The 71927-nt window shown below is 35.0% G+C and overlaps 6 protein-coding genes across 11 annotated transcripts in view; 2 read left to right on the forward strand and 4 right to left on the reverse strand.

Annotated features, from left to right (window-relative positions):
* Positions 1 to 941: 941 nt before the first annotated feature.
* Positions 942 to 6107, reverse strand: LOC126708599 (uncharacterized). The gene is made up of 13 exons (XM_050408398.1): positions 5723 to 6107; positions 5346 to 5520; positions 4869 to 4949; positions 4270 to 4352; positions 4069 to 4184; positions 3844 to 3954; positions 3490 to 3599; positions 2903 to 3215; positions 2746 to 2823; positions 2603 to 2653; positions 2396 to 2485; positions 2158 to 2235; positions 942 to 1225 (listed from the first exon to the last, which is right to left on the reverse strand). Exons 1-13 carry the CDS (start codon positions 5730 to 5732, stop codon positions 1175 to 1177), a joined length of 1347 nt encoding a protein of 448 aa, XP_050264355.1. The 5' UTR covers positions 5733 to 6107; the 3' UTR covers positions 942 to 1174.
* A 2355-nt stretch (positions 6108 to 8462) lies between these two features.
* LOC126708057 (uncharacterized) lies at positions 8463 to 30794 on the reverse strand. The gene is made up of 18 exons (XM_050407878.1): positions 30377 to 30794; positions 29121 to 29854; positions 27836 to 28094; positions 26397 to 27708; positions 23656 to 23882; positions 22882 to 23548; positions 22698 to 22779; positions 22505 to 22552; positions 21674 to 21871; positions 17348 to 17786; positions 16608 to 16767; positions 16444 to 16505; positions 14510 to 14604; positions 13265 to 13378; positions 12215 to 12280; positions 11753 to 11850; positions 11075 to 11493; positions 8463 to 10059 (listed from the first exon to the last, which is right to left on the reverse strand). Exons 1-18 carry the CDS (start codon positions 30720 to 30722, stop codon positions 8834 to 8836), a joined length of 6552 nt encoding a protein of 2183 aa, XP_050263835.1. The 5' UTR covers positions 30723 to 30794; the 3' UTR covers positions 8463 to 8833.
* Positions 30795 to 35484: 4690 nt separating this feature from the next.
* On the forward strand, positions 35485 to 38385 carry LOC126708856 (pentatricopeptide repeat-containing protein At5g65560). Its single transcript, XM_050408832.1, has one exon. It carries the CDS (start codon positions 35553 to 35555, stop codon positions 38376 to 38378), a length of 2826 nt encoding a protein of 941 aa, XP_050264789.1. The 5' UTR covers positions 35485 to 35552; the 3' UTR covers positions 38379 to 38385.
* A 247-nt stretch (positions 38386 to 38632) lies between these two features.
* LOC126708857 (probable 1-deoxy-D-xylulose-5-phosphate synthase 2, chloroplastic) lies at positions 38633 to 45643 on the forward strand. 6 transcript variants are annotated; one of them, XR_007649279.1, is made up of 5 exons: positions 41956 to 42088; positions 42851 to 43182; positions 44499 to 44741; positions 44989 to 45116; positions 45240 to 45643. XR_007649279.1 is itself a non-coding variant. In XM_050408835.1 (4 exons), exons 2-4 carry the CDS (start codon positions 42080 to 42082, stop codon positions 44957 to 44959), a joined length of 366 nt encoding a protein of 121 aa, XP_050264792.1. In that variant the 5' UTR covers positions 38633 to 38658; positions 41952 to 42079; the 3' UTR covers positions 44960 to 44982. The 6 variants fall into 6 exon arrangements, 4 of the variants coding, with proteins under 4 accessions (XP_050264792.1, XP_050264793.1, XP_050264791.1 ...); XM_050408835.1 differs by lacking the exons at positions 42851 to 43182; positions 44989 to 45116; positions 45240 to 45643 and adding exons at positions 38633 to 38658; positions 44846 to 44982 and having other exon boundaries at positions 41952 to 42088; XM_050408836.1 differs by lacking the exons at positions 42851 to 43182; positions 44989 to 45116; positions 45240 to 45643 and adding exons at positions 38646 to 38658; positions 44846 to 44982 and having other exon boundaries at positions 41952 to 42088; positions 44529 to 44741.
* An 11277-nt stretch (positions 45644 to 56920) lies between these two features.
* On the reverse strand, positions 56921 to 58714 carry LOC126708563 (transcription factor bHLH84-like). Its single transcript, XM_050408350.1, has 5 exons — positions 57994 to 58714; positions 57655 to 57906; positions 57465 to 57530; positions 57280 to 57345; positions 56921 to 57168 (listed from the first exon to the last, which is right to left on the reverse strand). The coding sequence occupies exons 1-5, from the start codon at positions 58636 to 58638 to the stop codon at positions 57076 to 57078; spliced, it is 1122 nt and encodes a 373-aa protein (XP_050264307.1). The 5' UTR covers positions 58639 to 58714; the 3' UTR covers positions 56921 to 57075.
* An 11497-nt stretch (positions 58715 to 70211) lies between these two features.
* LOC126708565 (adenine phosphoribosyltransferase 1-like) overlaps positions 70212 to 71927 on the reverse strand; it is a 5420-nt gene continuing 3704 nt past the window's right edge. The window contains exon 7 of the mRNA XM_050408351.1: positions 70212 to 70602. Coding sequence (XP_050264308.1) covers positions 70549 to 70602 — 54 coding nt within the window. The 3' untranslated portion in view covers positions 70212 to 70548. The remainder of the gene's footprint in view (positions 70603 to 71927) is intronic.

The raw sequence follows: 71927 nt of genomic DNA on the forward strand, positions 1-71927 counted from the left end.
ATTGACGTATTGTAATGAACCTATTGAATGGTATTCAAAGTTAACTAGATACTAAATTGGTTATAGACAAGTCCGAAATTACAATGCTGTAAAATTATTATTATTTACGCTCTCAGGTAAAAAATATTTTGATAATCCTCTCAGGTAAAATCAGGATCATTTTATTTGTACTCCAAAAGAGACTAAACTAGTATTAGACCTTGATATTTCTAAAGGCATCTGAATAGGACAACAAGGCTTTCTGATCGGAAAAACTTCCCAGAAGAAAGAGCAAATGAGAAGTACATACATGAAAATATTAGCATGTGAAATTCTTATAAAACTGGCCTTCCGAGGCATCTCAGCATCTTCATTCGAACTTTCTAAGTAACCAATGCCAGTTGTCGATAGAGGTTAAACTGAATTGGGCTCCCAAACCCCAAATTATATGTTTCAACTGCAGCTGCCCATCTATCAATAAGCTGGGCCTGGAATCTAATTATACCTGCACAACGTTATCAGAAGGAAAGGTCCCAGGTGGAGGAAGACCACTACAGTGTATCCACTATCCCAATTCCCAGAAAAACTGGGAAAAATCAAAACACTATATTAACATAAGCAAAACAAGATCCGGACCACGACTACAAACATTTAGACAAGATCTGAAGTTCTGAGAACCAAAATGATCTTTATTGATGTAACCCAAGTTATTAATTCGGTTGCCTTTTCGAATGAAGAAATTATTAATATTTTTATCTTCTGGGGGTATATGTGTTTGTAAAAATATGCATCCAGGAAGTTCATGTAAGCACCGTTCTAATAATTGTAATTGCTTCCAATCAAATAAAAGATCTGCAAAGAAATGCTCTCTGTTGGGTTAGATATGTTTCTAAAGACTCGCAAGTAAATGTAACCAACATTAAAATTGTTAGCAGTTCCTTCAAAGCGTATCAAGATCAAAATAAAAGGGAATGAAGCACATCATTCATGCCACATTTATAAGAACAAAATAAATAATTATTTTACAAAGTACAATGTGACGAATCTGATCTGCGTATGTGAACCCACCACCAAGTAAAAACACAATTCCTATGTGGGCATGACCATAATAAAATTGAAAAAGTTTGTAACAAGATGATATGAGCCCGTTATGTCATTGATGATTACACCAGAGTTATATTGTAGCAAAATATGTCTAGAAATCCTCATCACCCGCATTGGCAGCATAGTGGCCAGCGTTTCTACCCTGTACAGAGACCAAAAAGAACGAATAAAAAAATGGATCACAAAATGGAAAACTTATCAACCAAGAGCATCGACATGGCAACAGCAGCTATATATTCATTACCATCCTATTTGCTACAAGTAAAATTGGCTCCAAAAATCTGGAAGACCTTATAAAAACTATCTTTCAGTATACAGTCAACAAATTCAGGTTGCCTAGATAAAGCTGGTACATAAGCTACACAGAGCACAGCTCACATGACATACAGACGCCTCAAAATCACAAAAAGAGCTTGTCAGGATCCAACATTTACCTAGTTAAGACTCCCAATCAAGATTTGCTTCTACGACAAATCAAATCTGGATCTCAAAGAATTAATTTGTTTATATGTAATTTATATCATTAGTCCTTGTTTACAATGTAAGCGCATAACTACACATCCAAATTATATCCACATCTTTAGATTGTCTCAAATTCATACATATTGGATTTATATTGGACTTCACATTCCATTATATATAATTGGATTCAAAAGCATTTGACTATATATGAACAGATTTCAAATCTGGACAAGCAGGGAACTTCTAAATCTGCACTCAAAACTCCCCACATAAGAAGACAGGGTTAATCCCTGATTGGGTAGATAGTCACAAAGGCAGGTTCAAAATCACAAACCCAGGACACACGAATATCCTAGTGAGAGTTTGCCACTCAAGCCCCTCCCCCTCCCTCAAGGACACAAAGAAGCAAAAGAGGAATTTTTTTTTCCTTTTCATTTTAAGGAGATAGCAGCCTTTTAAGTTCCAGTAGGAAAAATATGTACAAATCAAGTGTGTCTAACGTTCTAATTTATATGATCTCAAAAATATAATTTATGTGCATAAGTAAGCCCAATCAAACAACTGCATCAATTAACCTAACCAACTAAAGTCTTTCATAAGGAAAAGACCCACCTCAGATAACATTCTCTGTTTGTTAAGTAGTTGGGTCCTAGCCTTGCTCACAACTGAGTTTGGTGACTTATACATCCTCTGTTCAAAAGAGAGAGAAAAAAAAAAAAGAATAAATATATAAACAAAAAGGTACATAAACAATATGGAAAAGGTAACCACTTAAAATGATGCTTATCCCTCCAAAGATAACACAAAGCAATGAGGTACATGCAGCTAGGAGGAATTGATAAGAACCAACCTTATCGGTACTAGATATACGATATTCATCATCTAGAAGATGCTTTTTCTTTGGTGTGAACTCAAAGACATCTTGAAGGAATTTGTTTTCCTGCTTTGATCATTTTAAAAAAATTTCCCATGATCATTCAGACGAGCAATTAATTTGACAATAGACAACAAGAAAATCTAGAAGATGACAGAGGACCATGTGGAGAAGGAAACAAACCTGCATATGCTTAATGAAGCCTCCCCCAAGAAAGCGCTTCAAAAAGTTTAACTGTAAAAATTTGGACTGATATGAACATTTGAAGTTGGGGACATTCACAATAATATATATAAAGGAGGAGGTGGTGGTGGTAAAACTAGAACCTGTATCATTTGATACCATGATGATGTTTTTAATGATTCCCCACCAATCTTCACTGTGTTCTCAGGACTACAGCCATCCTAATATAATAAGTACAATCAGTATTGAAGCCCACATGAAAAATATGACATCTAGGTTTGTAGAGAACAAAATAAGTACCTCAAAAAATTCCAAAATATCCCGAAACAAGTTCCGTTGGCTGTTAAGATCTTTCTTAGCAGAACCTTTACCACCTGCCTCAGCGGAAAGGTCTCTGACTTTATTTACGATTTTCCCCTTCAATCCTTGCACACGTGAAAATCCTTCCTGGTTTTTACTTCTTTCTGGAGTCGAGATATCAATTGACCCTTTAACTTCCCCAGAAAACTTCTCCACGCTTCCTATCTCAAAAATTAGAGCAAGCGCTTCACCAGCAGCAATGCGTACAGACCGGTCATCCTTGTCTAGGAGACTAGATAAATATGATATAGACCTGCAAAATTACCCAAAGATATAAGTCGCTTTTCTTTATTAAGTTGGCAAGCAGCCGAGCACCACTTTTGGGCTTTTCTGTTCAGTGGCATCTACATTGTGCAGATGTCATCTCTGACGAGGCTCTAGCACCAGTTGGGTAGCAACCATAACCTTCTAAGGTGCCAATAATCAGATGGTGTAGGTTTGTACTGTGGGTGTGAATTGTGGATAATCAACTTCCACTATAGGATTACAATGTAAAATAGAGTTCTAGACAAAAATTGACAACTTACTCTTGCCAATGTTTGGGGTTTAGTTTCAATCCATCCATAGTAGTCAGCAGAAAGGACCAAGCAGACACCACTGCAGTTATAACTGCTGCTGAAGGTTTGGTTGCAACAACCTGAAATGTGAAATAAAATTAATTCACATAACAAGGCCAACAACCAGAACAAGTAATATCCTAGATTGATGTTATAAGTTTGTATGTCACATCATATTCATCATATAAAGCCTCAAAATGAAGTTGCAAACCAAATAAACTAACTTCAAAGTAGGAATGAAATTGAAAAATATAAACTAAGCCATAGGCACAAGTAAAATAGGAATGAAACTTTGAATTATAAAGTATTGAGCACAATATTTACATTGGAACTCAGCTTTGGATGAACCACTTGCCACATTATTTGCATTGACATTTCCGTTTCCTCTGTGTCATTTCCACCCACAAAAGTGATGACAGCCAAACACTCCAGCAACTACAATCACAAACCACAAAATGCAGAAAACAAAATGTTGAGCATTCACACAGCTCCCGATAATCAGGACTGAATGAACATAAAACCTCATAGAATTTCAATCATGCTACATACTGATGATATCTTTGTTGGTTCAAAGCCAGATTTGAGAGCCTGTGAAATAGGAGCAACTGACTCTTTGAATATTTCATGTGCTTTATCTCCATCGCCAGCAGTCAGGGCCAACAATCCTACAAAAATATATTACAAAATTGTAACCGTTTCAAAGTTGGGAGAAAATTCAAATGAGTCAACAAGAAGAATTAAGAGACTAACCAATGGCATGAGACGCTAAAGCGATCTCTTTAGAAGTCCCTCGTTTAACAATGTTCACACACTGGTGAAGTAAAGTAGTACATCTGAAGAACCAAGGGTTTTCTCATGAATTTCTTGTGTCCACATAAATACATATTTTTAACAATAAATAAGGACAAAAAAAATATGTATATCATCAGTTAGATCTCACAAACAACATAGATGGTTACACTAGAGTTTCTTCAATACCTATTTGATAATGTAGGTAACCTTTGTAAAAGAACCCTTTGGACTCACCTCTAACCAGTAAAACCTACAAGCAACTAACCCCACCCGCCAAAACCAGTTGCCAGGTAATCCAAAGGGCATTCACCCGACATGCTTAAGCAGTTTATGCTCATTCTTCAAGTTGCTATTTGATTGCATTTTGTTATAAATCAACTAAATGAATCCCATTCCTAAGTGGGTGTTTGTATTTATTACTTATGCAAAACATAATACATCAAACAATGTTTTTATCTTCAGTTCATCTTGCCCTACAGCACCTAAATCACCGGTAAAGACCGAAAAGGAAGCAAAATTTCAAAAGAAAAAAGAAAAATCAAACAAAAGCTGCTTACTTCTTTTCCACAAACTCATGCTGCAAGCTGCTATTAAAAGTATCAATAATTGATGACAAAGCCTTCTCTCTTATGGCAGGCCTGTATCCAAAAAAAGAAACAACATTCAGTCACAAATTTAAACTAGAGAAATTATATGTACACAATATTTTCACAACATTTTTACAACAAATCCTAAATGACAGGTTGTTACTGGTTGTTATTATTGGGGCAAAAAAGTAATCTTAGTCTTAGGTTCTGAACCAATAACAACCAACCATCTATGATTTGTTGTAAAAATATTGTGAACGTGGCATCTCTCTTTAAAATATAGAAGCAACAAACTAACAACAAAATAATTCAAAGCACATCAGATACAACTTCATCGTACTTAAAATTCAAATCAAGTTTAAGTGTTTGTTTTAAAGAGCAAAAGAATGCAAACACAAAACAACAATAATAGTACCCATACAAGATTAACTAGAACCAAATTTGTACCTCTTCTCGTACAGAGCATCTAGAGCTAGGTCAAGTAAACTATCTTTATTTATTTGGACTTCTTCAGTCCCCAACACCGACATTTTATCCGACCGCATGGTCGAAGTCGAACTCACACTACTATTATCGTCTTCGTCGCTATCCAAAACTGCTGTCTTTTTTTTCTGAGATTTGCCTGTAATAATAATAAAGTTTCAATAACATCGAACACCAATCAATAATTACCTCAATCTACCCAAAATAAAAAATTTAAAAAAAAATTAAATTCAAGGTAAAATATAAACAATAAGAGGAAAACGCTAATGGGTTTTTTTTTGAATTTGAGCTGAAATTCAAACGGAAACCCTAAAGATCAAAGGAATTTCATAGAGGCTTACTCTTTCCCATTGATGAGGAGGGCTTGATGTAATAATAATTATTATTATTAATAAATGTTGGGTGTCAAAAAGAGCTACAAGGTTGATCGAGAATCAGAGGGTTTTTTGGGGATTTGGAAAATATGAGATCGAAAGAATTGAGCTGAATTGAAACGGGAAAAGAAAAATTGAAAACCAAGGAGGAGTTTGGGAATTGAATTTGGCAGGACAAATACTCCATTAAAATTAGAAAATCTCTTCGGTAGAGAAAATTTGGGGGTTTTATAATAAATCAGAGAGAGAGAGAGACAAGAAATATTAGAGACTTTGAGAGACACAGATAAAGAGGGTAGGGTGAGGCCGTGAGGGAAGAAAAAGAGAATTTTTCAAATCGGGTGGTATGGATTTGGAATATTCGGCGAAGTGTTATAGACTGCAGAGGAAAAGGGTAGAGGAGGTAATTTAGGTTATCATGACGTGGCAGGTTTACGACCGTTGGATTTGACTCAGCTAGATTGTCGACGAGAAATGTGTTCGCCTCATGGGCAAACGCGAGGCGTATAAGAGAACACGTGTAAAGTGAAATGTGGCGCGATTCCAGTAGGATCGCACTCACCTTCACCGCTGGGCCTGGATTAATTTAGATTCTTTCTATCGATTCGTACCAAAAATTGTGTTAATACTTCATTTTATTAAAATATCAACAAACAAATTTTTATTTTTATTTTTTGTCGTTAAAGTAATGAGAAATTATGAGTTCATTTAAGAATAGTTTATTTAACTGAAACTGAAATTTTTTTTTCTAAAAGTATTATAAATTAAATAAAATTAAAAGGTAGTTAAAATAGTATTGGGAGACTCATAAATAGTATCAAAAAGTACAATGAAACTCATGAATAGTAACAAAAATAAACTAAATAGTAAAAAAAGTTGATATTTAAAGCCAATACCAAACACAGTCTATATGTCCATAATATTTTCACAACAAATTATAAGTGGTTAGTTATTATTAGCTCTAATTTGAACCTACTACTGAAATTATTTTTTTATCCCATCAATAATAATCTGTAATAACCTATTACTTAGAATTTGTCGTGAAAATATTGTGGATATAAAAACAAAATGGTGTTGCCCTATTGTAATTGAAAAGACGTGGAAAAGGGATTTGTCATTTGTTGTTACTTCATATCAGAATTTACTGACACAGTCAATTTCGACATCCTAGTAATTTTTTCTCAAATGAAAGAGCAATTACTTGTTAATAGGTGGTTTAGATTTGTTATTAGACTTCTTTTTTAGGTAATAAAAGTAATTAGGCATCTTTCTTCCGTTTGAAGTCAAATATAGAAAGCTTGGTCAGACAAGCAAGAGTTAGAATTTGGCCAATATGAATGTTTACGTAACCCCCTTTTTTATTTTATTAGAAAGTGTTATTAACGACAACTGGTGAACTTGAGTTTGAGTGGTCACGAGGTTAACGTGTTATCTTTCTTTTTCGTTTCTTATTCCCCTTCCTTTTTTTTTAGCAAAATCCTTTTTTTAATACCCAATTTGTTCTGTGTTTGTGCTGTGCGTGCGTGAGGTTTTTACTTTTTATTGGTACTAGGCAGTACATTGGTTGGACCGCAATAGCATCCAACCAAACCAACCAACCAACCTAGTGATTGAAACGCAGTCAAAAGGTCTATATAGTTGTTGAGAGATTGACTGTTTTGACTTTGAGATTCCGCTGGGGTAAAGTTGCTCCATCCACTGTTTTTGAAAAATGACGGCAAAAAAATAAAAATCACAATTTTTGTGATAATTAGCACTGTAACAAATTGTGAGTAATAGAGATAAAATAGTGTATTAATATTTTTACCACTCAAGTTATAGTAAAAGTTGTAAACTTACAACTTTCTTTTTGTTGTTCCTAACATTGCTCCTGTTTTTTCTGCTTCAATTCTTTTGACTCTCCTTAAGCCCTTGACTACAACGTGGTGTGATTGTGTAAATGTATGATTGTCAAAATCTCAATCTAGATCCTACGATTTTATGATCCTACTTGGATCGATACGATCGTTTAGGATCAGTATGATTGTACAAATTTGACGATCTTGAATGATCCTAGTTTTTTATAATCTTTTTTAACTTAATAGAAAGTTCAATTTGATCCAAATAAAAAATAACATCCCAATAGACTCAATTTTGTTATTCTAAGGTAGAGAGATAGAGTGTCAGTTGGACCTAAATGAAAAATAACATCCCTATAGAATGTCACGTTTTGAGGTTTTTGGCCTCTTTAAATGACACTTATAAATAGATGTTATAATGTACGGTAATTACTTCAAATGGATACAAATTTTTGGTTTTTTATGAATGAATATATAATTTATGTGATTATTTAACATACCCATGTATTTTTTTTTCTTTAATAATGTGAGATTTTATGATTTATGATCTAATCCATGATCCTATCTACCTTCTACAATTCTATGTAAGATTTCGATTTTGACAACCTTATTTAAATGCGTAATTCCGACCTTTGGATTCCATTATTTATGACCTTTGATTCTTCTCAAATACACAACTTTTAAATTACGCGTATGTTAACAGCCTTTTCTTTTAGTTTTTTTTTTTTTTTTTTTTAGCTTATTTGTTTATGAATAAATTTTAAATTTTCATTTTAAACTTTTTTTTTTTTTTGAGAAAATTTTCATTTTAAACTTCATTTTTCTTTAATAGAATTAGACTTTTAGGCCAGCTTTCAACACACAAAAAAGAATAAAAAACTGCATCCAAGATTCCGAATAGACATAATATCATTAGGTTTCTAGTGTTTCCAACGCAAACATTTAGGGTTCAAATTCCCCTATGCTGCTGTAACTATTGAGTTATCAAAAAAGAAAAAGTTGAATAGAAAATATAAATCTTACCTATCAAAAATAAGAAAAGAAATTACAAATTTGCAACTATCTTAAAAAGTAACCTCAGCCAGTGTAACTGGTAACTTGGAAGGAACCGAACCACTATACAGTTGCAGCTCTCAAACAAACAAAGTCCTTCAATGATCCCCTTTTTTTATCCCCTACTTTCTTTCTTTTTCCTGCGTCAAAATCCTCAAAAAAAGTATATAAAGTAGCCTATACATATTTAAATTCCAGTCAATCCGGAAAAGTGTTTACTCATGGCACGGTCCTTTCTGTAATTGTTGCTTCTTCCCCCTCCTCCCCTCCTTCCCCTGCCTCTGAAATTCCCCAGATTTCCCCTCACTTCCGTCTCAGAAGCATCAGGCTGCTGCTTATCTTGCTCCTCGTGAGAATCCCTTGGTCTTCCCCCGCCACCCCTTCTTCCCCTGCCCCTCGTGTTCCCCACATTTCCTCTCCCTTCTGCCTGAGGAACATCCAATTGGTTATCTTGTTCCTCATATGACAAGGTCAGCTTCTTCATTGCACCAAGAGGAAAGTTGCCACCTCGTCCGAGGCCATAAATGGATTCTTGTTGAGCCTGTGAAATTAATGATGCTTCCATGCTATTTGCAACTGCAACTGAACCTGCAACCTTGTAACTGTAGTTCTTACCATCCTTGACATAGTATTGGGGCTTCCTCTTGGAACCCCACTTTGAACTAGGTGCATTTTGAGCAGAGCTTTCAGTCTCCTGTCCCCAAGATTTCCCTGAATTCGACCTCATTTTGTCACCCAGTATCTCATTCTCCTCTCCTCCTGTCTCTCCTATGCTCAGACCCAAATCATCAAAAGAGTCGTCATACTCGTCTTCATACTCATACTGTAAAACTATAGCAGCAGCCCTTGTTGAATCTGTTTCAGTTTTGCTATCAAGGATATTGGAATCAGGCAAGTCCATTTGGGACTTCCTGACATATCTCCCATGATTAGATGAGGATGAAAATGAGGGACCCTCAACCGGTGGCTCCCTAGTTACAGACACTGAACTAGTAGATGACGGTGTTGTAGATTCAATTTTCCTTTTTGGTGATGCAGGTTCCTCAAGTTTACCTTTCCCTTTATCTTTCAAGTTTGCAGTTGAAGCAGATTTAGGCATTGGAATTGTCTCTAGTGAAGAGTCCAAGGACTGCAGATCTTCATGGAGTGTTCCCTCTAGAATCCTCTGAATCACGTCTTCTGGATTCTGGTTATAGACTTCAAGACAGGCAGCAAGAAAACCTTTACCATAATCAGGGAAGAGGTCCTTTATCTGACTGATTTTGGACTCCATTACTGCAGTATCTTCACCCACCTGTGCTTTGTTACTTGTGATGGGGGTTCTTGTAGAGGATGGCTCCTTAGTAGTTGCCTTTGGAGAATGCATTATCCCAGATAGATACTGAAACTGTTCATCCTCCATGAATATCCATCCTGCACCATGTTTAAACAAACATGAATTGCTACAAGGTCTGAAATCACACTTGAATGGTCCAAGAAAGATATGCTCACAGAAAAAAAAGAATGAAACACATAAGGAGAGAATGGTTATAAAACAACCACTGCGTCCATATTTAGGAACATCTGAAAATATGGTAGCTGTCAATTCTTCAAATTTTACAAGGGGATAAAAAAACATTGGGTAATAATGTTAGAGCAAACGTATGGGGGATACCAGTAAATGGCAGGTTCTTTACACGTTACAAAGAAAGTTTCCAAAAAACAAAAAAGGTAAAAATTTCCCAAACATAATATACGTTTTTTTAACCCAACCCATGTGTATAGTATACTGCAACTAAATCTATAATTTTCTGTCTAGCAAGTCCAAAGGATGTCCATCTTATAACTTCCATCCACAGGTCAGTCTCCATAAAAGGCTATATCCCTCAATAAGGTGCTGTTTTAGAGTCATCATGCTGTCCACTTGTAGTAAACCCACACTTTCTGTTATGGTTTCCAGCAAAATTATCAGAAAATCCAATTTTAGGCAAAACTAAACCTTTACTTGAAACAAATGAATAGCAACCAATTGGCCCTTTTTTGTGCCAGTAAGTTGGTGACCTTTGGTTAAAATTTTTCATGCAGAGAGATGCTGCACATTTTCATACAAATGTAGACCCAATCAAAACGGAATCAGAGTAACTCTTCCCCCATCTTATAAAACAGAAAGAAGTGGAGAGGAAAAAATACACAATTTATGAAGACAGAAAAACACCAAGACACTTACAGATCTAGTTATTTTTCAAACTTAAATACTTTTTATCCATCATTGTAGCATGTGTAACGCAATAAAGTCATCTGAATAGCTATACAAACAGTACACACCCAGCAGTCTATGATCAGCAACTAAGCATGTCTGTGACTATATTATCTAAACCAAGTAATTATAAATTGATAATTAAGAAGCATTACTGCTAGTAAAAACCTTGTAAGTATGAAAAGCACTAACCAGTATTTTGTAAACTCTCAAGTTTGCTCATTACATTGTGAACCTTTTCAACATTCTGAAGAAAAGTTTCTCTGTTCTGGTTCTCCTGAAATTGTAGGGAAATTCCATTGATCTCCCTAAAAGTTTGAACTAAAATATCTGCCCTTATGAAAGAATCCTCTACATTGGCTGGAAACATCTTGATGGCAGGTGGAAAAGGAAAGCCATCTCCGAACACTTCAGAGCTTAGATAGCAAATGTCCAATAAATTCCAACCAAACTTGACTATTCTCATTGATAGCATCTTCAAGCTTATTGCAACTTTAGATATCATTTCAATTTCATCAGCTTTAAAGATGATCCTGAACCCCCGCTGTAGAGATGGTAGCAATGAATCATGCAACCTTGCAAGTGTATTCAGCAATTCCTCATTCCCTAAACTGCATGAACAGAGAATCTTCATATCAGAAGGTAACGGAGCTTTGTCTCCCCCAACCCCCCCCCCCCCCCCCCCCCAAAAAAAAAAAAAGTAAATAAATAAAAGAAAAAAAAAAAACAAGAGGATGGGGGTGAATAGAAAAAGAAAGTGCAACTGTTATCCTTGATATCAGTTAACCAACCCCAGACAAACTATAGGTTTTATTGTAGAAACACCTTTTACACATCTAGGGGAAAAATTTCCTAGTGGTAAAAAGGTACCTTAACTCAACAGGGCAAGCGAAGTACACAGCTGCGGGTTTGTATGCGGTCACAAAAGCATCCATGGATACAATTGCATCATTAATGAAGTCCATCACCTATCAAGCAAACAACATGATTGAGTAGCATATAATCATGCACCTGCCAATATGTCACAAAAAGTAGAAATGAAAAAAGATGAATTTAAGGCGACACTTGCTGTCTTGGAAATCAATCTGTGACAAGAAATCTTTCATCTAGTTTACCAAATTAACAGCTACAACTTGTTTAATATCATACCATGTTATCAATCTGGACAACAGTATTACTTGAAAATTTTGAGTGGCAGTTGATTTGACCACATTTATGCAGCATAACGCAAACTACACGCGAGATACATATGGTTCACAGATATTATAGCATTTTTTTATCTATTGAGGGAAATGATTTAATGCACAACAAGAAGCTACCAAATAGAATCACCTCTAAATAATCAGCATGAAGTCGACTGGTTCCATGGTCTTCACTGCTTCCAGAGGAAAATAGGACCTATACATAATGTGAGGTAGAAATTTTCCATTATTATGTAATCAAATTAACTTAAATATACCCTCATTCAAATTCCCACAAGAGAAAGAGACCCACAACCAAATAAAAACGTCCATCTACATGAGCAAACCAGTTCAGTTTAACCTTAACTTTGTGTGCAAAAGTATGAAACCAGTTCATGGAACACTAAAACTCTCACTATATGATTTAAAATACATATCGCAATAATTAACAACAGCCAAGAAAGGGGGAGGGGAATTATGGACTATGTAAAATAATAATCTAAATCCCAAAAGATATATAGTTTGAGATAAAGTAAACACTCGCTCTTTTATCCCTTATCAGCCTAAGAGGCAAGAAGCTTTTAGAGAAAAAAAAGTGGGGGGAGACTGAGACATGGTTTTAAATGAAAACTACAAAATGTAGTATGCATGAGATTAAAAACATCAACATCTTTTTTCTTTCCACAAAGGATACTAGGTAGATTCAAAATAAAGATTGTCATGCAGCAGAACTCATCCAAACAGATGCTCAACCACCTCAATAGTGTTATTGTTTGGCTCAAATATTTGCATAAAAATTCCATAAGAAAGTACAGGTGCAAGTAAAGGGAAAATGTGCATCTAAAAAAGCAGATTCTAGTTCATTGAAAAAGAATTTTTGAGTTTTCACAATCTTACCCCAAAAGATGTAAGAACACAGAAAACCTTAGGTCTTTGAAAACAATCATGTCAAATGAACTTTACATGAAAAATAATATAGTTCATCTTTACATAGGCATGCAAGCTTAAAAATTGCTTGAACACCAAATCTGCCACAAATTATAAAATTAACAAGTAATTTCATGACTGATGGGACATAAGTACATGCAATACAAGAGTTGAACAGGACTGCAAGTGGAACCCACAGCAATACACAACATTCAGCAACTAATTTCCAATACAGGTTTGCTAAATTAGAACTTTGCAGATTTGGAAAGAATACCTCCAAAGATGAGCTGCAACGTTGATTCATTGTGTGAACAATGCTCAGGAAATGTGACATTACTGCAGTCAAATTATCATGGATCCTAGGCTGTGCTTTTAAAGCATTCCCAACCTGGAGGACATAATGTACCAGAGTGAGAGAGAGCATGTACTTCAATTTAAGGCATGAATCCTTCCATTAATGAATTAGAGAAACAAGTAAAACAACAGATCACAAAAACAGACACCATTTGGCATATCCCACGTCACTCTCTTGTATGATATATTGCTCCCATTATGTTAATCCCCTACCTCTCTACATTAACATTCAATTTAAAGATCAGAATAGAACTGGCAGCTTCTCAAGTCCACAGTGTTGGAGTGACTGCCATATTAACCACTACTCAAGCCCTATAGCCTTGCCAATTCAATGAAAATTATCATGTTTTTGTTTTCTGAACAAATATTATCTTGAAACATCTCCATCTAGGACTTTTTTTGGGGGGAAGTGAAGCATCTCCATCAAGGATACCAGAGGCTTACCAAGCATAAAATCAAGCCCCATTGACAGGTTTGAGGAAAGCAAGATTTTATAGTTTAATTGACCTTGTTGAGGCAATCAAACCAATGAAAATTATATCCATTCAAATTGGACACCGGAGACTTTTCACATATAAATCCCAGTCCAATTAAGGCTTTTCTTTTGGCCACACCAGTTGATAGGTTTAAGGCAGCAAAAGTTCATAATCAACTCACCCAAAAACCTTGCTGATATCAACAAATTGAGGAAGATCCTTCATTAACTCGTCCCCTTGGAGAGTAATTGTGACACTCTAGTTTTATCAATCAACCAATAAACAAGCCTCTATTTGCCCAAAGAAATGGACATTTATATCTATTTTCTTTTGTTGGTAAGTTACTCACACACCCAGTGAGTTTTGAACACATGACCTAAACCTCTAACCATTCTTATGGAAGAAGGCAGTGTCATTTAAGCTAGAGCTCATGGGCAGAATTTTATGTATATATAACCCTCATTAGCAACCAGATGTTATTCATGTCTTCAAGGCTTTCTTGTGAAACTTTTACTAATTTAAGGATCTAGTTCATCCCTCAGAATTTACCTCTTCTCTGACATAATTATGTCACATTTCTATAGAGAAAGGAAGCTGGAAACTAAAAAAGGGGGAAAAAAAGTCATAAGTAAAACCAAGGGAAAAAGATTTCCGATACAATAGACCATTTTTCCACGGAAATAGCTTACCAATATTCTGGTCAAGTCTTCGTTTTCATGACCATAGATGGCACATATATCTAACAATTTAGGCAAGTCCAGCAACTTCTTTTCCTGCAAAATAACTACAAGCAGAGTTAGTGAACAACAGTGTATCAGAAAACAATATTGGAAAGAGAAAATACATACAAAAACTCCACCCAAAATATGTTACTTATCAGCAAAAGAATTTAACCACAGGTATTATTGGTTAAATAAAACAATGATTGTGGGCAGTTAATTTGGAGTGATATGCTAATATTGGATGCAAATACAATGCTTTATACACATCAACATACTCAAAAACTCTTCACAAATCAGCAGAAGTATTTATAAAATATATGCACATAAATTGATATTAAAAAAGATATTTTAAAGATTATCAGGATTGTGAGTAACCTAAAAAAAAAGGTGTCATTTATTGTAATTGGGTGCAACTTGTCACCAAAAGAGAAAGGGTGCAGAATGTCAATAAGTATGCAACTAGCCATGTGTGTCAGTTGGATTCTTTATAGATAGATATTTTATATCGCTAAATCACACACTCGGTGGATCTAGGATCCACAACCTCATCCTCCACCTTGCTCTTATATGGGGAGGAGGTACCATTTAAACAAAAGTTCATTGGCACGTCACGTGTTCATTTTACTCTCAGCCACTACAATGCTCAACATCATAAATCACATAATTCAAAAAAAAAAAACTATAAAGAATTGCTACAAGGCCAATCCAATCCATCTTGGTTTTTCACAGGTTGGTGGGTTGATTTTTTAAAAGACATGGGGTTTGTTTGGTTTAGATTTGGCCTTTTTTCCAAATTAATGAACCCAAACCAACCCCCTCATTTTACATATACATATTATATAATATTTTTAATTACTTTGAATTGTTTTTATTGGTGCTCTCATTACACTCTATACACCACAAACACCCCAAAATTCTCACACCCTCACCCGCAATCTAACCCTATTGGGTTTGAATTGCTGTCCATCATCACCCGCACCACACCACCATCAATCCTTCTTTTACATAAATATTATAAAACATTTTTAGTCTTGTAATTACTATATATATATATATATATATATTTTGTTCGCTTTATATATTAGATGTTTAAATGGAAACCTTTTACTAGCTAGTTTAGTTTGATGCATTTGAGCTTTGTTTTTAAAATTTGATTGACCAAAAAAAAAAAATCAATTTTATTAAAAAAATCAATTTTAATCGGTTGATCATCTTTTTCTTCATTGTCCGGTTGCAATGGATCTATGGACAATGGTGTTCGATTTGTTTGGAGTGAGTTGTGTTATGCCACAATCTGTAATGGGGCTTCTAGCATGTTGGCAAGGCAGTTTTGGTCGTCATCGAAATGGGTATATATGGTTGATGGTTCCCCATTGCTTATTGTGGTGCCTTTGGAGGGAGAGAAATAGTTGGTGCTTTGAAGATAAGGAGAGATCCATATTTGACTTGAAACTATTTTTCTTTAGAACTATAATGGATTGGTTGGCTGCATTGTGGAACCAATCATTTTTATCTTTTCTTGATTTTTTAGATTCTTGTAAATTTTGTTCTTGATTGTTTCAACCCTTGTACACTTCCTGTGTACTAGGGTGTTCCCCTTTTTTTTTGACATCAATAAACTTATTACTTATCAAAAAATATTGGAGATAAATGGCCTAATGGGCCTGACAAAAAAATCCAACCCTACAAACTCAAACCAATCGCTAGTGGGTTGGTTTGCTTCAGTTATTTTTATAATAATGGCTTGGTTTGGGTTGGGTAAATTCCCAACAAAGAGAGGATGGTTTAGATTAAAAAAGACCCCAAACCAAAACAAACTAACCCATTCATGCCTCTAAATACCTTTATCAACTAGAAAAAACTGCGCACGTAAATTACAGAGTATAAGAGAGACGACCCACCTCCATGATCTTTTGGACTAAGACTATCAGCAGCCCGAGCACCAGGATCTCTATTAGAAGATCTGCAACAAAAAGAAATTCCAATCTAGTTGGTGATACGAAGAGAGACCATGAAAATACAGATTATAATCCAACACAAACACCACTTAAAAATTGAAACTTACATGCGATACAATACCATAAAGACACGGCGGCTTAACTCAAGCTCTCCAACAATGACCCCTGCAACTATTCCCTTTGCTCCACGATGAGGGAAGTCATACCATCTGCTCCTAAACTGTAGGAAGCTATCCAAAAATTCATGCAATGAAGAGTCCCTAGCCACTGAGAAAAACGGGAAGTGTAAGAGGCAGAAAGAATATTCAGATTTACCCGACCACAATCACAAATTTTGAGGCAAATGCACATTTGTAGGTAAACCAACATAACCTCTTTGAGAGCATGAAGCCAATATTATGTAACATACTTACGAACATCATAATCACTCTCACTAGAGAGGCGATCACGGTAGCTGGTACCATATACACAATGCCCTGTTTATCCTAATCCACAATTCTTATAGTCAATCACCTCCCACACAAAACAATCAATTATGAAAGACCCGCATTTTTTTTTTTTTATATAACATAGGGAACCTTTCTAAAGAAGAGAACTTTGGACTCGCCTTTAGCCAGTAAAACCTACGAGCAACTAACCCCACCCGCCAAAAACTAGTTGTCATTACCAATAAGATTTTGAATACAACCAAGACATACAAACTAAGATCAATTCCCCCAGTTTGTGAAGTGGTACTTGCATCAATGTTTATAATAGGCTAATAGAATCAAATGCCCACACTATTTTATCAACTCTACAACAAAACCCAGATATCATTTTACAAGAGAAAAACAAAGGCAATAGATACCTTCTCTCCAAAAGTCTCTAGGATTGAGCTTGAGCAAACGAGACAACTCCCTATTCAAAAGATCCACAACACTCTGAGACAACAGTGCATCCGATCCAGCTTCGTTTGGGCCGAGCCCAGCCGCCACCGCCTCGTCTTGGGGCAAATAATTTACGAAATTGCCACTCGCAGCTCTTCTGGACACCAACTCTCCGCTCTCCCTACTCGTTGTCCTCGACGCCGCCGCCGCCGCCGCATCCGATTGCTTTGAAAGCGATTGCCTGAGAGAAGACGAGAGCGTGGGATTGGGGTTTGGTTCTTTTGGAGCTGAGTTGTGATTTTTGGGGACGAATTTCTTCTGGGTGGTTTTAGTGAAACCCTTGTTTCCGTCTTGCCTATTGTTAGCATATCGATTCGACATTTTTTGGTACTGAGAGAGAGTTTTTTTTTTTTTTTTTTTTTAACGATTCTGAATTTGTATTGAGAGTGATTAGCTCACACAAAGAGGAGGCTTCTGAATATCTTTGGTCCCTCGTTTCTCTCCCATTGTTTTGAAGAAATAATATGGGAAGTGGGAACCGGCGTCGGCTCCTCGAGTTTTGCACTTTTGCTTTTGATAAGGCGATATTTTTGCCTTAATAGACTTGTGGTAACAACCAACTTACAAAATTTGGCTAAATTACATTATTTAGTATTCACCTCCCATAATTTTTGAGATGGTTCAAATTAAATCCTAAATTTAAAAAAAAATTAATTAAAAATATAAAATTTTTTTTATACAAGATAAAAATTATACTTGTAAAGACGTGTTTTGCTCCACAGCCCAAATGGTTTGGACAATGGCCCAATGAGGCCAAAACAATAAATTTGTTAAAGAGTGGGCCTGATATTGAACGTTCAATGAATTAAGATGATGCTAATCACAATGGCCTAGTTGGTATTAGAATGAACAAGATAAACAGTTTGAACAAGAAAAGTTATTCTCAGTCAAGTACGAGGAAGGTATGCTCTTATATATTTCTCTTAGACTTATACAAAAATTACAGTTATTGGTTACACGGTGATTTTTCTCTTTTTCTGATGATCCCCATTGTAATGGAGTCCTTCCCTTTTATATTCACTTCCCCTCTTTCATCTCAGCTCTCCATGTGTAGGTCAGATTGTTAATCTTCTTAATACTTGTCTCATAAGTACCTTCCTGAAATCTTTGTGTGTAACTGTAAGACTAAAAATTACTGTTCAAGTATCACTTCCACATTAATGTAGCCAGAGGGTTAGATGCAGAGTATTCAATGCGGTAGTAGCAGCTTTCTTTCCAAATATTTCTCAATTATCTGTTGTCTCATCTCTTTCTAATGCGTATCCTTCCAAGCATGATTGCCTGCTGCCCAGTGCTTGATGAGTGGTCGGACTTTAGGCCTCCACACTATTAGGCAAGGTGGTATCGCTCCTCAGACAATGTTACCTGCCCATCATAACCTAACCACTTCCTCGGCCCAATATCTATCTGCTTTCGTTTGTACTTGTTTGTCCTTGGGCTATTTGATGTCCTCGATTGCGCCTTACTGCCCAATATCCTTATCTGGGCCTTCATCTCTACAATACTTTAACTTAATCTAAGTGTATATGTGCATGAATTTCCCTCCTGATAACTTGAATCCTGACTCTTACCTCTCACGCCCCACAAGTACTTATATTTGTAAAATGACCATTGTACCAAAGGTACGCGATTGTAAAATTACCAAGTTTTTAAATTGCTCCAATTTGTCCTTCTTTATAAGTTACTATTAATAAAAACTAAAAAGTAATTGAAATTTACATAAGGTATCATTAAACCCTATCTAGATAACAAAGATATTGGTGATTTGGCTCCTAGGGAGATTTTTTAAAAAAAATTTATTGATGTAAATCAACTTGGGGTTCATACTTCATGGGCTATATTAGTTGGAACAAAATTGAACCAACGTGTGCTCCTTTCTTACATTTGGCCATTCTTGCTAATGCATGGGCTATCAAGTTGTCCTTGTGATGTGTACGTGCAAATCGAACCCATTCGTACCCCACTTGACATCATTTATAATATGTACAAAGAATGTCATGTAGCTCTCTTCCTCATTAAACAATATCGTCATTATCTCTGAATCATCTTTGAAAATTGCCATTTTATGCTAATGTCCTTGGCAAAACTCATTGCTCTTCGGGCGGCCACTTGACGTAGAGAGAAGTAGTCACTTGCTCTGTAAAAAAGACAAACCATTTGACACTACCATAGTTTTCAAGACTCTTTTATTATATGGTGTATAATTAACTCAATCTTTTAATGAGTTTATATTTTAGTTAATTAGTAAAGACACAAATATAAAAAATAAGTATCGCGATAAAATGAAAGTAAAATTGTGGGGATGAGGAACCGAAGAGGGAGAACCATAGAATAAAACCAGCCTAAGGGGCAATATGTCCCAACTATATGTTAGGACAGGTTCAGATCAATTTGGATAAGATTATCTAAGAAACTGAGAAGAGTGGTACGTCCATGGAGCCCGAGGGACAAGTACTCCTCGGGGGACCAGAGATTGACCATCAAGTCCATAATGTCAAGAGCCGAGGAGGAAAGGAGAGACGTGCAAGTAAAAAAAGGGGGAAGTTTCCAAGTAATGTACCAATCATCTCCGCATTTAATGCACTACACCAACTTAGCTAGCCACATTAATGGCAGAATGACCCCTAAACAATGTCCCCACGGCTTGTAGTACATTCTACTACTTTCCAAGCATCCAAGTGAAGATTAGTAACTATCTAAGTGGAGGGCTGAAATGCAATCCAGGTAGCTACATAAGGAAAATGGACTCCTCCAAAATGGGGGATAGACAAAAAAAATAAAGAAGAGAAATATAAAGTCTAATAAAAACTTTGTAACTGAGAAGGGAATATTATATGTACTAGTGATCCTTGGATGAAGAATTGATATAGAAATCTTTGCCTTTCTTACTATTATTCTCTCTTAAATCTAATAACTTCAGCATTTGACCTCTTTTTAAATCGTTTAGCGAAACCAACAAGGCTTGAAAGGTTGGCTTTGATAACATACCTTTACAAATCAATTGTACTGGGCCATCATATAGTCCCTACCCATCTAACTTGGGCCAGGCCGTTGAATTAGCCCCCTACAAAAATAATGCAAGTCTTTTATCAAAACCTTCAATGTAATTTGTAAATTTATAATATATTTTTTTCTTCATGCATTTAGATATACCATTTTGCTTAAAAGTTTATTTGTTAATTTACTGAATATTGATTGAATATACAGTTTTGCTTAAACCTTATTTGTTAATTTACCGAAAATGGATTGAAGTATATTTGGACCTAGAAGAAGTGAGATGTAAAAAAATAATATCATGTAAGCAAACAAATTAAAAAGCTAATAGAATAAGATGTTACCAAATAGACTCCAAGTTTTCACTTTTTAATGCAAGTAGTCTTTGCATTTAGTTGACTGTTTGAGACTTTCTTTCCCCTTTTTTTATTCAAGTTTTTTACACGACGAGATAATTAAAGCAAAGTTTTTTAGATATCAGATCATTTTTACAAAGTTGTTATATGGAATTAGTTGAAAAATAAAAACAAAGTTTATATTATACATTTATAAAGCTGATATAAAAAATTCAAAGAAGTGACAACTCTGTTTTAAAGATTCATATTAGCAATAATTAAATAATTAATTAAAAAGATAAAGAGATAATAAATGATAGACTTAAACAAGAGGTTTCTTTGTTGGAATTTTTTTTTTTTTTTTTGGGTGGGGGGAGGGGGGAGAATCCAATCTTACTACCATTTTAAATATCGGAATAAGAATATTAAAACATATTAAAACAAAAATTGAACATTCTTATAAGTTCAAAATCGGTCACTGCTGGAGATTGCTGCGACCAACCGAATTTCTTATGCTTCAACTTTAAATTCCTGAAAAGTCCCAGAAATACTTTGAACATTATCATTTGCAGGTGCTGAAATCTTTGAAAACTGTACAATACAAGAACATATTTTGTAGCGTATAGGACATACATAATTGTCTCCTCAAAAAAATATGGATTGTTGACCCATTAATTTCCGTCTTGACAAAAAAGTGAGTCCCAGCTTGTGGTAACAACAAAATTGATAGGCAGAATGAAGCATCAACTTCTTCTTTTTTGTTTCTTAAGTTCCTAATTAGTATCTAGTAGGCTAATTCTACATGCATGTATGACCTGCTTTCCTACATAAGTCAAACACCATTCTGAAGTTGTAAAAAATACCATTCTTTGGAGATGAACGGCTCTATTCTAAGCTTCCAACCTGTCAAACTTATGCCCATTCCAAGTTTGTTTCCTTAGGCAAAACCAACGCAATTAGGCAATCGGATGAATTAGGTGCAACGGAGAGCATGGAACATGCATCATGCGAGTAGGGAAGTATGAAGAGAAGCCTTGCCCAAATGGATTTTGCAGCTGGGATCTTGATTACTCCTGCACATTCTCTCTGCTTCAAGTATGATATGAAATCCTGAAACTGCAGAACACATTTTTAAGATTAACAAGGTTTTGCAACAGCATCTCACTGATTATAGAACCAGGTTTTGTTACACTTCAGAAGGAACTAGATACGCATTAGATTAGGATACTGAGCAAAGCTAAGGAGTTCACGACTTCATGAATGCAATATAACTGATATCTCCTAGCTAAATGAAAAGTTTAGGAAGGCAAACTATGAAATTAGTAGTTGCATGAGCACATTAGGGCTCTTATTAGAGTTTATTTATAGGAGATATCATAAATTCTATGCATTGCCCAGTACATTATGTCAGTCCTACCAAAGCAGGGTCTTGTGAGGGGAGATCTTGATATGGTCCTATCCTTCAGCATTCCTGCACGAAGTGGCTCCTCTCAAGAATCGAATCCCCAACCAAAAACTTTTACCATCACACCAACCAATGGCCCCTATCCTAATCCAAAACATCATATTTGGAAGGAGCTTTTATGGTAACAATTAATTGCTCTTTGGGTGATTCACAAAATCTAAATTAGCTTTGATTAGAATTGAGTCTCCCTAGACATGATATAATTAACCACTACACCAGAGAGTGGCATTGGCTTTGAGGTATGATTACTTTCATAAAAGAAATACAGAGCCAAGATAACTTACGCCTTTATGGTCGCCTGCAGAAGATGGAAGCAGCTGACAGACCTCCCTCTGCATCATGTGTCAAAGCAAAAAAGAATCACAAGTGAAATTGGAATATGAACTTTTTTTTGGGGGGTTGGTGGAGGGGTATACACATGCACTTCAATTTATTCTCAACAAAAATCCAAAAGTTGAAAATTATTTAAGGACTCACTTTATGTGGTGGGGTACTAGTGAATGTTGATTTCACATGACGGAAATCTGTGCGTTTGGACATGTCTAATTTAGCAGGCCATCTGCACCAAGCATTATCAAGAAAACTTATCATTAGAAATTCGTCCCAATTCATATAAAATTTTATCAGATTAGCAATTTAAAAAGGGAATTGAAGTCCTTACTCAGCAGGCTCAGAAGTGGGGTTTGAATATTTGCAAATATTGGAGTCCAATTTATGTGCATAAACTGTGCAGTAATGAACCCCACTTTTACATAATGTGCCCTGCCACTGATATTCCGGACATTGCCCAGAACTTTCCATATTGGATGTTTCTGAAACAGGTGGAGGTGGAGGGGGAGGGGGAGAACTAGGTGGAGGAGGCGGTGGAGGTGGAGGTGGCTGTGACTGAGGCAAAGGAGGTGGAGATGGAGGCAATGGAGGTGGCATTTCAGGCTGAGGAGGTGGTAGGGACATTAAAGGTGGTGGAACTACAGGCAAGGAAAACATTTGGTCAAAATGCTGCAATGGAGTTCCTTGTATCTGTGCGAGTGGAGTTACAGAGGCAGGTATAAAAGGAGCATTACCATGAAAATTATTAGGCATTACACCTGGAGAGACTGGGTTCAAAGGCATATGATGATTTAAACCCCGTGCATCCCAGGGACTATTTGGTGGAAGGTAAGCAGGTCGCATAAATGGAGATGAATGAATTTGCTGTGGTGGTGGAATTGGAGGTCCCCGTGTTGCCAAGGGCATGCATGGAATGTTCCCAGGAGCAGAATGTAGCTCGACTTCAGGTTTCTTATATGTCCACATTTGTTCAGCAGTGCCAGAAACAACATGACTACCTAAAATAAAATCATTTCATATAGAATCCTTCAGTGATATGGAGGGGGGAAAATTAATTAAAAAAAAAAAAAACTTTTTGTTTGTATTTCTATATATAATTTATCACCTCCTTGTGAAGGATCGACCACTACTTTATTGTCATAACCATCAACTTTTCTCGCTCCAATTTCAGGCATTTCTGTACTACCAGAAACTGCCCAGTTTGACTGAAATGAATATCCACCTTGCGCAGTGTTTATATGATTATCAGGTTTCATTCTGGGGGATACAAGCTCCCTAGAGCTGCCCTCGTGTTTCACTGGGAAAGGTGCAGGATTGTGCTTTCCTGGTTGACTGTTCATAGGAGGAAAGTTCACCAAATCATCTAGGGGTTAGCATGGGCAAATCATCTCATTACAGAACTCAAAAGGATGTGACAAGAAATATAAGCACAATTCTAGAAGTTCAAACAATTTAATCCTGGCAGATTACATACTGCTACAAAAGCAAAGAGTTTTTAAGCAAGATAGAAATAACCAACAGAAATACAAGAACAATGCTTCATTCTCAACTCCAAATTCAATAAAAATATGTAGTTTTGGGCATACTTCAATATTTAATCTTAAAAATAAGGCATGGAACACATTAAATTTTAAGGATAAAATAGCAAAGAATAACAGAATCAAAACAAACAAACCAAATGAAAGGTCAGGTGCAAAACATAATAGAATGAATGAGTCACATTTCCATGAAGCAACAAAATTTTAAATGTACTTGAACAAAGTAAGTTACACAAGCAACCAAAGAGTGTTGTACCCATTACCATACCCTCCATACCATTCTCATTGGGGAGGAGATGCGTTGTCAGCAAGAGCTAATTGGCCGAATAGAATCAGGAATTTTTTTTTTTTTTTAATTAAAACCCATTCTGGGTTAAGAGGCCAGTAGTGTTGTTAAAAGCACGCTTAGCCGTGCTTAAAGCTCGAAGCCCTAAGGTCTTAAACACTTTGCTTGGCCAAAGCGAGGCTCATTTAATGAAGTGCACCTTAGGCATGCTTTTTTGGCACTTTTTGAAGAAGCACAAAGCATGTGTAGACACACTTTTTTATTTTCTTTATTTTTTGATAACATAGGGAGCCTTTCTAAAGAAGAGCCCTCTGGGTCGCCTCTAGTTAGAAAAATCTACGACCAACTGTCCCCATCCACTAGTACCAAGGCACACTTGTTTATTTTATTTCTAAAAAAGATATAAATCATTAAAATTAGTTGCTCAATCCTGGGGTTATGACATGGACCATAGATTTATTACAGAAATGCTATTCTTAAGGTATTGTATTACACAAGCAATATTTTTATTTTCAAGGCCAATTACCGTTCTTGTACTTTTTTGGTCTTCGCCTTTTAAATATGTGTCAATAGAACCATATACCTCATTGGATCATAATTTTTTTTTTTTTTTTTGATAAGTAACGAAAAAAAAATTATTAAGAAAAAACTAGCCAACCTGGGTACATTGGGGATGTATTGTGGGGGCAAAAATCAAGAACCAAAATTACAATGATCAAATAAAGCGGGAAGGGAAAAAAAGGAAAATGCGAGCCACAATCTCATTATGGTTATGTATTTTTATAAAGTACGAGAGAATTATATAAAATGTTTGAAAAATGTGCACTTTACTTTAATCAAGCGTGCGCTTGCACTTTGCATCTAAGCTCCAAGAGGCCTGTGTGCTTTAGTGCATTTGGCGCTTTTACCAACACTAGAGTTTAGAGTTGTTGGAGCTCATTAGTTCTTGCTTCTTGCCTAAGAATTAGTTTACATATTATAACCTTGTCACCTCTTAGCCATGAGCATCTATTATAGCATGAGCACCTGGATATATAATCCATAGAATAGGCCACGGCTATAAGTGGGAAAATTTTATAAGATTGCTATAAGACTAGCTGCTCTATGGTACGCTATGCTCTATGGTGCTGAATGTTAGGCTATTAAAAAGCAACATATTCATAAAATAAGTGAAGCTAAAATGAGAATGTTAAGATAGGTAAGATAAGATTCTCCTTAAGGAAATTTGCTCAAAGGTAGGGGTGGCTCTATTGATGAAAAGAAAGGAGAGTCACTTGAGATAATTTGGTCATGTTTAGAGAAGAGCGATTAATGTACCAATAAGAACTAGTGAGTTGAGTCTAGTTGAGAACCAAAAAAAGGTAGAGGAAGACCAAAACTAATGGTAATCTCAGGTGTAAAAAAGGACATTTTAATTAAAGAAGTAACAGAGAGAATTTCCGGAAATAATAACATGGTGGAAAAATACATGTGGCCACCTCTAAGTAGTCAGTTGAGAATCCATAGCCAACCACAAAAATTTTGGGACTAAGACTTTGATTGTTGTTGTTTTGTAGGCCATGGCTTGGTCAAAATGAAAAGATTAACTATTTAGAGGACACAGAACATGACTTTCTACTTTCACACAAAGGATTTAATAAAAGTTATTCCTTAGATTCATATTGTTTTCTGATTGGTAAATTACACACACCAAGTGGTCTATAACCCACAACCTCATCTTCCAACAAGTGGAGGAAGTATCGTTTGAGCTAGAGTTCATTGGCCATATGTTAGTGATTTATATTGTTCCTTTTACTTTTTACTACGAAGTGGAGAGACCCATCTTTTAAGTATGGAATATATTAGGAATTTATGCAATCCAAATACTTTGTCAATGGAAGAAACTATGGACAAGAATCACTAACTTCTATAACAATACAAAGGGTGCAAATAACACATGAACAAATCAAGTTGAATATGCCATAATGATTCAGTATCAAAAGATAAGAATTTGAATGAAAAAACAATTGAAGAAATTCAAACCTGAATTCTATCTGAAAGAACACTCCAGGACAACCACGGAGATTCTTCAAAACTGTAATCGCAGCATCTACACTGCTACATTCAACAAACCAACCACACCCCATCTGCATATTTGCTCGTGTCAACCTGACTACAGACCCGACATTGCCCACAGCAAGACTACAAATGGCCATTAGCTCATCATCTGTGAGGAATGGGGAGTTAATATTAGGAAAATTAATCCTAAGAGTACTTGATGACACTTTATCTTCTTCCCTCATCATAGCAGTATGGCTGTTTCCAGATATATAACTGTCAAAGTAGCTTGAGCTTTGATTGATATTATATTTAGCACGTAATGATGAGAGTAAGGAAGATAAGCGAGACATCCTCTTCCTACAGCTATCAGCAGGGCTCCCTGGTATAGTTCGAGTGTGAGGTGATCCAATACTACTACTAGACATGTTTCCAAGGTTATTGATAGGCACTGCAACATTAGCAGGAGGTGCCCGATAATTACTTCTTTCCATACGATGCTGTCTGAGATGGGCCATTACAGATGCAGCTTCTTCAGGAGTTTCAAATTCCATCAGTACAGCACCTTCATTGCTAAGCTCAGTAACCATGTAAGGACCCTTATAATGCACTTTCCTTGATTCATGCAGGATCTCATCCTTGGCCCATTGGCTTGAAACGTTTCCAACATAAACATGAGAACTAGAACCAACCGCAACTCCCTTCATCGAACCCCTAGTACCCAGTCCTACATCCATGAACTTTACGCGCCATGGAAAATGCCGTCGCATATAGTCCCGAGCCTTTATGGCATCCATGATGTTTCTGTACTCAATCAAGGAAAATCCTTTCATTGGAAAGAAGAAAAATTGTTCTATTGGACCAAAACTCTCAAACTGAAACCTTAATTGAGCTTCAGATGCATCAGATCCTGAAAAACCTACCCAGAGCTGTTTGGAAGCAGAGACAATATCCATGGCTGCTGGTTCCCCATCAGAGTACCAAACAATTTGAGTTGTTGTGGTAGTACATGGTATTGTCAAGTTATGTTTAGGAGATGCCAAAGAATTATGTAGGCCTCCACTGGAGGATCTCATGGTAGATAAACTGAAATCCATATTTGAAACCTGATTCTTCTCGACATGAAAAAAATTATTTCTACCTTCAAATGAATTACTCCTGAAGTCTGATGGCGTTCTTCTGGGTGAAAGCCTCTGGTGGTTCAATAGGTCCCTGGAAGACCTGCCATGTGACAAATCTCCATGCTCACCAGACTCAAAATCCATGGACCTCAAGCCCCCAATGTCATGAGCAGAACCTGTATTTAAGCAGCAATCAGATTCAAGATGAATTACAGACCCACAAAGTTTCAAATATGTTTGCAAACTTTAACAGAAAATGTATAATATATGGTCAATCATGGATTCTTAAATTACCTTTCTTACCAGATAGATCACTGGAGTGCTCACGTTGATTAGAGATCCTAGGCACCAGATATTGTTGATTGATGTACTTAGTTGGATCAGATTCATCCACATCACTGTCTACCAGACTGTTTTCTACAGACATTACTTCTTCATATGATTGAATGATTCTTTTCATATCTGACATAATTTCTGAAATAGTATTAGAAAACGATACATTAGTTAATTTCTTGCACTTTGAGAAAATCCATCTCTGCAATGATCGGTCTTTTTCAAGAACCTGCACAAAAGAAGTCCCAGTGGAAGACATTATTAGTCCAGAGCATAAATTACTGAACATGCGTACTAGAAATTCAACAGAAAATTGAAAAGTTCTTTAAACTTGTCTATCTTCAACCACAATTTGAGATATCTGTGCTTTTGGAGATCTGCCATTCATAAGGCAAGGATTATGTGCTTATTTAAAAAAAAAAAAATTTATTTACAAAATAATAAATAAAAAATTTTATAAAAAAGAAGTGAAGAAGAAAAGGGAAAAAAAAATTTTATGATTAAATACTAGCGCATATAGGAGCACCATCATCTTGTCAATAGCAACAACAAAAAGCCAACCAATGCCAACCAATTTTCAGAACCAATTAGATTTGTTAAAAGCATTTATTTTTATTTTTAAAATTAATATTTTTTTAATATAAGAATATAATTAGAAGTAAAAATTATCTATGCACATCAGAATCATGTAAAAAAATGGGACGCATCTTAAAAAAAAAAGATAAGGAGTCAATCAGTCGTGAGTAATTCTATATTAATACATTTGTTAAAGCAAACTTACTTGCTCTTCCAGTTCCAGGTGAATATGGGATTCAAGTTCAATTAAGCCTAGTTTATGGTTCTGCAGAACCTTTTTTTTTTCCATAAGATTTATGTTTACCTTCTATAATAGACTCAAATGCACATTTTCTTGAGGTCATACAAATTCATATATGAATAGCAACTCTCATGAAATATGCGTCATGCCATGTTTTCCACAAAAGTCACTACATGAAACGCTAAAAATAAAGGGAAAATACATTAAATAAATATCTAACAAAGCCACAAACCTGACATTTAAGAGAGTGAGAGAGAGAGGGATCACAATTGACACTATATTATATATATATATACAGTATGTATGTATGTATGTATGTATAAGTACAGTTATTTGATATGCACTAACCCTTAGAGAGATTGTGCATCTAATGAAAATAAAATCCTAATCTAGTAGTCAAAAATATTTTTTTCACATAAAACAAGAATTAATAATTACCATAGCCAACAAGCAGCTCTTTGGAACAGGTGATGATGCATCTACCGAAACACGGTAGCCATCTGATACTAGCTCCTCATTGCTTCCAGTGCTTTTGTCAACAGAACCAGTACATTGTTTAGATCCATCACTAGTTTTACCCAACACAGGAGCCACATCTTCAACAAGCTTTCTTGTCACCAGACTTAGAAAATATTGACCCTCTTTATTAACTCCCTCTGCTACACCGATGTTAAAGAATTCAAAAGATGCTGCTAGCAAGTTTTTAGGGCAACGAAAGAAAATACGGAGCAAACTTAACACACGGAATTTGGATAGCTTAATCAATGAAGATACATCTTCATCTGAAAACATTTGCTTAAGCTCAGCAAAGATGTCCGCAGAATCTTGCATCTTCAAAATTTCTTTGTCAACAATCTGAAAGATATCCTTTCCCTCAAACGATGATACAAAGAAAGAAAGCACGTTCTGAAAAACCGCAAAGCAAATGCCTCGAATGACAGACGACGTTGGTGCCTCTGAAGAAGCGGTGCAACAGATATCAACCAGACCAAAGATACAGGCTTTAGCAGTCAAAAATGCAACCCCATCAGCATCCTCTCCTCTATTTATCACTGCCAAAGTCCAGTTATGCATGTTGATAACAACTTTTGCCGCTGCTTCAAGAGCAGTTGGACAATGTGATGCATATCGAGGGATGAGTTCCGCCACTATACGTTGTACACTAGAACAACCTGCAAAGCTAGCAGTCAATATAAAAGTAGTCAGTTCAAAAGAAGCAACATATTCATAAATTGTGTGCAGCGCCACGGCAATATAAAACTTGAAATGAGGCTTATTATAAGTAGTGAAAAAGGACATGTCAATTAAGGAAATACTTCCAATGGCAAAAAAAGAACATATATGAGTGTGTGTGTGTGGCCGACTCTGACTAATCTATTGAGGATCCATAGCCGACCCGAATAATTTGGCATTAAGGCTTGGTTGTTGTTGTTGTTGTTGTAATGATTTTTTTGTAGGCCTATTGGTTGGTACTACTTCCTTAACATCTAACAAATGGCAGCACTGAATTGAGTTCATCCTAAATCTAGCTTTTCTTTTCTTTTCTTTAGGATTCTCAGCAACCAAACAGAGAGTTAATTGATAAATTCGCTTAAAAACTCTTCCACCAAAACAAGCTCACAATGCTGAAATTGAAACTAGTATGCTACGAATTGAAGCCAAAATTGCAATAGAAGAAATTGTAAAACCCTAACCTCTGGAAGCGGTGATGAGGGAAAGATAGGCCTGTTCGAGGTCAGGCATGGAAGCAGCAGAGTCCTTGTGTGAAAGGCAAAACCTAATACGCTTATAGCATTCGTGAACGCTTCTAATTTCGTCTCTGTTTCTCCTTCTGATGAGAATTTCCTCCTGAGAGAGCGGCGGTGGTGTTGACGGTGGAGCTACGGGGCTCTCCTCGTGCTGGGGTAGGGATTGTGGTGGTGGAGGTGGTTGTGAAGGTGGCTCCGACGGTGGTGGTGGTGGAGGAGAAGAAGGAAGAGGCGGTTCTGATAAGGACTCGTATAGCTTTCGCTTCTTCAGAGGCTGCTCCGCCGAGGCCATGGCCAGAGAGACAGAAAGAGAGTTGAGGGGCACAGTCTCGTGCTCTCTTTTTGATGTGACCGTGAATAATGTAAACCGAACTTTCAAGATGTTGAAAAAATAAAAACTAAATTGCAATTTTAACCCTTAAAATTTAGGATTATTTTCATTTTGGTCCCTTATGTTTAGGATTTTTTTTATTTTATTCTATAAAGTTTGATTTTACTTTCAAAATGGGCATTCTATCCTTGTGTAGCTAGACTTGCTTCAAGTGCCAAATAAGCTAGTAGTCATATATCCATATCACCTATTTTTACCTAATTGTGTGCCACATCACCCCAAAATAATTAAGAGAATAAAAATCGGGCTATAAGAAATAAAAGAAAACATTGAAACTCATTTCCCCCCTCTCATCTGATGGCTGAAAGACCTTTCTCCTCTTTGTTTTCTAATAGCGCAAATAATCCTCTCTCTCTCTCAAGAAAAGTGATAGGCATGAAACCTAAAACGGAACTTGTTCAAATATGTCTTGAGTCGACTCAATTGCAGCAAGTGCAACTCATTGTCATAATCAACCCTTGGCAACGACATGGGTGTGTTCTAAACAATTGGTCTTTATTGTGAGTCTCATATTGGTTACGAGGGTTCTCATTCTTGTGTTTATAAACTATTGTGGACATATTTTAATAGCTTAAGAGATGAGCCTATTATAGACATGGGTCTTATCTATGTCACATACATGTCCCACCCCTACCCAATCTCATCAAAAGCTTGTGGACATGGATAAGTTTTACATTGGACCTTTTATTTTTCTATCTTTTTGGGTGTTTATAGCCAGTTATAACTATTTTGGTTGAATCCATTGTAGCCCAGCTTTCATTGTAAGCTAATATATTATTTTATTGTTATTTTGACCAAGTTAGTGGCTTATTTAATGTACAATCACAACACTTAAACTTGTTATTGATGTATCAATCATAACATTAAAGTGTTGTTCCTTTATTATCTTGAAAGTGTTATTGCTCTCCCATATATTTTTATCTGGATTTATTGGTATTATTGCTTGATTGATTAGAGGAAAGACACAACTTTTTTTTTTTTTTTTGAGGAATAGAGGAAAGACACTATTACAAGGTTATTCCTAAACTTTTGTGCGTGAAAGTGCGTATACCATAAAAGTTGATGTTATAGTTTAATCATAGGGGTTTTTTTGACACGATAATCAATTTGCATCAAGTTTTACACTGGGTGGCACAAATCAACTTTGAACGACAACTTATTCTCATTATTTTAATAGCACAATGAGATCATTATGAAACTCATTTTAGCTTTTTTGTTATTTTTGTTGATTATATGGATTACATTTGGTTTATTTATGAGTTTTTCCATTCACTAGAATATTTCCAACAACCCTAACTCAGGTCCCTTCAACTTTCAAACCATGATCTTGCATCTTATATCCTTCAATCAACATCATTCCCAAGATGAATTGCTCTGAAATCTCTACAAGCGGAACGATCAGGACTCACTTATCTTTAACTCACTCACATCCTCTAGTTATTGTCACACCCCTAAGATTGGTGCAATACTTAATTTCATCAGTTGAGCTCCGACGAGAAGATTGCCACTTAGAAAAACATTAATGAAATCGTGGTCGAGATATGTGGATTGGTAGCATGTTGGTGATTCAAGTTCAATGATGGCTTAGACATTGTGACGATGGCTATGATACGTGCATCATTTAAGTTTGGCAATGGCTTGACCATCACATACACACATACACATATTTTGAGAAACTTGACCATCATATATAAAATGCACTTATGATGGTTTTTTTTTTTTTTTTTGTGTGGCTTTTGTTTAGCAATGTGCTATTGGAGAAAGTATACAATGTTTTGATAATACCAACTCAGCATTTGTTTTGGTATTTCCTACCCAATAAATGAGTGACACTTGTTTCAAAAAATTACATCAGGCTACTCTAATAAATTAATCACAATCTTTTATACTATCGGGAAAATAAATTAATCATTTATTGGAGTAGTCTGATGTGGTTTTTAAAACAAGTGTCACTCATTTATTGGGTAGGAAATACCAAAACAGATACTGAGTTGGTATTACCGAAACATGGTATACTTTCTAGTGCTATTGGGTTTTATGTTTGGCGGAAGAGGAGAGATTATGTTTCATTAAATTTTGATGCTTCCCTCCCTGTTTTCTCATTTAGTTGACATGGCAAGACAATTCGACAAGAATGGGTGACATTGTCACATGAATTGGCATTTAGCAACCAAGTAAGTAACAAAAATGTATGAAATGACTATTTAAAAAACAAAATAAAATTTGATGAACTAAAATGAAAACTTTAAAACCGAAGGGATCAAAACAATAATAACAACAAAACTAAAGTTTCAAAAATCTAAATTACTAAAAAAAAAAAAATAGAAGAAGAAGAAGGGTAAAACAATTTTTTATCACATAAGTTTAGGGGGATTTTGCCAATAGTTTATAGTTTATCTGGCACCTTTTGATATTTTCAATAGAGACGTCAATGATTTAAATTCCTCTCCTCTAAATGTCAAACTAAAACAATAAATAATAAAAACACAAAAAACTTTTGGAGATTTTTGGGAAATAATGTTTTTTACTATCTATTTACCAAATGAGAAACATTTTTTTTTTTTTTTGATACCAAACAAAGGAAGAGTCCATACAATGTTACATAGAGCAGGATTGTACCACCTGTAATACAAGGGTGTGTTCACAGCCTGTTTAGCAAAACACCACACAACCTTAACTACTATATGAGGGACAACCAGAGTATTACAGAATAAATCATTTTGAGAAAGAAAGTTTAGATCAGCTATCCTACTACTATCTAGCCAATCTATGCTTTTCCTCAATTTGAAAACTTGATGGAGATTGACCCTGTCAGTTAAGAACAAAACACGCTGAAAGCCATAGTTTTTAGCTATGATACCAGCTTCCACCATTGCTTCAAGTAGAGCTTTTATTGCTGCGTTGGTGGGACTGCAATTAACCCCTGAAAACACTTCCACTCTCTACATATTTACAGCTACAAAAGCATATGCTATCCTTTGTGGCTTTGTTCTTCTTGCTTCAACTAATTTGATGATAAGCTGATATTGCCCTGCATCTGTGAGATGGCCTGACTTGGTTGCTCTAAGCTCTCTGATAGGATGGTATGGACCTGCATAAGCCTTCCTGTACCTGCAAGATAAAGTTTTGGCTGTTAGAATAACCTCTAGGGGATTCAGGTTCAAGCCTTGGTGAAGCACTTTGTTTTTGTGATTCGAAATTAACCACAAAATAGTAAACATTGATTGAAGGATGACCAAGCTTTGATCTTCATTATTTAAGCAAGAGCTGATATAGTCTTTTAACCAAGACTGAACAAACATGTTGGTGATATTAGAAGTATGCAGACCAAGATCTGAACCAAACCAACAAGCTCTAGAAAAGCTACAAAAGAGAAATAGATGTGTAGGAGTCTCTTCTTCAGCATTACATAAGGGGCAAATGTCACCATTACTGATGCCTCTGCTATGTAGAGTGGTCATTGTAGGTAGGTTGTCATGGAGAAGTTTTCACACAAAAATGATAATTCTTAAGGGTACATGGGCTTTCCAAATTACAGTCCATATCTTCCTTTTCTGCTAGAATTGTTGTGACCCTAAAGAGTCTTCAGTTAACAACTCATAAGCTCTCTTGGTACTATAATTCTCATCCCTTGAGTATTTCCACATAAGCCTATCCTTAGAAACATTGATTTTGGAAACGGGTATTTGCAAAATGTTGACCGCTTTAGAATGATGGTATAATCTCCTAATTAAATCCATTTTCCAACGTCTAGAGTTATGATCAATAAGATCTCCTACTATGCTAGTTTGCAAAAAAGGAAGTAAAGAACTATCTCTTAAGTTTGGTGACCAATCAGGATGTGTAAGGGGTATATCAAAACCATCTCTAACCAACCATTTGCCTTCCCGAAGAAGAGGATCACCTTGCTGAACAATATTTTTCCAAACCCAGGAATGATGTGCTTTAGGTGTGTGACCTTGCAAGGATTCATCAGGATGACACTTAGCCTTAAAAGTTCTAGCTAAGAGGGATTGGGGACTGTTAATAAGCCTCCAATACTGTTTTACCAACAAAGCTTGATTCATAGGGTTGAACTTCTTAATGGCAAGACCCCCCCATCTTTTAGGCTTGCATATTTTATTCCAATAGATCAAATAGAGTTTTTTCTCTCCAGTTTCATGACCCCACCAAAAAGACCTCACAATAGCATCCATCTTGTTGCAAATAGATTCAGGAACCTTGAAACGAGAGAAGGTGTATAAAGGAAGAGATTGGAGTACAGAAGAGATGAGGATAGTTCTGCCCGCCTGTGAAAGAAGCCTAGATTTCCAATCCTACAGCTTGGAAAGAAGCTTATCAATCAGAAAATGAAAATCAACAATACGATTTCCTTTCAACTTAAAATTGATACCAGGGTATTTGCTGGGGGGTTGGACAAGGTTCACATTCAACACTTTCAAATTATTGGGATTTAATACACAAATTTGAAAAGATGACAGGCATTTTGAAATCATGTTTTGGAAATACAATTTTAGGAAAATATCTAAAATAATTTTAAAAAAGTTACTGTTCCATCGATAATATTAGAAAAAACATTATATTGCAAAAAAGTCCCCGAAAACTAGCACAATTGCCCCAAACAAAAACAAAAACAAAAACAAACCCACTCCATTCCACTCCTCCATCTGACCAATTGTTTTTTTCATTTTTTTGTCTGCACACTTTGTTCAGCTCACCCATGAGCTATTCATGAATGGATTCCTCACCGCCGTCCGATGCTCCAAGATGAGATTCCCGACGGCCATTCTCAACCACCCAGTTGAGTCTCTCCACTTCCATTTCCACCTCCTCCTCATCAAACCTTTCTCCTCCATTGCCTCTCTCCCCGTCGACCACCACCACCACCACCACCACGACCCAAACCCAAACCCAAACCCAGACCCACTACAACCCGATCTCCCCACCCAACTCTTCTCAATCCTCTCTCGCCCCAATTGGCTAAAACACCCATCTCTCAAAAAACTAGTCCCTTCCATATCCCCATCCCATGTCTCCTCCGTCTTCTCTCTCAATCTCCACCAGCTCGATCCCCAAACCGCTCTCTCTTTCTTCTATTGGATTTCGCAGAACAAACCCGGGTTCCAACACAACGTTCAGTCCCACTCTTCGCTGCTTCACATTCTCATACATTACCATTTCATTGGCGCCGCCGAGAAGATTCGAATCTCGATGATCAAATCTTGTCAATCCCAGAACGACGCCACCTTCGTCCTGGACACCTTGCGAAGAATGAGTCGTGAAAACAGCGAAAAGGGCAACGGTGAATTTCAGTTTAAGTTTACTCTTAAGAGCTATAACATGCTGTTAATGTCATTGTCTAAGTTCCTTATGATTGAAGAAATGAAATGCGTGTATTTAGAAATGTTGGGGGATATGATTTCGCCTAATATTTACACTTTGAATACTATGGTTAATGGGTATTGTAAATTGGGGAATGTGGTTGAGGCTGAGTTGTATGTAAGTAAGATATTGCAGGCGGGGTTGAATCCCGATACGTTTACATACACTTCTTTGATATTGGGGCATTGTAGGAATAAGGATGTAGATAGAGCTTATAAGGTTTTTAACCTTATGCCGCAAAAGGGTTGTCGGAGAAATGAGGTTTCGTATACTAATTTGATTCATGGGCTGTGTGAAGCCACACGGGTTGACGATGCTCTTAAGTTGTTCTCTCAAATGAGGGAGGATTATTGTCATCCAACAGTCCGGACGTATACAGTTATTATATGTGCATTGTGTGGATTGGGTAGGAAGGAAGAAGCTTTGAAGTTTTTTAAGGTGATGACGGAGAAAGGTTGTGAACCGAATGTTCATACTTACACTGTTCTAATTGATAGCATGTGTAAGGAACATAGGCTTGACGAGGCGAGACAATTGTTGGATAGGATGTTGGAGAAACGGATGGTTCCTAGTGTGGTCACATACAATGCTTTGATTGATGGGTTTTGCAAGGAGGGACAGACTGAGGCTGCATTAGAAATTTTGGGTTTGATGGAGTTGAATAAGTGCAGTCCAAATGCTCGCACATACAACGAGTTGATATATGGGTTTTGTAAATATAAAAACGTGCATAAGGCAACGGCGTTGCTTCATAAGATGCTAGAGAGTAAGCTGTCACCAAGCCTGGTCACATATAATTCTTTAATCCATGGGCAGTGTAGAGCAGGTCATTTAGATAGTGCCTATAGGTTGCTTAATATTATGAATAAAGATGGTTTAGTTCCTGACAAGTGGACTTACAGTGTTTTCATAGACACTCTTTGCAAAAGAGGGAGGGTAGAAGAAGCTCGTGCCCTCTTTGACTCTTTGAAGGAGAAAAATTTAAAAGCAAATGAAGTGATATATACTGCTTTGATTGACGGGTACTGCAAGGCTGGTAGAATAGATGGCGCTCAATCTTTGCTCAATAAAATGCTTAGTGAGGATTGTTTGCCAAACTCAGTCACTTATAATGTCTTGATAGATGGGTTGTGCAAAGAGAAAAAAGTGAGGGAAGCATTGTTGCTGGTGGACGAGATGGTAAAGGTGGGTGTGAAGCCCACAGCTGTTACTCATACAATTCTCATTGAAGAAATGTTGAAAGAAGGTGACTTTGACCATGCTCATAGGGTTTTCAATCAAATGGTTTCATCGGGATATCAACCTGATGTATTTACTTATACTACATTTATTCATGCATATTGTAGTCAAGGGAGATTGAAAGAAGCAGAGGATGTGATGACTAAGATGAACAGAGAACGAGTATTACCAGATTCACTGACCTATACACTAATAATAGATGCATATGGACGCTTGGGATTAATACATAGTGCATTTGATGTGCTAAAGCGTATGTTTGATGCTGGTTGTGAGCCTTCACATTATACCTATATCTGTTTGATCAAGCATCTCTCAAATGAAAAGCGGGTGACAGAAAATAGCAATGCTGTAGGACTAGAATTTGTTTCAATCACTGCATTAATTGATTTTGTGGATGTTTGGAAGATGATGGAATTTGAAAACGCTTTGGAGCTTTTTGAGAAAATGGTTGAATGGGGTTGTGTACCCAATGTTAACACTTATGGCAAGCTCATTATAGGACTTTGCAAAATTGGGCGCTTTGAAGTGGCACAAAGGTTATTTAATCATATGCAAGAAAAAGGAATGTCTCCTACTGAAGATATTTATAACTCGCTTCTTAATTGTTGCTGTGTGTTGGGAATGTATGATGAAGCTGTAAGATTGGTAGATACAATGGTTGAGCTTGGTCATTTACCGCATCTAGAATCCTATAGGCTGCTTATTTGTGGGCTATACGATCAGGGAAACAAAGAGAAGGCTGAAGCAGTTTTTTGTAAATTGCTTCATTGTGGGTATAATCATGATGAAGTAGCTTGGAAACTTCTTATTGATGGGTTACTTAAGAGGGGGCTAGTTGATAGATGCTCACAACTGTATGAAATCATGGAAAAAAAGGGTTGCCAGGTTCATCCTCAAACATTTTCGATGTTGATTGAGGGACTTGATGGGACATGATATATTGATTATTATTTCCATTACTCTTTTTCTTTGACGATACCTATAAAAAAAATACTCATTTGGTTTGACAATGGGGGCTTAGAGTATATAAATGGAACATCAGATTCTTTAGACACAATTTCAAAACAAATAGGAAGTCTATTGCTCTTGCTGAAAACTTCATGCCAACTTGCCAGTAACAGAGATCTGTTTTCTAAGAGACACAAATTTGGATGTTCCCTCAACTTTCTGTAGCAGTAGCACCACACAGCGAACAAATTTTAGTGAAGATTGGGAGGCAAGTGATTCTTTACCTTCCTCAAATTCTGATTTGTAAATCCTTTAGTTCTTTTCCTGGTACATTTGCTTTTACTTTTATAAAAAAATTCTGATCACAGCTTCTTTAAGTGGAATCTCAAAAAGAAGAATAAGTTCTCAGATTCTACTGGCTTGAAGGATTATTTTCTTGAATTTCAATTCACAATCTTTGTCTGGCTTATACATTTGTTTGTTTTTAATCTTGGATCCTTACTGATTGAGTAGTTATTTACTACTTTTTTTTCTCTCTTGTTAGTGATGAAAATGTTTAATTGATGCCAATCTATTCTGATATTCACGATGTTGTTGACATGATCTGGAAAGAAAACTCAATGAGCTGGGTTTTCACATGGTTTACCTTTGAAAACCATTAATTACATTTGATGGAATAATGTTTACATGTGTTGTGAAGGCTTGTTGCTTACACCTTTAAACTTAAGCATTTTGAATGCTAAATTTTATGACTAGTTATGTTATATAATGAAATGAACACAGTTATAATAAGCACTCCATATCCTGGGATATGTTGATTATTATGCTATATATGTCAGGCAAGCACATTATAAATTATGATTGTGTTCCCCAAGTTATATGATAGCATAGGTTCTCTGTTATCTTATCTGGGCTGTTTGTGGCATGGCAAGGATTGCTGCACTGCATGTTCCTGAAAATAACAGTGATGCTTATAGAATATGTGTGTGCATGCACACATAAGTTTAAAGTGATGACGTACTTGCTATGAAAGATTTGAAGCACCGATAGATCAGCATCATTTTTTATTCTCTCCCTGATACTCTTCTCTCCTTAAATCATCTATAAAATGTTATTGCAAGTAGTGTTTTCATAATGTCTATAAAATCCACTGTCTATACCAACTTTGGTGTAAGCAACATCACCCTTATAACATGTACATCACCCCAAACTCCAAGAAACACATAAAATAAATCAGCAAAAGCAAGTATCAGAAAGAGAGGACTCAGAGAATAGGTGCGAGTCAGAGTTGCCACAGCCAAGTTTACTCATCTCAAGAGTAAATAATCCTGCCAAAAAGGAAGAAAGATTAAAAAAACAAAAAAATCAAATATTAAATAAGCTTATAAGTTTTTAGCTCAAATGCCACCTCCTCCTATTATAAGAATGGGAGTGGAGCAAATTCTGCATATTCGGTTGTTGTTACTTTGTTTTCAAGCTGTGACAGGTTTGAAGGTCAATGTGCAGAAGAGTGAAATGGTCCCAATAAGGGAGGTAGGTGATTTGCATGCCTTGGCTGATATTTTGGGATGCAGAGTTGGAACTTTACCCATATCTTATCTTGGCATGCCGTTGGGGGCTTCACATAACTCTCCTTCAATTTGGAATCCTATCTTGGAAAAAATTGAGCGGAAGTTGGCTGGGTGGAAAAAGTTGTATTTGTCTAAGGGGGGTAGATTGATGTTACTTGAGAGTACGTTATCAAGTTTTCCTACATACTATCTATCGCTATTCACCATTCCTACTCATGTGGCTAATAGAATTGAAAAATTGCAAAGGTATTTTCTTTGGAGTGATAGCAATACTCATTTGGTAGGATGGGATAAAGTTTGTGCGCCCATAGCCAATGATGGTTTGGGAAAAAAGAGAATCGGCTGTGGAGGAGGGTGATAGCTTCAAAGTTTGGGGAAGAGTTGGGGGGGGGGGGGGATGGACTTCTAAGTTAGGTAGGGGAGCCCATGGGTGTGGTCTGTAGAGAGGTATTCTTATGGGCTGGGAGGATTTTAGCAAAAATAGTCAGCTTGTTGTTGGGTTGGGGAATAAAGTGAGATTTTGGCAGGATGGGTGGTATGGAGATTAACCTTTTCAGGTGGCTTTCCCGAGGCTGTATGGTATTGCTATTGACAAGGAGGCCTCTGTAGAAGCTTCTTTGGCAAGGCAAGGCAAGGGGCGGAGGATAGAAGAATTTGGAATGTCCGTTTTGTTCGGGACTTTAATGATTGGGAGATGGATGAAGGGCTGCATTTTCTTCGTATCTTGGGAGCCACTACCCCTTCAATGGATGTTGGAGATCGGTTAAGATGGAAGTTGAAGCCTAATGGGGATTTTGACATCCGGTCTTATTATAATAAGTTGAGGAATTCTCCCTCAATTGTTTTTCCTTGGAAAGGTATATGGAGAGTTAAGGTCCCTAGACATGTTTCTTTCTTTGTTTGCTGTGTAGCTTGGAATAAGATCCTAACGGGTGATAATCTAAGATTGAGGGGCTTGGATTTTGTGGATTGGTGCATTATGTGTCGACACTGTGGGGAAACAGTGGACCACTTACTTCTTCATTGCGAGATGGCGGTTTGGTTATGGAGCTTTGCTTTTATAACTTTTGGAGTGTTGTGGGTCATACCTAGATTGATTCCAGATATGCTTTTTGGCTGGTGGAATTGGTTAGGGAAGCATTCATCTCAAATTTGGAATTTGGTTCCGTTATGCATACTATGGTGTCTTTGGAAGAAACGAAATCAACGGACTTTTGAGAATTTGGATTGTTCCGGTGATCAGATACTTGCATCTTTTAATGGAACTCTTTTTGATTGGTCTCGGGTTTGGGGACTCACGACTAGTGATTCTCTCCCCTCTTTTCTTAGCTCTCTCTCTCTTTTGTAATTCTTTTGTGGTTTGGTTTGGTTTTTTTTTTTTTTTTTTGCCTGTTTTCTTATTTCCTTCTTGTATTTCTCTGGTTTGCTCTGTGCTGTTCTTGCATAGAGTAGCCTTTCATATATATATATATATATATATATATATCATTCTTACTTATCAAAAAAAAAAGAATGGGAGTGGAGAGTGAGTCGTGGTTCAAGGCTCACTATGAATAAATTATTTTTATATAAAAAAAAAATTACGAATAAATTTTAAATTATACATTGTATGAAGACTCACTAAGTTGTAAAGAAAGATTGAATAAATTATAAATAATATATTGTATGGAGAATGTTGGGAAAGAAAGATTGGGCAACTAGAGCAGCAAAGTAGCCATGTATTTTCAATTGATAATGTGCTTTAATTGCACTGTGTTATCTTTGATCGTTTTTTTGTTTGTTTGTTTTGTTTTTTCTGTTATTCTGTTGTATACTTCCCATGTACGAGAATAGTGTTTTAATGAATTATACATTACTTATCATTTTTTTTAATATATAAAGTGAGAGAATACTTTTCTTGGAATATCTATGGAGACTGATGTTTGTCTTCATGATTAGTTTCTGTTTTAGTATTTAACCTTTCTGATTACTTTTATTTATGACTTTACAGGCTGTAGGGTTTTTTCTAACACTTGAGGAAGGGTGCTCTGGTCTATCCTTAGTTCTGAATGGAAAATTTTGTTTTGTTAACTGGCTGAACTGAATATTGTTGGATCTGCTGAGCTATCAATGTGACAGATGATTAAGGTAAAGGAATGTATGCCTCCATGAATTTTTTCATCTCTATGACACATGCATAAACTAACCTTTTACACATGTTGATGCACAAACTTGCCCATTTTGATCTGATATTTTCTGTTATATCTTAAGTAGTCTCTAACTGGCTGAACTGATTACTGGTTTCTCTTTTTTTTTTTTTTTTGGCTGAACTGAATTCCATTAATAACTGGCCGTTTTGATAATTTGGAACAACTAGATGAATTTATCAGATTTTTTAAGGAAGCCCCAATGACCATAGAATATTTTTTTTGACAGGTAATAAAACTGAATGCAAGTGCACTGGGAATATACTAGTAGAACATCACAATAAAACTCTAAAATTACAGAAATCAATAAGCTCAACTAAATTAGAAAAAGAAAACATGCCAATGACCATAGATAGAACCTATCCAATTATTACACTGCAATGGTTGCTGTTTATGGACTAACTGTATGTACTCTGTATTTTTTTTTTGGGTTCAATATTAGCAGTGCAGTTCATATAACAATAAATCTTTCTCAAATTATAGATCTATGACACAATCAAACCTGAACAAACAAAATGTTGAATTAAATTGAACTGCTCTACTGGGGGTTATCACTCATTTTTGTACTTGCTGTTTTATTTTCCAATTATTTATTCAATTAAGAGAAGAAAAGAGTGTAGTAAACAGCAGAATATTAGGAATCCTCTTATCCCATTCAAAAGGATATCATCTCATAATCATCTATGACTGTTTATGTGTAAAGCATAACCGCTTGATGGAATTTGGAGGGATGGGGGACACATGGCTTATGCTAATTGGTATTCTTGAGATTGGTTGAATCGATAATTTCTTTTATGGTTCATATTCTGGATTGGGTTCATTGCAACTGCTTCCACCTGTCACTATCATTAGTCATCTTGGTCAACAGTTAAGATTCCCCTGATCTTCTCGAATAACCGCTCCTACTCTGGCTATGTTCCTATTTCTGAGGAGAACCTCTTCAAAGTTTACTTTATACTAGCTACTTGGTGGTGGTTCTTTCCACTTGATGATCCTTCTAGTACCTGCTGCTTCCTTGTTTTCTAAGTTTTGCAGGTAATCATTTGTGTATTCTGCTGTAATGAACACTGATACGCTGGCCTCCTTTGCTTCATCAATTCAACACTCCCTTAATTTTGTATATTCATTCCACAAGCAAATAGGACTGTAGTCTGTAATTTTTTTCGGGTTTTTTTTTTTTTTTTTTTTTTGTATCAAACCAATTTGGGTGTAATTAATTTTCTTTGAGACCCTCCCTGATTTTAAACATTTTCTTTTTGATAACCTCCCTGAATTTAAACAAGATAATATTGCTTCTAGTACACTGTCTCCTACTACATGTTATTCTTTCTAAAAAAATTGAGCGGGCATACCAATTGGTCCAAGGGCTTTTGTTGGGTGCATCTAAGCAAGAGCTTGAATTACTTCCTCTACCTAAATTACTGTAAGAGCATATCGTTCATCTCAGTTGTGACTGTCCTGGCTACCTTGCCTAACAAATATTCAACATTTTGTGGGTTTGAGGATGAAAATATTTTTGTAAAATAACTCACTGCAACTTCTATAACCTTACCATTCTGCTCGTGCCACTTTCCTTGGCTACCTCTGATTCCTTTTATCTCATTTATACATCTCTGTGTAGCTTTGAGTGGAAGAATTTTGTTTTTTGTTTTTTTGTTTTTTTTTTTTTTGTTTTTTGTTTTTTTTATTGCCTTCCTAGAGCCATGACCTTCTTGATCTTTGTTCCTACATAAGTTCTTGCCATTCCATTACTTCATTTATCTTTTTTCTGATTTCTTTAATAATCTCCATAACTTCTGGTTGAGTTCCTTTACTATTAGCCTGCAGCAGCATATATTTCTTGTTTTTGATTGGCCTTTGCACATTACCAAAGCTGTGTTTGTTCCACTTGTCTTGAACATGTGTTTCTTTCATCTTCTAATATCACAACAGAAAAATGGCCTTCTCTAAGGCCTTCAAAATGTTGGCCATGGCTATAGTTTAGCAGTCATGCTGCTCATGTCCTCTTAAGATGGCTGGTGCAGTAAGTCACAATGCGACACCAAATTTCAAACTTGGTTTTTAGAAAGACTACTGGAATTGTTTCAGTTTTTTGTTGTGCTGAAAATGTTGTTCTTCTAGCATCTAAGATTATTCTCTTTAATTCCTTTTTTCCTACTTTCAGCTAGTGAATCTTATCTGTAGTCTTTTTATCTCGAACTTGATTAATTTTGTGCCTTGTTTAATTTAGTTCATAGAAATGGTGACTAAGAAGTGTTGGATCAAAGCATAATACTTCTTTTAAAGTTGATCCTGTATGGTTTCAATGTTGAAGGGCAAAAAACTCTAAGCTCTTGATGTATCAATTCCAGATGATTATGAGGCTGGTATGGTTGCTGCAGATGGAGCCACCGATTGTGGAGCACTTGCTATTACTTTACACTGCTTGCTTGCCTAACATGGTGGTCATGGCTCCATTTGATGAAGCTGAACTGATGCACATGGTTGCCACAGCGTCAGTCGTAGATGACAGACAGACCCAGCTGCTTCAGGTGTCCAAGGGCAATGGTATTGGAGCAGCTCTTCCTTTTAATAACAAGGGAACACCTCCTGAGGTTAGCATAACTTACCATTAAACATACAAAGAGAAGGATACATAACAAACAAATAAATTAAACGTTTTTCCTTTTTCAAAAATTGAATTGATTGGAAAGGGCAGAATAATGTTAGAAGGATGCAGAGTTGCTGTTTTGGGATACAATTCTATAGTTCAACAATGTCTACAAGCAGCAAGTATGCTGAAAAGCAGAGACATCTCTGTGACAGTAGCTGATGCAAAATTTTGTAAACCTTTGGATGCAGATCTCAACAAGCAATTAGCCAATGAGCATGAAATCCTAATTACAATGGAAGAGGGTTCAATTGGAGGTTATGGATCTCATTTATTGCACTACCTAAGCTTAACTGGTATTTTGGATGGACCCCTTGAGGTAATTTCCTTCAATGTTAGATTCTTCATACTCCCTTTTAAGATTTTGGGATCAAGGCTTTATTGTTGATGTTTTTTATATTATTTTTTCCTGATCCTAATTGTTTTAGAGCCTTCTTTGCAGTTGAGAGCAATGGTGCTTCCTCACAAGATCATATTTGAGGAAGCTCGGCTCTCCGCAAGACATATTTCAGCAACAATCTTATCTCTCTTAGGAAGGCCAAAAGAAGCTCTTCAGTTCAAGTGAGCACACGCATGGAATGAAGTTCCTGTGAAGGAATTGTTTTAGGTTTCTAGGAGCTTGTGAAATTCCAACTCAGAATGCTCGTTAAGGGGTACTTATATTTAGTGGTTAATAATCTTCAAATGCCCATAATCTTAAAGCATATGTTCACAAGTTTCAAGTTCAAAGATGAATCAATGAGGGCATGATGCATATTAACTAAAATTGTTGTAATGAAGATCGCATTAAACATGAAATTATACAACGGACCAAGCAAAGAAATATTAGTCTTTTACTTGACAATTCACGAGTGTGTGCTATTTTTTTTTTATCCGTTATTTCCAATTAAAAAAAAAAAAAATCATTTAACAGATGGAATATATGAAGTTACATAAAGATAATCTAAAGTCATTCACGCAATAAACTCTTGTCTATCTTCTCAAAAAACAAAAAACGTTCTAATTAAACAAAAGTTTGGGTCCTAACCTGTTTCCAATCATTGGTCAGTCGCTCACAATGTACTTAAGTTTCAATTAAGAAGTTGATGGATCGATCAACCATCTTGATAGTAGGGAAAATATTCTTACACACTAGATAATATGCACTCTATATACACAGTGTCCATATTTTTATATGCGTTGTCCACCTTTTTTTTATACTCAAAATATAAAATGCGTGATGTGTGTAGATGATGTGCATGAGAAAGGGATGTGGACATCATAATTGGTATACATAAAAAATACCATTTCTAGAATGAAGAGTATCTTCCCATCACCAAGAAGAACCACCTCACAAATTATTTGAGGATGACTTTTGTGCGAGTTTGATAAACCCCACAAGTTTTGAAGTTCTTGAAAATATTGATAATAGTAGCCTTATATGAGTCTTAAACTCTTTTAAGTCTTATACAACACCCACACCTCTGGGATTTCTAAATTCCACACTTTGAGTTTTAAACCCACCACCCCCCCCCCCCCCCCCCCCTCACCCCCCACACACAATTTTGGGTTTTTCACCGTTCCACATTTCACATACATCAAAATGTATTAATTCTAAAAATCATGAATCTTTTTGGACTATGGGAATGGTTTCTATTTTCTAGTCATCTAGCCTATGTTGTGTATTCAAGAGTTAGATCCTTTTAGATATACACCACTGTCAGTTTTTTTTAAGACTTTCTCCCCTATCCTCTTGTGTGTGTCTGTTAAATATTTAATATTCTCAAAAGAAAAAACAGTGGGTTAATCCTACATCAGAAAATGAGTGTGAGTTAAAAATGTTTAAAACCTGTGTTGTGTATCTAAGAGTTAGGTCCTTTTGGATATACACCACTGTTAGTTTTTTTAAGACATTCTCACCTTATGTGTGTTAAATATTTAATATTCTCAAAAAAAAAAAAAAAAGTTTGAATACACATTTCACACTGAAACAAATTAACTATGCCTAAGACATATCTCAACTACTGAAATTTAAATATGCTAAACAACAACGCAACAATGATGATACCATGCCACAAAGAAAATGACTTAAAAATACTAAAAGATTTTGCAATCTTATTAAAATATTAAATTGCACAAACCATTATAAGAATAATCCTTTGAAAATAGTCTCATTCATTCATAATGCTTAATTCAATTTCTTGATGCATGAAGAACGTTAGCTAAACCCCTTGTTCATTGGTTGAATTCTTGAGAATGATGAGGTAGAGATTGCAGTCACGTTGTGTGAATTGAAAAAGATATTTCCTCCATCTTTCTTCACTATGATGGTACATTTGGTCATGCACTTAGCTACTGAAGCCAAGATTGGTGGTCCAATTCAGTACTGTTGGATGTACCCCATTGAGAGGTAAGTCATATGTAATACATGTACATTATGAGCTTCATGTACGCTTTCTAATAGCTAGTGTTAATTACTAATCTTCTCATGCGCATTATAGGTACCTGTCACGCCTTAAGTCTTACGTAAGAAATAGGGCTACTCCAGAAGGGTCTATTGTTGAAGGATACATTGTGGAAGAATGCTTAACATTTTGTTCATGGTATGTGGAAGGAGTTGAAACTATATTCAATCGACCCACAAGGGCGATGAAGGAATCAACAAGGGCGGTTTCAAGCGTGACACTAGACAATAGGGAGTTCACCCAAGCTCATCGCTACGTGTTATTCAATTCCGAGAACATTTACCAGTTTCGTGAGTAAGTACTACAGACACTAATATAATTGCACGATAATCCAATGTACACTAGGTGTATTAACACTACCACAATTGGCATCGCATGTAGGATGCACAAAAGTGTGGTGGAGGACAAACTTCGAAGGGGCCACCGTCGTATATCCCCAACTATTATTCATAAGCACCACATGGAGAAGTGTTGTGGTTGGTTTAGGTCTCACGTACATTTTACATCTTCAACTTCTCAAGCTTGTAACTTTCCCATAAGTAGAATTACTGTACGGTGTGTAATAAGTTTGTTTGGTTATAATAGGTGATGTTAATGACTGATGCTGATAGGGAAAGAATTTCACTTACTAATACAATTATCACACTTTCCAAAGGGCCGTATACTTTGGTAATCGGCTAAAGCATTATGTCATAAATGGGTTGAAATTTAGGAGTTTGAATATCGAGACAAATAAGAAAACGCAAAATAGTGGAGTTAGTGTCGCCACTGAAGGTGGCATTACGTATTATGGTGTGTTAATAGATATTATTGAGCTGAATTATTTTGGCAGTATCAGACACGTGTTATTCAAGTGTACATGAGTTGATGATCAAAATAAGAGGGGATATAAGACTGATGAGTTTGGGTTTCCTATGGTGAATTTTACACACTTCATACATGGTGGGGAGGAAATTGTGGATGAACCATATGTCTTGGCGTCTCAAGCTACACAAGTTTTTTATGTTGAAGATAAAAGACACAAAGATTGGTGTGTTGTTGTTAAAACTAAAGCTAGAGATGTGTTTAATGCTGGTATTGACCCCCATTGTGACGAAGATGACACATACGGGTTTTATGAAAACATTCTGTACAGTGTAACTAGTAATGATGCTATTGGGGAAAAACTTCGTTGGGGTTGAGATGATATGGAGGGAATGACCATGGTTGTCAAAATCCCGATCTGGATCCTACGATCCTACGATTTTACGATCCCACCTACCCAAAACGATCTAAATCTTTCAAGGATCTTTGCGATCGTTCAAGATCGGTAGGATCGTACGATTCTGACGATTCCAAACGACATTGGTTTCTTGTAATCTTCTTTAATTTGACAAAATGCTCAGTTGGACTCAAATTAAAAATAAAATCTCAATAGACTAAGTTTTTCCACTCTAATGTAGAGAGAGTGTCAGTTAGACTCAAATAAAAAATATTCTAATAGAGTATCACATTTTGAGGTTTTTGGCATCTTTAAATAATGTTTACAAATGAATGTAGTAATGTATGGTAATTATATCAATGAATGTATAATTTATGTGATTATTTAACATACCAAAGTGTATTTTTTGTTTTTTTCTCAAATAATGTAGGATCTTACGATTCACGATTCGATCTTACGATCCACGATCCTACCTACCTTCTATGATTCTACGTAGGATCCCGATTTTGACAACCTTGGGAATGACAATTGATGCCTCCATCATTGGCGAGAGGGATCTTCATGAAATGGACAATTTAGATGATTGTGGGTTCATTGATGATAAGTCCAACGATGAAGATGACAACGAAGTCGAGTACAACAATGATGAGTAGTGTAATAAAGTACTATTGTTGTATGTGTAATTATGTTATATATATTATTGAAATTGTAAGTAGAATTTGTAAAGGTCTATTGTGTGCAAAGTTGGAGAATCTTGCATATATATGTGAAAACTGTGTTCCTCTTCATGTTGTTAAGAAATTAATAACAGTTTTAACATAAGTAATTATCACATGAAACTGTTATATCTTCATGTTGTTGCATATATATGTTAAAAATGTTATTTCTTCATGTCGGGAAGAAATAACAGTTTTAACATATATCATTAACGTTAAAACTATTATTTCTTCATGTTGTCAGTATAATATTATCTTCATGTTGTTAAAATTGTTATTTCTTCATATTGTTATTTGTTTATGTGATTGGCTGTTGGCTATAATTATCTTTATGTATGTGTTGTGAAGGTGTTGGACGCAGGTATGGGCAAGAGGAAATGGCAATTGCCACTTGTTGATGTCGATGAAGGGTCGTCACATGGACGACAAAGGCTGGAGGCACAAGATGACGAAGCACATGGACGACAAAGGGTGGAGGCACAAGATGATGAAGCCCATATTTCTCAAGAGGCAAGACCAGTTGCCTCTGATGACGATGAGACACAGGTCTCTGGTACTTAACATGTCTTCGAATAAAAATCGTATTGATTTTTCTTTTCTTTTACATTAACTTTTCTTGGCAGACTATGCTTTTAATAGTTCAATGTAGTGTAATAATAGTTCACAATGGTTGAATTTAGTTATATAATATTCTAGATATTTAACTAAAAGAAATTAAGTAAGAAAATACTTACAAGCAAGTTCATCATACTCATCCTTGCCCACAACATAGATGCTAACATCCCCAAGTATTATGTAGACAATACAAACTGATCTAGTGCATAAAACAAAATTCCCAGCAAGTGAACTCAGTACAACAATTTTCTAATAAACTCAGTTATAGAAATAGTATTTACATGTGCTGTGAAGGCTAAATTCTCCTTAAAGAAATAGAGAATGTGATACTGTTATTCATTTCAGGTGGATACTTGCCTACTCCTGCACTCTAATATTTGTATTAACCAGTATAAGATTTGTCAAATGAGCATGATTTAAGCCTCTTTCACACAAAACTACCCAAGAATTTCACTAAACCAATTAGACTTTGTCACATGAAGGTAATGGAGTGATCTTGGGTTGTTTTACTAAACAGGGGCACTATTCTGGTAAACTTAATACACCTTTGATGGTGAAACAACAAACTACCCTTTATGCTTAAAGGGCAGAACTCGAGACAGTAAGGAAATCCTATTGTCAATATTGCAATGAAGTAAGGATTGCTTTTCCAAATGCTGCATCACATAATCTTAAACATCAAATAAAAACAACAAAGTTAGTGCAATTTAGATATATATCTACTTCAAATAGGGTATGGTTAGAATTGACCACATAATCTTTATTTTTCTTATTTATTTTTTATTCCTAATTTCTTTTACAAAAAAAAAATATATATAGATTATCGACCTTGTTTGGTTATCTACTATAGCTATTAAATCTTTAATATTCCATTATCATTAACTTGATGGGTTGGCTGTAAGATTATATAATGAGTTTTTATTTTTATTTTTTTTGTCCCATAAAACCACTACATTAATATATAAATGCAAAGTCGCCTCCTGAAATCTCTCCTTCATAAATGTATTGATGTTTTGTTTAAATGAAATTATAAACCCTTAATTTCACGTTAAGTTAGTAGATGTCTAATTTTTTCGTGTTGTTATATGTTTCATTACTTGTGAGAATTGATCATTTAGCCCTAATATTGGTGGTTTTGTATATACAGATAATTATCAACAAAGCCCAGCAGCGGAAAATACACCTAAACGACGTGGTCCTACAAACCCAGCTGACATATGGGCATTGGATGGATCATGGAAGTTCCTGTTGCCGATAAATGATTGAGGGCAATCGATTGGTGAGGACGGTAAAACGTTTATTTGGTGGTTGGGAACTTTCTATTACAATGGGTTATTATGCCCACTTGTCCCTGCTGGGTGGCCAAAAGTCCCTAAAAAATATAAACAGGATTGTTGGACGGAGATTGAGGTAATATGAAAATAAAGTATAAGTAATAGTCATTTACAGTCGCTGTTGTATATCCAATGTCATATTCAGTAGGGTCCATGCTTGTGTTTTGCTAACTCCACTTTTGCATTTCAGAAACGGTATCTCATTGACCCCGATATTGTTAAACCACCCGATCAAATGGGATGGGCAATGCATATACTCAGGGTCTTCAGGAGAAATCGGAGGACTAAGTTGAAGAAGGTTCATGTTAAACAAGGGCTAACAAAGGAACAAGTATTGGCCAAGACACCATTAAGGGTAATGGAGGACCAGTGGGTGGAGATGGTTAACTATTGGTTTGATGAGAAAACTGTGGTACTGCTACTTTATTTGTCTATCTCATTTTAGTCCTAATTTAGTCAATGATATCATGTTGGCCATGTTTCACTCTAATAGCCCCTCCTTTCAACCTAAATCTTCTAGTTATGTATAATATAATTAGTGTAGCTCAAAGCACTTTCTAGTAGATGTGATAGAGTTGTTTTGCCCCCATCAACAACATAAACTTAAGATTACTATTATTTAAAGATTGGTTGGGGACTACGACTACTGCAAAGGTATGCAAGTTCATCATATTTATGCCAGGGGTCTCAATAAGAAATATATAACAAACAAAAAAATTTGTGTCATAGTAAACAAATGAAATAGCAATTTTATCCTAGCTTACTTATCTTGCTGCACTGGCTAATCTATGTAGCTTAGGCTGTGAGCAAAGACTTACATACTCCTTAGTCCAAATTCATTTGTCCTTTATGTCCTATTCCATGCTTGGGTTATGATATATCTTCTTCCTTTAATACTAAAAACATGTTTTTTAACTAGTTTATGTTGGTACTTACAAGATCACAACGCAGTTCTTAACGTATAACTTAAATGCACATAATACATAATCACACCAATAAACCATCCAGATGAATGGGCATAACCAATTTAGGTAAGCTAATAGCAAACAATGAACAAGTATATTTAGGTCACACACATGCTGCAAAACCGAATTTTATCAACTCCTATTTTAACATTGAGGAGGAGGGTAATTAGAAACATAAATATATTATGAATGCACAATGACAAGCACAAACGAGACAAAAACTTACATTAAGTAGTAAAATACCTTAGTCAAGAGATGTTTAGCTTTCATATACTTTGTCGGTAATGTGGTTGCAGACATTAAGTAACAAGAACAAGGCCAGTCGAGGTAAACAGAAGGAGATTGCAATGTCTGGGGCTCAAAGTTTTGCACAAATTTCTGATGACATGGTAAGAAACGCATTACAAATGCTACTGTATTCGTGTATCACATAAACTAATTTTATGCTTCTGAATCATACTAAATGTTGAAAATACTCTTTTACTTTCTTGTTGGTGGTAGAAATAAACTTAGAATTCATGAATACCTTAGTCAATGCAAATGATAAATAACATGACAAATCTGAGAGCAATTGTGTTTATTATATGAAATTTTGTTCATCATGTAGGCGAAAGCTAACGAGGCTCCGGTCGAGCATGCAGATGTGTATCTAAAAGTATACCGTAGGAGAGATGGGACTGTTGTTACTCTCCATGCGCAAGAGAACATAGTAAGCACAATTTTAATCGAATTTTAGTGTATTTTGTGTTTGTATTGTTTATGGTGTGTAATATGTTATTTGGTTATTGTGGGAAAACGTACAAAATAGGATGGAAGAACTTTTGAGCCAACAGGGTATGCGACTACAAGGAGAGCCTGGTAGTGGAATTCTCTGGTCCAAAGACGATGCATATGCTCAGGTGTTTGGTCCAGAGCGCCCTGGACGTGTACGTGGGGTGGGACTTGGAATCACTCATCTGGAAGAAGTGCCACAAATGCTTCACAGTTTACCTCGACTCCATCGTTGCCAAGCAGAACAACCCAAAGGATTTCGGAGTTGGAGAACAACTCCTCTAGACTGACTGAGCAACTAGCCCAAGTACAAGAACAACTTGCCCAATCAGAAGCAAGACACCAAGAATCAAAAGTAAGGTACCAAGAATCAGAAGCAAGGCACCAACAACAAATGGCCGAAGTGATGACGCGCATGAATGCAATGTTCGCTCAACTTACCCAAGGTGTACCTGATTTGTCAATGTCTCAGGTACCAAATTGAAGGTGTATTTAGCAAAACACTACTTTTTGCAATGCATTATTATGTGATATTAATACGATACTTTTAATATATTGAGGGTGACAGTGCTTGATAGGGACTCTCCATGGGAATGAAACTGTGAATCCTTTGGTAAAACAAATACGACTATTCGTTATAACATATACAACTATATTGGGAAAAAATTAAAAACAAAAAATCAAATTATGAAACAAGAAGTAGGGAAGTAGATGTATTATAAGACATAAAATCAAATTAGAAAATGTCAACCATGCCTTTTTACACTTGCTAAATTTCAACCACGTACTCCACTATTAATTTAATTTTTTTAAAGGAAGGATAATAATAGCAATGTGGTTAATTAGAACAGGTATACTCGACATGGAGTATTGTTCGCATTTTATTGTTGAAACTTGAAAGAATTGAAATTTGATGACTAATGAGCTTGAATATGAAGGGACCTTACTGGAAGGTAGCTTTCCATCTACGAAATTATAACATTTGTTGTTATATTTATAAAATGGCAGTGAATATGGATTATGTAAATGTATGTATATATATATATATATATATGAATTTGAAGAGAGTGGAATCTATGATACTGTATAGAGTTTGGAAAGCTTTAAACCTTTAAAAGTGTAGCTAGTGAACTATGTCTCACTCTCAGTCTTGTTTTAAGATGCTATGCTTTTAAATGGATTTACAGCAAAAAGACTCTAAAAATTTAAGGGATGTTGACCTTGTTAAGATAGACTGACTGAGCAAAATACTTGGTTTTGTTTAGAGTCTGTTTGTCTTAGCTTAAAACGTTAGCTTATTTTTGGTGTTCTCATTGTCACAGGTAATTGGCTGTACCATGACACTTGTTGGAAATTCGTTGAGGGATATGCATTTTGTGATGTAAAAACCAAATTTTGTTGGGAACTTGTATTTTATATGTAATTATTTGTTTATGTAATTAATCTTTTGACAACGAACTTAATTGTTTTGTTTATGTAATTATTTCGTTTATGTAATTAATATTTTGGTAATTATTTGCTTATGCAATTTGTTTTGTCGATTTCAATTGGTTCCAATTAGAAAACACGGCTACAGGAAAACCCAATGTCGAGGTATCTAGTTGCATTTTGGAAACCTATAGCCGCGTTTTTACACACCCTATAGATGTGAGACCTATAGCCGCGTTTTGTTTAAAGTGCGGCTATAGGCTCGGTTTAGGCTGCGTTTCAAACGTGGCCATAGGCCAAGACCTAGAGCTGCGTTTCCATAAACGTGGCTCTAGATCGTAGTATAGCCGCATTTCCTATAAAACGCAGCTATAGGTCCTCAGACTATAGTTGCGTTTAAAACACAGCCCAAACCGGGCCTATAGCCGCATTTTCTACAAAACGCAACTATAGGTCCCGAACCTATGGGTGTGGAAAAATGCGGCTATAGGGCTAAAAAAATACAACTATACAACGATCTAGAGCCACGTTTTTAGAAACACAGCTCTAGGTCCCCGTAGGGGGCTATAGTCGCATAGTATAGGCCATGTTTGGAAACGCGGCTATAAAAACGCAACTATAGGCTATAGTTGCGTTTTTATTGTCTATAGCTGTGTTTTTCAAACGCAGCTATAGCCCTCTTTTTTTGTAGTGCGATTGTAAGTAGTGGAAAAAAAAGTGAAAAATCCATATAAAAAAAATTATGTTCTTCACTCATAGTCAATCACTTCAACAAATGTAAAAAAGAAATTAAAAAAAGAAAAGAAAAGAAAAGAAGAGGACTCATAAGAAAATTTAGAAAAGGGAGAACAAAGAGTTGTCACTAGAGTAAAAAAATTTCACAAAAAAAGAAGAAGAAAAAAGCAAAAGAAGGGTGAGAGTGTGAGATCGTGAGAGACCAGGTAGCGTGAGAGGTATTAATGAGGGCAATTTAGTAACACCAATTGTATCAAGCTTTCACGTTTGATTCTCCCCAAAGGCCAAAATGGAGAGATCAATTTTTGGTGAGCCCGGGGAGAAAATGCCTTGGCTCACCAAAAATCCCCTCATTTTTCTCTCTTTACCAAACAAGCCAAAATCCTATTTTCTCTCATTCTTTTCTATCCTTCCAATTCTAACCAAACGTAGCCTTACTTTCTCTGGCACACTCTCACTTTGGAGTTTGGACCCATCATCGAAAAAAAAAAAAAAAAAAAAAAGGAAAAAAACTATGTGAAAAAGTCGATAAAAATTTTGTGGTCATAGATTTATTGGAGAAAAAAAAATGTCATCACCCATGTTGCAAGGCTTTCCTTGCAGCTATAAACTCAAGTAATAAGTTTGTTAAAAATTCATGCATACTTATAATCACGAACAAGTATTAGGGGTTGTGTAGTTCTTTTGGTTATAAGTTTTACACATCATTGCAATGCTGTAGATAATTGATTAAATAACTAACTGTTTAATTCATTCATTGATCAGAATATAGCCGGTCGGCCTATAGATATTTTCTCAAGCTGATTCTATGTGGGATTTGACAAACTTACCTAACTCGGCTTTCATTTTCTTCTCACGAACCAATTTGGAAAAAATATATTACAAAATATAGTTGCCTTGTTGAATTTCTTGCAAGTGTCTCAGTCATGGCTTTATTGTTTAAAGATTATAAAACAATCTTATTTCCTCATAGTTCTCGGGAACTAAAACCCTAGGTATAATTATTAGGTGTTTTCACACTCTCTCTCTTTTATTTATTTATTATTATTATTTTATAATAGTTGAATAATATCATTGAGTCACAAAGTTCTTAACTACTTTATGAATTGATTTCTGTTTGTTCTATTTTGTTTTCCGTTCTTCCATAAATATAACTATTTCAAGAACGGATTAGATTTAACCTTCAAAATTCCGGACCCATTTAACTTAAAAAGTTAAGCATATAATTATAGGCTCATTAATATTATTGTAGTGACTCATTTTTGTTATTATTAAAGTTATTGTATGATTGTGTGTGATAATTAAATGACGAGCAGAAACATGAAAAAATGAATATTTACGTGGTTTGGTCTTACGGCCAACATCCACAGTGTGAAAGCCCTTGATGACTACAAATTTCTATTAAACTCTTTGTATTACATTAAACCCAATGTAGAGTTTATATACTAGAGAATATTTAACTAACTCTAGACTAACCATAAATTAACCTAAAAATAATTTTGATTTTACATAAATACACGAGCCTATAATTGGTTAGAACCATTTGGTTGATAATATATCTAATATTACTGCTCAACATAGAATTTAATCACCCTATCACTTAGCCATATATTTTTAGAGACTCTCTAATGCGTGTGCCATATATTTTTCAACTGAGATCCATCTAGCACTCATTCACATAAGCTGACATGAACCAATAAATTGATGACGACTTAATGTATTTGGATATTTATCTGATGATTGATTCCCTATATACTAAACAATCAACGTATTTATAAATATCTATTGAATTGATTTCTTTGTTTATTATATCTTGCATGTGAGGTAAAATTTGTGAATCTTAATTAAAGAAAACCATTTATGAGGAACCTGCTTTCGATTTAGTGTTTACAAACATAAGAAACAGGATAACTGTGATCATAAATGAGGATTCTCCTTATTTTATGAGCGAAAATATTGGAACTCTTTGGGATAATAATCTTCCGAGTAATTATATTTTACATTCTCTCTTTCTTTTGTTATAATAATTTGACATTAAATAAATGAACATAATAGCTCTCTTTTCAAAGTCATAGAGGTGGAGAAATCTTGTTGAGGAGGCCAACATCCATTCCATTGTAAGCAATGGGAGCATACATCCACAGATCGTCGGAGCTTAAGAGCTACAAAGACAATGACAAAATGGACTAATTAGTCTATATGTTTTGCTACTTTTGAGAAAGAAATTTAACATCTTTGGGGAAAAGTTTGTATAATCCACATTTGCTATTTACCTTGATTTGGAGCTGCAAAAACTTCACATAATTGACTGCCTCTTCAAGCATTGTGCTAATGTCAACCTGTTAAGTTAAACCATCAATGAAGATATGAGCTTAGGGTTTCACTTTCATCTACCTTTAACAAATAAAAATAATAATGAATAGAAATCATATGTACTAATTGAAAGAATATCACTCACTTTTGTTCCATTAGGGACTAGATTCTGCAGGATTCTGAGTCTTTCATTTATCCTTTCCCTTCTTTTCTGCAAGATTAAAAAGAAGATAAATCAATAAAACTTTAGCTTTGAATTTAAGCCTATGGATTAATGCATTCAACGAGGCTTCTTTTTTTTTTTTTTGGTGTGTGTGTGTGGAAGTTTTTGTTACCCTTGCATAGAGGCTTTGTGGATCAGTTGCCGACCCTCTACTAGCTCTTGTTTTCCCACTCAAATTGAGAGCTTCAGGAGTTTGGGACTCTGAAGTTCCTCCATTAGTCTCCTGAGAAGCATTATCATCCTCCGAGCTATAACTAGTGGAGCTCTGTCCATCTGGTCCAGCATTACTCTCTTCTTCACGGTTGCCATTTGGACTAGCCTTCTGGTTCTTTTTTGACTGTACATTCTTCTTACTCTTTTGTACCTGAATTTAGAAATGAAAAATTAGAAGTTACTTAAGAAAAATCATTTCTGCTACATTGAAAATAGAATCACATTTAGAAGTACTTACATCTCTTGAAACCCGGGGTTTTTTCTTCGAATTCTCAGACGGGTGCGCGGCGATCATTTTGTCTTCTGCTTTTGTGTATGATTCTGGCATATCAAGCTTCCTTTTGAGAATCAACTCTTTGTTGCCAGTAACATCATCTAACTTCTCCAATCCTTCAGGGTTCATATCTTCTTTGATACAACCAGTACTCTCACCCATTACAATGTCAGGAAAGGTTGGTAAAAACGAGCCAACATGTTTCTCATCCATTATGCCATTGTTCATGGACAAAGGGATACCATTTGTTACAGGAACATGGTTAGTAGCATCACTAAAAAAATTATAGTTTTCATGGCTAGGAGTGGCAATGAAGACGCTGCTACTACAATGACTACTATTACTACTTTCTTGAGAAACATATTGCAAATTAGAGTTGAGATAATCTAAAGAAAAAAGTAAATTATCATTAACCCCAGACATGCCCTTCTCAGCCTCAGAAGTGGGGCAAAAATAATTTGATGGGGTTCGAGAATTCAAACCCTCATCATTCTCAAGCAGAAATGAACATTGACCAAGGAATTGAGATGTGAAATCAAGCTCTTCAGAAGTGAACATCTTGCTCAAAGAGTCCCATTCTCCATCAGGAAAAGCTCCAATATGCTCCATTTTTTTATTTATTTAACTGATAGGAACCAGTGGAGAAAGAATGAATATCTTGAATTTGATTAGTGCTGCTGCTATGGGAAGCTCAACTCTGCTTAGGACAAGCGAAGACTAGAAGCAAATTTATACTCGAACCCTGCACAGAATGTTACTAACAATTTGACTTCATTTGTATACTGAATATTTAATTCGTAATCATTGCTCATTGTTAGGTCCTTATTCCATGTAACTAATCTCAGGAGTCTACGGGAGTACGGGTGGGGCCAAAAACCAGGCAAACGACAACTCAGAGGGGGCCAAGTACATGCAATGATAAATTAAAATATTGGAATGCTTTAAATTTCTTAAATATCAATTTTAGACTTGCTAAATATGCATTAGAATGACAAAAAGAGTCAAAGCAATGATTGATAGGTGACTAACTACAATTGATTGGTACCTAAATGGTCATTTAGTGAGGGTGATATAATCATTTATATGAGAGTAAAAGCAAAGGTTAGAGAAAAAGGCTCATGTATTTGACATTGTGAGAACGTGGAATTCTTCTTGAATATAATAAACAGATGGAATTTTGTTGGCATATTAAAAAAAAATGCAACAAAAGGTCGGCCAGATCGTGGGGATGAGTTTGAAGTTCTCATGAAGTACTTTAAATTCGACAAAGTAAGCGCATGGCTCGTTCCTTGTCTCTGCTCTAAGGATTGGACCTAACAAGTTTAATTTCTTGGTTGAACTCAAAGTATACTGTTTCTTGGCTACAGTTGTTTGTGAACTAGTATAATGGACTGTTGGTGCAAACACAATAATAATGGAAATAACACACAAAGAGAAACTGAATAGTACTTTTGAATATTATTAATTCAATGAGAAAAATTACACAACACTATTTGAACTGAGGCGCGGCACTCGCTCTCTTTAAGGAGATTCAAGCCCTTGGTTGGCTAAACTTTGTAACCGGTGCAGACCTTCTCTGACTTGTCTCCCCCAGGATACAACAGCCCAACAAATATTGTATGACTAGAACAACTTCTGCACAAAGTATTCAAGCTCAAAGCTCCACCAGAAGAACACCTTTCTTTGGCCCAAAATCTCTCAAGTATTTAGGAATATTATTGAATTCACTCTCTCACACAATACACTTTGCTTTTAACTATTTTCTTCATTCACTCTTGATATGAAATTAGTCCATAGCGTAGCCGTATATATAGTCTTCCAACCCTTCACATAACCTACATGTTATTTATTAATTTAGAAAACTTCTCTTAATTTATTTAATCTAACTTACATACAAGTAACTCTTTCTTTAACAACTCTTTCTTTAACAACTTTTATTATAACTCATTTTTTTATTCATCTTCAGTTATTTTGAGTTTTAACATATTTAATTTAAAATGTACTAACATGGACAACTCCTTAGCATTTGCAAGGTTTGATCTTATTTTTATCTTAAAACAAAATGTGCAATGTGAGTAGATAAACTTTGGGATACACACAATGGAACCACTGGCAAAGACTTTGATTTCTACTAAACTGTGATGGACTTTACCAACCGAACATGGTAGACCTCCTTACCAAATTGGTCACCAACTAAAGGTGAAGATCTCAATTCAACCAAGACCACCCAGTGGGGTAATTAAGCCAAAAAATCAATGGAAAAGATGAAAAGTGAAAATTGAAGAGTTACAATGCATACATCTTCCACAACATATACATTGTTCTGTTGAGTGAGGGGGTAACAATTTTTTTTTTTTTTTTTTTGGGGGTGGGGGGAGTTTTTTGATTGGAAATCACCCTAAAACCTAGACCTGTTGCCGGTTTTAGGTAAGGGGATGTGCGTATGGGCAATAACTCCAATTATGTTAAAACTAGGTAATAGACTTGTCAGCTGGTTGTTTCCTCAGTTTAGTTGAAAATTTGTGTATTAGGGTATAATGAGTTGTAGACCCAACTCATAAGTACTTATCAAAATATATATATATATATATATATATATATTTTATAATATAAACTTTTAAAAATAATATCAACTTTTTAATAATGTAGATTTTTATAAAATAAATAGATAAAAATAAGTTCATCCCAATGCTAATTACCACACTTAACCTTTCTAACTTTTTGTCTTTTTCTAAAAAATAAAAAACCTTTCTAACTATTCAACTCTATCTACCGATAATCTCATAATTCATATTTATTATTTAGGTTGAAGGACACTTGCCTTTCGATCATACTAGCCTATGACTTTAATTTTTTTTTTTAATAGTAAAATCTTCTGGCAAAACGGAGTTAACTTTTATAATTGAAATGTCTACATCATCATAGTTGAAAGTAACACGCGTTTTCAACTAATTAATTCCAACAAAGTAAGCAATAAATAGTTAAATACACAGACATGGAATAGGTTATACTTAATTTTCTCTATCAAAATTATTTTACCCAATGATATTGTTGTGGTCCTTGTGGATGACTCATATACACAGATAGTAAACTATTTTTGTGGCACAAGTGAAATCTACATATCACGTGTTCTAAGATTTTTCCAGTACAAAAGTAAACCTAAAGCATATCTGGCATGGAATGAGGCATCCATGTCTACTTGCACTAGCTCTTTGCGAAATAAAAAATAAATAAAATTTATTTATTTATTTATTTATAAATTTTTTATGAAAGCTGATTAATGGAATTACAATAAACTAAGAAGATACAGGCCATTTTTGCAAGACAATGATCAGCTTTCATTAGCATCTCAATGGATCCACCTGATAAGAACATACCTCAAAATCCTTAATAAGGTGCAAGTGCAAACTTGATTTCTTTCAAGATATGACCCAACTTTGATAGATTCTCTTCTTCCTACAATAGGCTCATTATAGCATCATATCTTTAGGTATTGATTTCGTATATGTTCAATAAATTTAATCTCCTAATCGTATATCATTTTTTTTTTTTTTTTTGAAAAGTAATCGTATATCATTTTGAAAATAGGGCATGAACCATTTTTTTTGGAGAAAAAATAGATCATGAACCTAATTGAGGTAGGACGAGGATTTTAATATAACCCTGAATGAAGCAAAAAATAATGCAATGTCTGATCTCTCCCATAGTTGACCGTGTTAAAACATAACCTACCATATCATCATATGCATGTGGTGAAATTTAATACTATATTCTATAGGATAATACAACTGCTCTTATTATAACTAGGTATTTTAGAAATGAATATTGTACGTATAATAAAAGTTATACATGCTTAAAAAAAAAAAAAAAAAAAAAAAAAAAAAAAAAAAAAAAAACAAAAACAAAAAGTTTAATACACATCAAAGAGAGGATACAAAAGAATGTATTGGTGAGATTGAATCCACGTCATGCAATATAGATTATACATACAACACATACCCCGTGCATTATTTGTTTTCTTTCTGATAAATATATATATATATATATATATCGATGAATTCTCTATAATAAGATGTCCCACTCTCATGGGAATGTGACTATTTTTATCCAATTCACAAGTAGGAATTGCATATAATTTGCATTAATGCATAACTTTCAGTCTCAAATCAAACAAAACATCATTCAGCTTATGCTCCTATATATATATATATATATATATATATATATATATATCAAATTTAAAACTTAAAAGAGCCACGTTAACTAACTTTTTGTATGAAAGCAGCTTGGAATCTTTGGCTTCTGCTACCTGTGATCAAACAACGTAAAGCAGAACTCTCTTATATGACCTTATTTGCGTAACAACAGATGTCTTAATCAACACACCAAAGACATAATAAAATAACGATCATATTGCAACCTATATATGAGTTCTAACTTCACATATAGCATCACTCTTTACTTTTATTTGAAGAAGAATTTTTGCACTTTGTACGTGGCATCTTTCAATACGACTTTATTGTTAGTACTATATAGTAATATTATTTTTTTGGTCAACCTTTCTTACCATTTATTTTTTCGGCACCCTTTTTTGCGGCCCTGTAATTATTTTGGATCTTGTTAATAGGTAACTTAAGGTCTCAACTTTCAACTTTCAAGTTAAAATTAAAATTAAATATTATATTACCAATATATTTCATGAAAGAATAAATTCATTTGTTAATAATCTATTAATTTTTTTTGAGAAACAAACACACACACAAGGGAGAGGGAAATGAGTTCTAACACAAGGGTATACCACAACTTCATTCAAAAACTATGATAACTTTTAAGGGAGGGTGGTGCAAGTAATTATACTACACACAATACACTCTCTTAAGCAATGTAGGACAATTACTCATTTTTTTTTTGAGAAACAAACACACACACACAAGGGAGAAGGAAAGAGGTTCTAACTCAAAGGTATACCACAACTCCACTCAAAAGCCATGGTAACTTTAAAGGAAGGGTGGAGCAAGTTATACTATACACAACACACTTTTTTAAGTAATATGAGAAAATTATCCATTCTTTTTTTGAGAAACAAACACACACATAAGGGAGAGGGAAAAAAGTTTTAATACAAAGGCATATCACAATTTTACTCAAAAACTATAACTTAATAATCTATTAATTTATGTACACAACTTAGGGCTAATTGTTGAAAATAATTTTGATAATGAGTGTCCTAAAAACATGTCATAATATGCATTTAATGCTTTATTAAAATTCTTATTATATATATTTTTTTAAAAGTCAAATTGCACATTAAAAAAATACAAACTTAGACAATGACCTTGAATTTGTGTGCATAAATTGGTGAATCATTGAATACAAATCTCTCTTTTATGCTTTTTCATTGAATACAAATCTCTCTTTTATGCTTTTTGTGTCCTATTTTTTGTTTTCCACTTTATATCCACATTCTCTATCAATTACAACTTGTTACATATTTTTTTTACTTTCATTATAACATAATCAAAGTTTAAAAGGGAAAAAATAAATAAGGACAAAATGGTATATTACAGTTAGTTGAATAAAAAATAAAAGTGTAAAACACACAAAATGAATCAGAAAATTTGTATTCGTTAATCATTAACACATGCATTTATTCTTTTGAAAAGTTTTCATAGCAATTCATAATTAAATACTTAGGGTATAATACTGATACCCCGGCCCCAATGTATTGTTATTTTTAAAATTTTTAAATTTTTTGAGAATCAATGTATAGTAAAATTAGATTCATTCATTATACCCGATTTTCAGATAATAACACCATCCTCCCTAATTCCTAAACTAATCAACACTTCACCCAATGAACCACCTCCCATTTCTAGTCAAATAGAGTTAACCCAAAATGTCTACCCATACCCGTAGTTTCCTTTCAGGGTTTGCGTCTAATTTCGCTAGGTTTAAATTTACTCTCACAAAGATAGATATATATATATATATATATATGTATAATTTCAACAAAATGTATCCCCCACCCTTATCTCTATAACTCTCCAACTTGCTTGGCATGAACATCATGCTAGTTAACTTCTTGGCTTGGCATAAATGGGTAGAAGTATAAAATTAAGAAAGAAAGAAAAAGGATGGAGTGTTTGGCTACAGAAAAATTCATTTGGGTTGTTTGACTTCTGTAATTCTTTTAAGGTTGCAAAACACCTCATGATGTTTCAATTCTTTCTTAAAACTTCTTGGGAATTTCATTTTTCTGTTTATAAGAGTTGATGAGGGTTAATCTTCGGGGTTAATTTAACAAATATGAAAACCTCATGAAGCTATACAGAAGAATTAAAACTCTATTGGTGTTTTTGTAACTTATCCAAACCCTATGAGGTGTTTTTGCATTTTAACCTTCCTTAAAAAGAAACATTTCCATGTCCAATGTTAACCCCACTAAACTTTAAGGGGGAATAGGGCCATAAAGGAGGTATGGTGTTAATTATTTTTAGAATTAGAGAGAACAATGTTATTTCCTAAAGGTTGAGTATAATAGCTAGGTGCTGTTCTTGTCATTCGGCTTAAATTTTTAATATTATTGAAAATATGTTCTTAAGGCAGAGGCGGAGTCAGGGGTGGTCGAGAGGGGGCACTTGCCCCCCCTGACCCTGCCCAAAATTTTCCTTTTTCATGTATCAAAATTTTATATTCATATCTTTTTTTACTTTATTAATATTTTTTAAAGTTCAAAATTTATAAAAAAAATGATAAAAAATAAACTTAAATAAAGAAGAAAAAGTCTTAATTGAAGAGATGAAAATACCATCCCAAAAAAAAAAAAGTTTCCTTTCAAAAGTATTAAGTAATAAAATTTGGAAACAATTACATGAAAAATTCCATAAAATATATAAGGGGATTATTTTATTGGCTATATATTAAAAAAAAAACTAATAAAATATACAAAATATAATGATATGCAATGATTTTAGAGGATCTTTCAATATTGAATGATCACTTACTATTCATATTACTGGCATTTAATTGTCAAGTTTGGTTAATATTTTGTATATATGATGCATATGTTGTATGCTACATATACAATATGTATTTGTTTATGGAAACATATGTATATTAGTTATAAATTTTGCCCTCCTTAAAGTCAAATCCTGGCTCCGCCACTGTCTTAAGGTATTCATTAACAAAATCATATAAAATACATTTATTTTAAATATGGCAGTAAAGTCATTCTTATAACACATCCTTCCTTTTGGGATTAAAAATTGATGGCTTGAGATTAAAAAAAGGTTTAAGTAAAATATCACAAAATCTCAAGAAACTAGATTCCCAGATGTCCCCCACACCAGGCCACTATTTATGAAAAAACTCAAAACCCAGCTGTGAAATCGTACTTAAGATTAGTCCAGTTCAAGAAGACAGAGAACACAACCCAATATTTGCACTAATCCCATTAGATGACCTGAACAAAACCATAAAACACAGGCACAAAAACTGTCCCTTTATTGCCTCCCTAAGATTCTGCCGACTCTTGCGTTTTGATAACACACGCGTCAGACAGTGACTGCTTTTTGTACATTCTTTTATATATCCATTTCGAGGAAAGTTCGATAAGGTCTTTCATATATTGTTCTTTTGATAAAATTGCACCGGCCATTACTGCACGACCCTTTGAAAAGAAACGTAACCCTATGTATACCCAAAAACTTTGAAATTATTAAAACCCCATAAACAAATGGAATAAAATCTATAAGTACAAAACGTAATGAAGATATTAAAACCTTTGAAATCTGATTTTATTCTTTTCATTCAGAAGTTTTTTTGGTTAATATGCTCTCGCCGGCTTGCATGATTAGGTTTATGGACTTAAGGGATCGTTAAGTTTGTCTACAAGTGCGGTTAGCTTCACAAAAATTTGCGACTTTTCACTATTTTTTAATTTTTTAATTTATAAAAAAACTAAGAGACAGCTACTTTTGTCTTATCAAACTACCAACTGTGTCTATTCAGCCAAAAAAAAAAAAAAAAAGGGAATTACATTCTTAGGCACGTCCTTATATAAAAGAACAAAAATATATAACATATTATATCATATGCATATTTCCTAATTCCCTTTTTTTTTCAATCAAAGTTCACTATTTTGAGATGAGATAAGTAATTGTTTTATTAATATCAAAATGTATATGCTTATATTATATGATCCCAACCCCAAATAAAAAATAAATAAAACCTTTTGGTATTAATATTTTTTTCATTTTTTTTTTATATTTTGTGACTAGACAACAAATTGACAATGCACAATCAACCAACCCCCCCCCCCCCCCCACACCCCCACGTGTCTGTCTCTCTTAACTCACACGCAAAAATAAACTTAAAAATTAAGCAAAATTGATTCTCTCTTTTTTTTTTTTCTTTCTTTTTGATGAGGATTCTCTCTTAACAAACAATTAAATATCCAACTTAAGTGGAAATATTGATGGGCTCTTTAACATGGATTAAGTGCCTCATTACCTAAGACTATAAGTCTAAAAGACATAAATATTTCACAAAAATTAAATGTAGCTTTGTGATTGGTGCATGGTGAAAATAGTATGGCTGATAATGAGCCTATGATATGAAAGCGGTGTTACTCTAATCATAACTTATCACCTTATAAAAAAAAAAAAAAATCCTAGATTTACTCTTTACCTAATTCTTGTGGGATGAAATGACTAAACGTGTTTGATAATTAGTTGAATATTATGGGAATCTTGAACAATAGAAAATTCAGGGCTTCTCTCAATCATAAACCATAGAGTTTGTTGGCCCTAAAGACCTAACTGCAAAACTAACAGCATTGATATCCAAATCCGTACCCTTGAACAGCATGTTAGGAAAAAAAAATTAAGATACATTATTTGTGTTAATTTTTGAAGAAAAGATAAGAGTTTCATCTTAAGCAATTATTGTTTATATAATAATGTCTTATCTATTACATGTATTATAACATTTAGAAGTCAATGCTTAACTGGTTGTCAAAGTTTCAAGCATTGTTTTTTGTGTGTTTCAATATATATAATATCATTTCACGAGAAAAAGTAATTATTTTCATGGTTTGTATTACTGAAGAATAGGGAAGATAGCTAGGGACCAGTTCCAACTTCAAGGTTGGTCTTTTTTTTTGGTTCAAGTCGGCCGTAGACTGATTGATCAATGAACCAGGGCAGGAAAGGAAAACTATAATTAATCATTCAATTACGTGATAGCTTCTCCAAACTCAGTCCAAGAAAGGGTAATATATATATTATAGGGTCTCGATTTACAGTCCAAGCCCAAAACGTATGGGATGTTGGCCCAATGAGCCCAATACAATAAATTTGTAGAGAGTGGGTTGAAGAACTAGGCCTTAATGAATTGAACAACGGATAGATTTAATTTGAACGACTGTAAAACACAAACAAGAGACTTGATCTTAATATATTTTCAGTTTGAGGAGGTCCTCTTTCTATAAATTAATCACAATTAGATGCAAAGATAATTTAAATTGCTACAGTCTTTTCTTTCCTTTTTTTTCCAATCCACTCTTCATGAAGAGTCTTTCACATTATATATCCTCCTTTGGACCATCTTCATCCTACACCTGTTGATCATCCGAGCCCTTGAGAACTCGTCCCATCAGACACCCTCTCTGGTTTTCTGTGAGTTGTGGTAGCCAAGATAGCACTGTTTAGAGGTCTTCTCCACATAAATGTAGCAAGAAAAGTAGCTGCAATACATTTAATGGTGGTGGCAGCTTTCCCTTAGATATTTTTAAGTTTCCTTCCTTCTCGTATGTTTATGAGGTATGTCCCTATCATTGGAGTTTATTGAAAGATCACTCTAATTGCTGGAATACATTTGAACTATGTTCATCATGTCCGAGGAGGAATTCCTCCTCGGACAATCCTTTCATTTGTTCTCTACTTGTGAGATTTTAACTGAGAACATCTAACAATTATTTGCTCCTCCTCAGACTTATTAATGTCCTCAGACAAAACCCAAGGCCCAATGTACGATCTTGGACCCTCACCCTTGCATATATATATATATATATATATATATATTATTAGTACTTAATTTAATTGAGGAATGTGTCACAAAGTCAGGCTTTTCTTTTCCTTATTATTATTATTTATTATTTTTAATTTTTTTTATGTTTAAGTATAGATAAAATGTGTATAGGACTTCATGGAAGTATCTGGATGTTAGGCTCATTAGTCTAAGGTATAATGTAAACTTGAAGTTCTTAAGTTCAGTCCACCATATTATTAATTAATGGAGTTTTCAGGGTATTTCATGATCAGGTTGCGGAATGGATTGGCCATTCTAGGACACCATTTCCTTTTAATTAGAACGTCTCTAGAAAGACCACAAGTACATATATGTATATATAGTATTCTGTGCTTCTTTTTTGATGAGTTAGTATTATGTGCATAAAAAATAATAAATTTCCTCATAACCATGAATATCTCCTTGACTGGGCGAGTGTCGTAATGAATTTTGTATTATATATAATCACATGTACTATAACAATTTTTTACTCTCTTTTTTCTCAAGTGTGTAATCATGAATTTCGATTCACATAGGCATGTATTCTAATATATTTTTATTTTAAAAAATTATTAATTATAAATTTTGTTAGATATTTAAGCCTTGATTTAAATTAGAGTAGTATTAGACAATCTATAACCAATTAAGGACAAGGACCTCACTAATAGCCTGCAGACTGCAAAGCAATGGAAATTTTCCTTTCTGAAGAGAGAATTTGAGTTTCACTGGATCCTAACTGCAACTTGAAGGATAAACAAAGAAAGAACAAAAAACTTGAAAGGATTAAAAAAAAATAAAAAATAAAAACTTAAAAGAAAAAACCAAATAAAGACCTCATGCGTTCATCCTACATACAGCAATTTGGACCTACATCTCCATGCTATGAGAGGCTGCACTATATCAAACCTTGTACCCCAAATATTAATTCCGTCGTAGGAAGTAGAGTGACCAAGTATTAGACTATTGGTATTGTTTTTCAACTTAAAAAGAAAAAAGAAAAAAGAGAGAGAGAATATATATATATATATATATATATATTGATAGGTACATGTAGGTGGGAGAAATAATGGAATCCCACAAAAACTTCTACTACAAGAATGATGAACTTCTTGACAAAGCCGGTCACCTGCTAAAGAAGAAGACCTCAAATCAACCAAGGCCGCCCTAAGGGGGTGACTAAGGAGGTTCCAATGGTTAAGTCAGAAGCCAATAAAGAAGATGAGAATGAAATAACTATTGTGTATAAAGCTTGTTTAGCCTCCTCCTTTTCTGTTAATTGAGGGGGTATTTATCGAGATTAAGCAGAGATTTTTGGCAAGAAACTTGGTAGTAAACCTATTGGCTAGTCTGAGGCTTGGCAATAGACTTGCCAACTAGTTGTCCGTTTAGGTCAACTGAAGAGATGTATGTCAGGATAGCAACCCTAAGATGCAGACGGATGGGACTAGTCATCAAGATTGATAATTGAGATTGGTCATCGAGTAGTCAAATTCGGTAATTGAGATCATGCATGCTCTTTGGACAAATTTCGTATTTGCTTTTGGATGGTTGACCCCCCACTCTACCTTTAAGAATGTTGTGAATAAAGTCATACCATATGGTTGGTTATCAATGAAAATAATAAATGTGATCAACCTCAATTAATTTGTTGAGTGTTCATTGTCTTGGTATCAATGGAAGGGAATGGATTTTAGTAATTAAGAAACATTTGAATTTGCATTGATGGCAATAGCTGATGACATGATAACCGACCCAAAAAATCTGGGACATAATCTTTGTTGTTATTATTGTTGCATGACTTGTATCAATGGGAAGGAGTGGATTTTAGTAATTATGCAATATTTGAATTTGAGTAATAACAATTATGATGATGATGATAAAAGGCCCACATGGGGTAGCTCCATTGGTTGGCCTCATGGGAATCCCAATGAGGTAGGCTTTTCTTTGGTAAAATTTTCATTGATAATTGGTGCCAGATCATTACAATCTTTCATAGTTATGTAAATGTAACATCACTGGAAAAGTTTTACGTTGATCCGCTCCCTTCACCTAGCCCTTTTACTCTACAGCATGGGGTTTAAGTTTAAAGCATAGAAAATAAAAAGAGATTTGGCTTTGCGTCAAGTGCCTGCAGCATTAAACTGAGTTCTTCCATAACTAACTGGTGAAAAACAAAACGGCAAGAAAAATACAGTAGAAGTTGCACTGAAAAACATTGATCCTATTCATCCAATAAAAAGACTCGAGTTCCTCTATCAAATTCAGTTAACGGTCACAATGGGAGAAGGGGAAGCAAGTGCATATATCATTTATTACTGTTATATCATTCAATATCTACTGCTTGCCAACCATCAAAATGGTCTTCTAAAATCTCTAGCTTGATGAAGAGCTCTAGCATTTATGAAATCATATGGCCAAGAAACAAGCAGTACTACCTCAGACATCCTGAGATCAAGCTCCGTTAACAAGAACAAACAATGGTTTGTCTCCCAACCGTTCCCGACCCTGAAATAAACCAATAATTCATATCATCAGTGCATTAATTAAAAGGGGAAAAAAGAAGAGAAAAGTTTACAGGCAAATAAGTTAACATAAGATTGAAGCAGAGAGAAAGGCCTGTCTATGTTAGTTCAGTAGCTGTACCCGTCATTAAGTACTATTTTCCCCTTTTATTTTAAATGAGACTTGGTCTTAGAAGTAATATTTTGGCTGTAAATCTAGAAGCAGTAGATGGGGACATTTCTAATCCAAGTTTTGGTTCCTGTATTTATTAATTCTATAAAAATACAAAAAATATCCAGGAAAACACACACACATACAAATTCTAAATGCTAACCCGTTCCTACAACATTGAGCAAATGCTAACCCACTCGGGGCTTGATTCAATAGCAAGTACCTTCTGCCAAAAGGGACAAGTCAAAGGTATGAGTTCGGGAATCAGCCTCTCCAAAAGAATTGGAGATAAAGTCACCTACCAATCACCTCTTCCAAACCCCGCAAAAGTGGGAGTATTGTGCATTAAGTACGACCTTTATAAAAGCACATGTTTCAATTTAGACTTAAATCTTCAAAGTCATTGATTTTATGCATTACTTGACCATTTAAACTAATTCTGTATTGTCTACAAAGAAATGGCTCCAAAGCATCAAATTACAATGAACCCCAAACTGAAATGGGAATTTGATCATCCACTCAGGTCTTTTGGTGTAATGGCAAGTAGCTTTCACTGAACAAAAAGTTGCAGGTTCAAGTCTAGGAATCAGCCTCTCCAAAACAATTAAAAGAAAAGCTACCAATCACCTCTCCCACACCCCGTATGTGATTTCAATTTAGACTTAATATTCAAAGTCATTGATTTATGCATTAGTTAAGTACATAAATTAATTCTATATTGTGTACAAAGAAATAGCTCAAAAGCATCAAACTACGATGAACCGCAAAATAAAAGGGATGTTTGATCAACCTAACTCGGCTAAATAAGTCTGTGAGTGCTCTCAGATACAGACATCAAAAGGCTGGGAACTTATGTTTCTAACAGCTTATAATCAATATTCCAAATGCATGTTGATGCTAGACATAAGAAAATAAATAAGGTCCATTTCCCCCTCACTTTCTATTCAACACAAGGTACCATCGGAGGATTTTCAACCATTTCAAATTTCAAGTTTTAAATTAATATCATATCCAATATTGTGCAGGCAAGTATAATCCATTTCCAAAGATAGCTTTTCTTCTTGTATTCTGGGTTAAAATACAGAGTACCTCACATCAGATTTTATGCCAATTTTGGTAAGAAAATCTCTGGATTTCTGTACCGCTCAATTTTAGCA

This window comes from Quercus robur, chromosome 12 (assembly GCF_932294415.1).
Source record: "Quercus robur chromosome 12, dhQueRobu3.1, whole genome shotgun sequence".
In the NCBI taxonomy this organism is placed as follows: Eukaryota; Viridiplantae; Streptophyta; class Magnoliopsida; order Fagales; family Fagaceae; genus Quercus; species Quercus robur.

What these genes read in the sequence shown, in the direction of transcription:
- LOC126708856 (XM_050408832.1), top strand. Translation starts at nt 35,553, where the DNA reads ATGAATGGATTCCTCACCGCCGTCCGATGCTCCAAGATGAGATTCCCG.
- LOC126708563 (XM_050408350.1), bottom strand. Translation starts at nt 58,638, where the DNA reads ATGGAGCATATTGGAGCTTTTCCTGATGGAGAATGGGACTCTTTGAGC. An exon ending in AACCCCGGGTTTCAAGAGAT is followed by an intron (nt 57,907 to 57,993) that starts GTAAGTACTTCT and finishes TTCTAAATTCAG; the next exon opens with GTACAAAAGAGTAAGAAGAA. An exon ending in TTTTGCAGCTCCAAATCAAG is followed by an intron (nt 57,169 to 57,279) that starts GTAAATAGCAAA and finishes TTGTCTTTGTAG; the next exon opens with CTCTTAAGCTCCGACGATCT.
- LOC126708857 (XM_050408834.1), top strand. Translation starts at nt 44,484, where the DNA reads ATGTATCAATTCCAGATGATTATGAGGCTGGTATGGTTGCTGCAGATG. An exon ending in ACAAGGGAACACCTCCTGAG is followed by an intron (nt 44,742 to 44,845) that starts GTTAGCATAACT and finishes TGGAAAGGGCAG; the next exon opens with AATAATGTTAGAAGGATGCA.
- LOC126708599 (XM_050408398.1), bottom strand. An exon ending in AACCAACAAAGATATCATCA is followed by an intron (nt 3,955 to 4,068) that starts GTATGTAGCATG and finishes TTGTGATTGTAG; the next exon opens with TTGCTGGAGTGTTTGGCTGT. An exon ending in ATATTTTGGAATTTTTTGAG is followed by an intron (nt 2,824 to 2,902) that starts GTACTTATTTTG and finishes TTATTATATTAG; the next exon opens with GATGGCTGTAGTCCTGAGAA.
- LOC126708057 (XM_050407878.1), bottom strand. Translation starts at nt 30,722, where the DNA reads ATGGCCTCGGCGGAGCAGCCTCTGAAGAAGCGAAAGCTATACGAGTCC. An exon ending in TTTATGGTATTGTATCGCAT is followed by an intron (nt 16,506 to 16,607) that starts GTAAGTTTCAAT and finishes TTTTTGTTGCAG; the next exon opens with ATCTTCTAATAGAGATCCTG. An exon ending in GCTTGCCCTGTTGAGTTAAG is followed by an intron (nt 11,494 to 11,752) that starts GTACCTTTTTAC and finishes CTGTTCATGCAG; the next exon opens with TTTAGGGAATGAGGAATTGC.